Below are 71,785 nucleotides of genomic sequence, written 5' to 3'. Positions count from 1 at the left end.
GAGTGTTGATAAGGCTTTTGATGGGACTGACGGTCAGAAGAAATGCGAATGGATGATCAACAGATGGAAGAACGAGATAGGACAATGAAGACTATATAAAAAGGAGCGAGTAAAGTAAAGAGGGGGGGAAAAAGAAAGGCCTCCTCGGCCATGGCCGAGGAACATCCCCCAGTTGTAAATGGTTCTAAATATTTTTTCAATAAAAGAAAAGAGTTCATGCTTCGTGAACGCCGGCCAGCGCCTAAACCTTCGATCCACTCTCTACAAATTTATTGTTTGGGCTTGTTGGGCTGAAAACCCATTCATACTCTGGGTCCAATCCAAGTTGAGTCCCCACAACAAGCATGCTAATTTTCTCTCTTTTTGGTAGAATGGGTTCATGAACCTTCTGCAGGCAATATGAGGTTCTATGTCTCTGCAAAATAACTCTAGTCATTTTAAAGCCATCCTTGAATTAGCAATGTTCTTTTGTGTATAATTGAGTCTAAATTTGTTTGCTTCAAATTTCCAAATTAATTTGGAGCTAATACTTGTTGCACAAAGTGTGCAAACAACACTTCTCAACATAACTAAAAACATGACTTTTATTCATGATTTCAAAGTGAATAAAACTCACGTTTTTAGTTATATTTGGGCAATGTGTGTTTGCACATAGTGTGCAACAGACACTATCCTTAGTTTTGAGAAAAGTTTTTCCAAGCCACCAAATGGCAACCGAAAAAGTTATCTCTCATGTACTTTTAGTTATATGACTTGTTTAATAGTCAAGTGACTTATTTAAATGAATTACTGAATCATGTAATTTAATGCACGTGGAGGGAGTTATAAGGACAAAGTTTAGCTTAAAACTAGTCTAAAGGAATCTCTTCTAGCCTACTACATGACGATTTATAAGGCTATTAATTTATATTATTTAAATAGTACACATGAGTTTTTTTAATGAGTCATATGACTAAACTACACATAAATATTTTCTCTTCAATTACCATATAATGGGTTGGAAAAAGATAACTCCAAATCAGTTTGGAATTAAGCCTTTTCCATCTTATAAACCTCTATGTAATGAGTTTGAGCAGATTATTCAAACCCAGTTTAAAAGACATTTTTTTCATAACTAAATGTGTCAGTTATAGGAGATATTGATATTTACTATGTTATTGAAGTGGTTACAACTTATATTCAATCTCACATCAATTTATAAGCATTTTAATAGCAAAATAGATAAAAACATTAACATTATCCTTAAGATTTATATAGAAATATTTTTTCAATACCCACCTTTTTAAGAAAAACATATCATCATTAGAACATTTGTCTATGTTCTCAATATGCAATGATAATAGTGTCCGGTCTAAAAGAAAATCAGTAAAAAATTCACACATTAATAGTTTGTAAAATTATACGTTCGTAGCATTACTTTTTTTTTTTTGGTCTCACCAAAAATTTACATGTTGATCTCAACCTCTGTATGATTCACTTTCCCCGTTAACTCCCTACCCTGAATTCCGATCTGAGGTGAATAGTTTTATATATTAAGAAAAAAATTGAAGAACCCCAACGACATCATTTGCGCAATTTGGGCATGAGAGATGAAAGTAGCCAATATAAAAGGAAAAGGAAGGAAGAAAAAGAGGAAAAAGTTGAACCAAAAGTTGAAACGTGTGTTTTCTTAGCAAGTTCTGCAAAGTCTTTCTTGCCTTGTTTGACACTTTTACCGTTAAAACTACTCCCCACCCAAAGGACAGCACTTGGAAAATTTGCATTTGGACACAAAACGTAAAAGTAGCATGAGAGATGAAAGATAGCCAATATAAAAGGAAAGGAAGGAAGAAAAAGAGAGAAAAAGCTGAACATGAAAGTTGAAACGTGTGTTTCTTAGCAAGTTCTGCAAAGTCTTTCTTGCCTTGTTTGACACTTTTTACCGTTAAAACTACTCCCCACCAATAGAAAGTAAATGCAAGACGGAGTAAATATATATGATAAGATAATATATAGACAGAGCACATTCCAAAACTTACCTGGACTTTGATGTTTTCAATAAGAAATAAAAGAAAAAGTAGAGTAATAATTAATAATAAAGATGCCTTTATTTCCAAGGCCTTGACACTTTTTAGACTCTTATTTATATTAAACTATTGTTCAGTACTTCACCCAAAGTTTATCAAGTTTAGATGAAAAGACAATGGACAGGCAATGAAACTAGCTTTAGTAAAAAGGATGTAACAATTTATGCTTTTTGCATCATTTCATTTGGAAACTTAAGATTTTATATTATTATATTCACATCATATAAAATAGAAACTATTTGGTGTTTACACTGATCTCTCTAAATGATGAAAAAATTTCTTGTAATACTTTTTTGAGGTTTTTCCTCAAAGCTGTTTTGTGTAGTGTGTCAACTTTTCATTAGCCATCATATTTTTTACGTACGACATTAGCTTATCAGGTGAAAAATCAAAACTCATTTTGATGCTATTTCTATAATGTTTTATAGTTAAAAACCTGCTTATATCTTATAACATATATACTTTTATCTCTTTAAGATTTGTTTAATTTATTGTAGATTATCTCTAAGGATGAAGCCAAGACTTGAAGTTAGGGGGGTGGCTCTAACCGTTGGCTTTGCTACTTCTTAGTTGCTATTTTTTTTCTTTGTTTTTTTTTTAGTTTTTGATGCGTGCGTTTTTAGCTGGGTAAAGACACAATTATTTTGTTTAAAACTTTTAAAGGGCTGGTTGTTTGTTTTGAGTAAAATTAGTTAATTATGCTTAATTATTTTTAACTTTACTATTGGTAATTTTTGTTATTGCGCTAATTTTTTTGAGCTTGTATATTTTGTTTTAGATTTTAGATCTATAAATTTTTTAATGGCCTTTAAATGAGGAAAATGCTAGAACTACATATTCTTTTACAAATTACTAATATGGTGAGTGGTTATTGGCAAATAAAAAAGTGATGTAAATGGTGAGCCCAAATGCAAACCAATATGACTTTGTACCTCAAGGGTTTGTAAAAATGTTATAGATAAGTTTGTGCTTGTAAAATTACTCTAACAAGAATCAATAATATTGTTAAAGGAGGAAAATGTAATTTTATTGAATAAAATTGCTAAAATATTTTTTTTTTTTTTTTTTTGAGTTTTTGATGCGTGCGTTTTTAGCTGGGTAAAGACACAATTATTTTTTATTTTTTATTTTTTTTCACGCGTCCCCAGCTTTTCAGAGACAAGTGTTACTGTAGCAATACTGTTGCGGATACTATTTATTGAACAGTAACCGCAACATGTGACTTTTCCACCAATTTTTACTGTTTACGGACCCACAATTTTCACTTTTTAACAACTTTTTCTTTAAAAATGGGTCCCACGGTACTATTCACACATTTAAAAATTATTTTGCTACAGTATTTTTCAGTTTTCAGTTTCAGTTTTCAGTTTTCAGCTGTATCCAAATGGGCCCTTAGTCCATCTAGGGCCGCGTTTGTAACGCAGCCCAAAACCCCCGTTTTTTGTAGTGTCTTTATATTAACGCCATGTTTCACTTCATTTTAATTAGGGTAACTAAAATTCATTTTATTTTTATAATTTTACTTTTAATTGAATCTTGTAATTTTTAATATTTTTTTGTTAAGCACCACAAAAATTTGCTACTTGTGTTTAGTTTGTCCAAAAAAAGGATGTCACATTATTTTTGTAGCTCAAACAAAATAAATAATTAAAAATAACACCGCATAATAAAAATAACATAGTATCATTTTATTGGATGAACTAAACACGTGTATCAAGCTTATGTCACACTTAATGGAAAATATGAATGGAGGAGCTACTGATACAAACAAAATAGAATTTTAGAGGGTAAAATTTAAATTTTGAAATTTTGTGGTATAAAATCTAAAAATCTCAAAACTTTAGAAATGTAGTTTGCAATTCAACATTTATTTAATTCAGGTTTTTTTTCTAATTGCCTTAAAAAAATGCTATTAAATATGAAGTTGAATAATGAAAAAAACATTATTTACACCTTTTGTACAATTCTCACATTGAGAAAAAAAAAAATTAATGGCAATGTTTTATCCTATGAAATAAAAGAGAAGGAAATTTTTTTAGAAAAATTTGAGGAATACCCAAATTGAATAAAAATTTAAAATTTAGACCACTCAATTGAAAAAAAAAAATAAAGTTAAAAAACTTAAATGAATTTTAATCACAATTTTCATAAAGCCTAATATATATACCTCATGGGTCCAAAACTGCAAATAATTGAGCAAGTGACATTTGTGCTACAAGTCGTATAGTATAGTTGTTTACCGTTAAGTAGCTGCGTTTTACAACTATCCGCTGCGTTTCGAGACTGTTCACTTTTCAACAACTCCTTTTCCCGAGAAACAAACAGTAACCGAAAAACTTGAAAATTCTCTCCCGCCAATCCTCAGTCTCAGTTCAAGGTTCAAAGTCCAACACTTTTTCCCTTTGTTTTTATTTTTATTTTTAAAGAGGTTTGTTTATGCTCTCTCTGATTGGTTGCTGAGAAAATTTGAAAGTTTTGGGCTTTGGTTTATAAAAACTGCTCTGTTGGGATATAATAGAATTTATGGTATTGAATGTTACATTTATTACTTAAAAAAAAAAGTTGAAACAACATAAGAAGAGGATATTCACATTTCAAAGGTCTGTGTTTTTTATTTTTCAGAATCCAGACTATTGAATTAAACCCAGTAGTCTAATTAGGCTCAGCATGCAGAAAGTTTTACCATAATATTGAATTAAATAAAAAAAAAAAAAGTAATGCTTTATGTATGTGGGCACAGAAAGTTCTGAATTTTGAATTTTGATTGTAAACTTGTTTGTTCATTTTGTTGATGAGTTTGAGTATTAATTTTAAGTAACTAGCTCAACAGCTATTATAGGCTGTTCACATTGCTGAGACAAAAGGAAAAGGATCAATTGCCGCGTTTCTCTCCAATATTTTACGAGCAGAAGGGTATTCTGTTGGTTGTTATAGCAGGTATGGGTTTGTTTTAATGTTGATATTTTCTTCAAGCTTTTCAGATAATGTATCAAAGGGTTTATGCAGTCTGCAGCCGCTTTTTAGTTTTAACTTTTAGGTATAGCTTATTTTTCAGCTGTATTTTTTTAACAGTAGGCTTCATTTTCTTAAGCAGCCCACATATTCAGACTATAAGGGAACGCATAACATTGGGAAGATTTGGTGAGCTGGTGTCAGCAAAGACATTAAATTGTCTTTTCCTTCAGCAATAGAGCATGAAAATGGGCGTATAAGTCATTTTGAGGTATCTTTGGTTATACTGTCAAGTGTGGTTTCCTTCTCTACATGTTACACTTCCAAAATCTTTAGAACAAATTACACAATGGACACCACCTCATTGATATCCTTGGTAAAATGTGATGATTGATTATAGCTGTATCACCTTTTTCTGACCTGGTTTTATGTCATTCTTTATGTTCTGATTTCCTCACATTAGGTGTCAAAACTACGATTTATGTTCTCTCCCAGGATATTTTTTCTTTTTTAATGCAATTTTCTTGTTGTGCATAATGGTTACCTGAGAAAAGCATGGGGAATTTGAATAAGTACAGAGTATGAACAGGAGCAAGAAGAGATATATGTTGTAATGAAAACCTCCATGGTATAATTTGATTCACGCAGTTCCAATATGTTATTGCTTAAGCAGACTAGAAGTAATGTTTTTGTTGTATACTGTCCATTTCTTCTACACTCATTAATGTTTAATGGTGTCTTGTAGTGCCACCCAAGTTTATGATAATGTGCATATTGTTTTACATTAAAGCTGAAATGGTATTTTTGACTGAGATAACTATAGATGGATTCTCTTAGAAGTTGTACTCAATGATATGTTTTGTGATGCAGTGGCTAATTTAATTTGCTTGTATTGTTAATCACATGATTTTAAAGCTAGCTTAACTCTGCTAATTTGGTTAATGTTTTTCAGTTGGTGCTGGGTGGGCCTTTCCTTCCACACATTGAATGCATTCTACGGGATAAAACATTGTCAGTGTCTTCTCATGTAGTATCAGCATCTGATGCTGGAAATCAAAGTACCTTAAATGGTATTAGCAGGATCAATGGTAGACCTTACCAATCTTGTGATCTAGTTATGCAAATTGAGAGGGACATTAAGCTGGTATGCACTTGAAGCGTTATTTTCTTAATACCTTTGGACTCCCCCCCCACCACCCTCTTTTTCCAGTATTAAGCATTCTGTAATATCATGTTTTTTTATTCTTGAGAGTGGTACTTATGCAAGTTTTAATTATTGGCCATTTGAACTTTTGAAGAACTTATAATTATGTTTATCACACAATTCCTTGAGTTACTGGATGTGAAACTGTGCATGCTTGGAAGTCACCAACTTCAAAATGCAGCAACTGCCACCTGTGCAGCACTCTGCCTTCGTAGTCTAGGCAAATTTTTATATGTGTGCTATAGTTTGTTCTACTTGGACTCAAAAACTATGGAACTTCCTTTGATTTTTAAAGTCAAGAAGTATTTATGGGGATTTCTTTTTCCCCTTCAATTTAGGATTTGGTTCATATATACCTACCTTCATTTGATTTTAGGATTTGGCCTCAATCCTAAGATGGATATGCCATGACTAAGGATAACTAGTTTCGTTTTATATCTACACAAGGTACTGATAGTCTTAGCCCTTAGGTTGTCTTTCATGGTAGCCATTTTGGACTTTTACTGCTTTCCCATAAATGCTAACCCCCTGTGATCAGTAGAATATTACCTCTCTCTTGGCTTGTTTCTAAATTCAGAGTTTCATCGTGGGAAGAATAAAATTGGTGTTCATAACACACCCCTCCCATGTTAATCAAAATTTAGGACACGTGACATTTAAATTTAAAAAATCCATTAATGATTTTTTTATTTATTTAAAAAAGCCATATAATTAAACCACACAAAATTAATAAATGCCATTAATCTCATGTGTGGCTAAAATTGGAGGGGATATAATCTTTTCGTTAAACACGTACCATTGATTGTAGTGCCATCCAGATATATTAGCTGCTTCATGTAGAGCTTCTCTCCATCTCTGAATTTTCTTATTATCCTTAAATTTTTCTTGATGTTTATCTAGGGCTTCCCCAAATTTTCTCTTTTGGTTATGTACATCTGATGGATCCGCATTGTAAAAAAACTGGTCGCACCTCCATCTGGTCATTCTTCTTACACTCGATAATCTTGACAAGTTCATCCAAACACCAGGTAGAAAATGCATAATTTTCAGAGAATACAACTATTGAAATCATAAAATTTTCATTAATTTTGAGAAGTTCCTCAGAAATGTTTTCTCCCCTTCGGAGTTTATCATCAACGAAGGTTTTAATACCATTACGATCCAAAGCCTAATACAAATAACCCGTAAAACTAAGGTGGGTATCTTCTCCTCTAAAACTTAAAAAGACTTCAAAGTTCTTGTGTCGTTGGGTGACTCTTTCGCCGGTCATAAGAGCCATTAGGATTTTTGAGTAAATAGTTGGGAAGAGCTGAAAGAAAGAAGGAAAGAAATATAGACGAGATGAAAATTTGGAAGAGATCGATGAAGGTTGAGGAAACAATTTGGACGCAGATAACTCCTGGATGCAAATGACGCATTGACCTGGATCGTCAATATATGACTCAGTAAAGTGACCGACATTCATATACGTGTTGATGCTTTGGCAGAGAGAGACAGGGGAGGGGGTTTACACTTTCAAACTCTGTAGCACAAGTGAGACCCGCGTGGTTTTGCATAGGATTCTAATCCTATGGAATACTCCAGTATCTACCAACTAATCAGTAATCACCACACCAATATCTGTAGATCAATTATTAGGATGGTACACTGCACCAAATTTGGTAATTAATTCTTATTATTTATTTTATGTGATTGTTTAAGTTTACTAAGTGCCTGATGCCACTACCACTCAAGGACGAAGTCAGGACTTGGGATTAGGGAGCAGCTCCATTGCTAATTGTATGCAGCAGTTTCGGTCTCTAGTGGTATCATTTATCTTATGCTGAAAGTAGTCATCTTTAAAACTATACCCACATGCTTTTTTATTATATATATATATACACACCCTATTTTATTTGATAAGTTATATATATACACACCCAACAAAAAGAAAAGCTTAGTATTTTCAATCAAAATTATGTTTGACGGCGATTTTTCATAAAATAAAATTCAATTTTTTTAATTTTCATTGTAAAATTCTTAAAAAATTTAATTTTAAATACAAATTATCAAATTTTATATAAATTAAGTGAAAAAATCTTTCAATTCAACTATTGAAATTCTCAAAAACATAAATGATCCAAAACTTGGACAAATAAGTTAGGTTCTAAACATATTTGAAACTATCTTATTCTAATCCATTATATGACAACTAAAAACACATTTCATGTGTAGTTTTAATGACAAGATTTTTTTAACGAATCAATGACTTGTTAATTGTCTCATAACTGGTTGAAAAGGATAGATTCAAACATGTTTAATGTCAAACTTTATCAAATATTTAATAGATATAAGAGCACATTTTACAATAAAAAATAGAATTGCAAAAATAAAATTATATCCCTATAACTATTAAACCAATTATTTTTTTTAGAGTATCATTGGACTAATTCAAATATTTGAGGAGCCAACTCTTATTTTTTCAGACTAAAATTTGAAAAACCTTAACATAATTATATATATATATATATATAAAATTCAAAATTTGTACATACCTCCACAATAGCGCCCATAAAATGATCTATACTCATTTTCGAGCGATGAGAAAGGATTCTAATCCTATGGAATACTCTAGTATCTATAGACATGGCAAAATGAGTCAGAATTTTCTAACCCGAGCTCGATTTTTTTGACCTGAAGCAAAAACGGATTGACCCATGACCCGACCTGTGTTTTTTTTTTTTTTTGCAGGTCAACTAGACCGACCCGCGACTCTACCCGAACCCGAACCATTTTTTTTAACTTTTTTTTTTTTTTTTTTGTAAAAAAGATAATAAAATTAAGACAATATTGGTTTAATTGTTTATTGTGAGTTTTAAAGAAACAATTGATACATTTACATAATTGCATGCAAATTAATTGAAAGATAAATGGTTGAGCATTCTGTAATGAGTAAAGATTTTTAAACATCAAATAGTAAAGTATATGCCAATATAATCTAGCTACAGTAGAGTTAAGAACATAGATTTAAAGTTGTAGACATGTGTGAGAAACATTCACAAGTATAAAAATAGTGAAGCCAAGGTATCAAATTAGTATAAATTAGGAATGCTTAGACCTGTTTTTTAACAATTTATGTCCAAAATAAAACAACTTTTCAAAATTAATTAATATATTTTCTAGAGTGTGTGTTACTTAACAATGATACGATATTCATAAAAGAGACCATGTATAAATAAGTAAGCAATCAAACTTTAATGTATATCTCAATTGAAATAGAGTGCCAACTACAATTAATAATAGATTATAAAATTATTTTTCAAGATTGTAAATTTCTTTTATGTTTTTATTCTTTATCAAGTGAGTTATCCAATAAGTCATTTGTAATTTTGTTTTATATTTTGGAATGTTGATATTGTGTAGAAATAAAACTTATGTATTTGTTTTACTTATCTTTGTGCTATTTTGTTTTAGATAGCAATGTTAGGATTTGTATAATTTTAAAATTATTGAATAAGTTGATAATCCTGGAAAATCAGTGGGTTGAAAATCTCCGGGCTTCGATGATCTTGAAGGTTAAGTCCTGAAAAACCAAATTCAATCAGAGAAAGACCGGTGGAAGCCGGTCTAGGGTCCTCCGATGGTAAATTCAGTGGGCTAGAATAGAGAGAAAGATATTTCTAAGACTTTCTTTTGTTCTGTAAAAAAAAAGTCCGAATGGATTACCTCTTCGCAGAGAAACGTTTATATAGTGCACATGGAACGGTTACTTGCTTTGATAACCGTTCCTATTGTCGAGGAATTCATCAAAGTCAGAGGTAACTTCCATAACTTCCATGGAAGTTACTTTATCTGGACCAGTGCTTCATCACGAATAAAGTAACTTCCATGGAAGTTATGAAAGTTATCTCTGACTTTGATGAATTCCTCGACAATAGGAATGGTTATCAAAGCAAGTAACTGTTCCATGTGCACTATATAAATGTTTCTTTGCGAAGAGGAAATCCATTCAGAATTTTTTTTTACAGAACAAAAGAAACTCTTAGAAATATCTTTCTCTCTATTCCAGCCCACTGACTTTACCATCGAAGGACCCTAGACCGGCCTCCACCGGTCTTTCTCTGATTGAATTTGGTTTTTCAGGACTTAACCTTCAAGATCATCGAAGCCCGGAGATTTTCAACCCACTGATTTTCCAGGATTATCAGATATGGTTCGTCCTTGGAAAAAGAATGGAGGAAGGGCGCAACAAAAAAGCCGTCCGTCCCCATCAAACCTCGTCTGTCATAAATTAAGGACGGACGAGGCCTCATCTGTCCCAAATGACGGAAGAGGCAAACATTCTGAACTTGAACCAAGGCTCGTCCGTCCTTAATTAAGGACGAACGAGGCAAATATTTTGAACTTGCAAATTTAGTTCTTATCTATGAACCAAGGCCTCCATTATTCGTGATGAAGCACCGGTCCAGATAAAGTAACTTCCATGGAATTTATGGAAGTTACCTCTGACTTTGATGAATTCCTCGACAATAGGAACTGTTATCAGAGCAAGTAACCGTTCCATGTGCACTATATAAACGTTTCTCTGGGAAGAGGTAATCCATTCGGACTTTTTTTTTACAGAACAAAAGAAAGTCTTAGAAATATATTTATCTCTATTCCAGCCCACTGACTTTACCATCGGAGGACCCTAGACCGGCCTCCACCAGTCTTTCTTTGATTGAATTTGGTTTTTCAGGACTTAACCTTCAAGATCATCGAAGCCCGGAGATTTTCAACCCACTGATTTTCCAGGATTATCATAAGTACTAATAAGTTTAACTAAATTCATTCTTGATATAAGTGGTGAATTCAAAATAATGCATTTTACATAAAGTAATTTGTTACATAACTTTCCAAATGACAAATATATGTTATTTTCTTTATTTAAAAAAAAAATTATGTGAAAAATATAGATCAACCGACCAACCCGACTTGAAACCCAATTGACCCGAATCCTTTTTAACCCGCTTAAAATGACCTGTTTTTAACTTGTGACCTGTTTGACCCCTAACTCAATTGACCCGATCCGAACTCGACCCGCCCGTTTTGCCATGTCTAAGTATCTACCAACTAATCACCGCACCAATATTTGTAGATCAATAAATAGGCTGGTGCAGTGCACAAATTTTGGTAATTAATTCTATTATTTATTTTATGTGGTTGTTAAAGTTTACTTTAAGTGCCTGACGTTTACTTTAAGTGTCAAAATACTCCAGAGTCAAAACAGAGAGACCCATGCGGTTTGAGAATATAAATTCCAATAATATTTACTTTCCGGAGGCAAAAAGTACTTTTTGAAATCAAATAAATAAATTATGTGTTTGGTGAGACTTTTAAAAGCTAGTTTTTGTAAAACGCAACTTTTTAAAATGTGAACAAACTCACTTTAACCCAACACAGCTCTTTGGAGCTTTTGCAGAAAAGCCAACAAGCGTCCATATATTACCGTTGAGAGGCTGTCTTCAATTATCAAATTGTCCAAACATTTTATTGAAAACCCAATTTTGCCTTTCGATAAATCAAGGTCTGTAGCTCACCTCACGGATTCCTCTCATCTCATCTTCAGAACAATCCTCTCCGTGCTGCTGCTCCGTCTTCATCTCTATTTTTTTTTTTTTTATTTTTTTTTTTTTAAATTTACGTCTTACATATCTAATCTCAAAAAACCCTCTTGCTTTGCTTCACATTGGCTGGTAAAAAAAAGAGCTCAAACACAAGGGACTCAAAGCTCAAAAGACAGTCACATATACACAAATCACAAAAGTCTCAAAACACACTGAAACTCATACGCACAACACTGGAGTGTACTTGGCCTGAGAGCTTACCTTCTAGCAAGAAAAAGGCAATAGAAGAGCTTGTTCAAGGCCGTGATATTGCAAATCAGCTACGTTCTTTGCTTAATAAGTCAGCTGGAGACAACAACAACAACAACAAGGCAGCCCCGGCTAAAGATCTTGTTCTGAAAATCTTGAAGTCCTTTCCTAATGTGGTGGAGTGTGTGGGGCTTTGTGTGGAGGAAAGTAAAAGAAAAGGAAAATAAGAAGATGAGGAAGAAGTGAACGAGTGGATGAGAAAAAAGTTTAAAAGAGTTTTTGGGCTTGGTAAAGCAACATGGAAGAAAATATAGAGAGTAGGAATACAGATTATTTCACAACTTCTTTTTTATAACTATAATGTTAATAAATTTTATTTTACAAAGATTAATTTTAAATTAGTATTGTGAAAATATTGTGACATTTTATCACTATTTTTCTTTAGAAAAAATAGTACTATTGACAGAATATTTTTATAATTATTTCGTAATAAAGTTTACATAGTAAGTTGTTATTAATTCTCATCTAGACCTATTAGTGACATTTTTTTTGTGCGGTAGTACTGCCAATGATTTGAGAACTGAATAGCTATTCTAAAGATGTTAGACTCAGTGATTATTTGATCGGTATTTACATGACCCTGTGCAAGCTTGGGGATGGTATATGTAATTGATTCAATTAGTTGACCTGCCCTCTTTGTTCATTTGTTTTACTCTGAAAATTTTACTGTAGCTTTCAGGTCAAAGTAGTTACCGTGAATATTTTCACATGTTAAAGTCTCATGTTTAAGATTTGATTTTGTACCTTCAAAATTTCAATTGAAGACTGGGGGGAATGTACTTGGTTTGGTTGCCTAGCCAAATTAAATTCTGTTATTGGAAATTTTATCTAGTTAAATTTTGTGTTTCTATCAAATTACCTTTGCACAAACTAATTTACTCGCTATTGTATAATGTTCAGATTTTCACTGCAATGGTATTCACCCAATTTGCTTGAGAGAATGTTGACATTGCAGCTATTGAGGTAATTCATTTTAAGCCATTTGATGTCTTCTTTCTGCAATTTTTCCTCTTCTTCTTCTTCTTCTTCTTCTTCTTCTTTTTATTTTTTATTTTTTATTTTTTTATTTAAATGTACAGTGTTGGAAGACTATTAACTTTTTCAGTGTTGCTTCTTGTTGATCTTTTTATTTTATTTTATATTTTATATGCAATTAGGTTATTTTCTGTGGAATTAAATTTATACTGATGGCTTTTCATAACCCAATACAAAATTCTAAGATGGCAATTTTAATATTAACTTTATTTATTATATATATAACGGGCTGGGTTGGGAGGTGCACGGGATGCAACAAATATTATTTCAAGTTCTGGACTTGCTGCATCAGTCATAACTACAATAGGTGAGGAACATTTGGCTGCGCTTGGAGGTTCTCTGGAGAGCATTGCCATGGCAAAGTCGGAAATCATTAAACATGGCTGCCCAGTTAGGTTGTTCTCCCTATGCAATTCTTATGCGGATTAACATGATCATATAAACTGATAAGGCTATGTTCTGATTAGTTTCAATCTTTGGTTATACTGCCAGGTATGGTTTCCTTCTCTACATGTCACACTTGCAAAATCTTTAGAACAAATTACACAATGGACCCCACCTCATTGATATCCTTGGTAAAATGTGACGATTGATTATAGCTGTATCACCTTTTTCTGACCTGGATTTATGTCATTCTTTTTGTTCTGGTTTCCTCACATTAGGTGTCAAAACTATGATTTATGGTCTCTCCCAGGATATTTTTTCTTCTTTAATGCAATTTTCTTGTTGTGCATTATGGGTACCCGAGAAAAGCATGGAGAATTTGAGTAAGTACAAAGCATGAACAGGAGCAAGAAGAGATATATGTTGTAATGAAAACCTCCATGATATAATTTAATTCATGCAGCTCCAACATGTTATGGCTTAAGCAGACTAGAAGTGATGTTTTTGTTGTATACTGTCCGTTTCTTCTACTCTCTCATTAATGTTTAATGGTGTCTTGAAGTGTCACCCAAGTTTATGATAATGTGCATATTGTTTTACAAAAGCCAATCCTTAAAACAAATTAATTATCAAAAAGAAAACGAAACTCTCATGGTTCTTTTGAATGTTTTCCAGCTCACACCAAAGTATCTGCTAATGCTTTGGTGAAGCCAATAAAGATGACATTTGGAGAGGCACCATTGGCTCTTGTGGTTGCAATGGCAAGTGACAAAGACCATGTTGGATTTGCAAGAGAGTTTCTTTCAGGTATAACCCCCCCCGCCCCGCTTTTTCCAGTATTATGCATTCTGTAATATCATGTTTTTTTCTTGTTGAGAGTGGTCCTTGTGCGAGTTTTAATTATTGCCCATTTGAACTTTTGAAGAACTTATAATTATGTTTATCACGCAGTTCCTTGAGTTACTGGATGTGAAACTGTGCATGCTTGGAAGTCACCAACTTCAAAATGCAGCAACTGCCACCTGTGCAGCACTCTGTCTTCGTAATCTAGGTGAATTTTTATATGTGTGCTAATGTTTGTTCCACTTGGACTCAAAAACTATGGAACTTCCTTTGATTTTTAAAGTCAAGAAGTATTTATGGGGATTTCTTTTTCCCCTTCAATTTAGGATTTGGTTCATATATGCCTACGTTCGTTTGATTTTAGGATTTGGCCTCAAACCTAAGATGGATATGCTGTGACTAAGGATAACTAGTTTCTTTTTATATCTACACAAGGTACTGATAGTCTGAGCCCTTAGGTTGTCTTTCATGGTAGCCATTTGGGACTTTTACTGCTTTCCCATAAATGCTAACCCCCTGTGATCAGTAGAAGATTACCTCTCTCTCTTTGCTTGTTTCTAAGTTCAGAGTTTCTTTGTGGGCAGCAAAACTTTATGCTGTGAGCCAAGCAATGGTGTAAAGAAAAATAGTGCAGCTGGCTCAAAAAAAAAAAAAAAGGTTTATGACTTTTTTGAGCAATATTTAATCAAGTCCCTTTCATACTTTTATGGATACTCTAGGATGGAGAATTTCAGATGGATCCATTAGGGCTGGTTTAGAGCATACATTCTTGCTTGGAAGAAGTCAAATTCTAACATCAAAAGAAACTGAGGCGCTAGGATTACATGGAACAACAGTATTGCTGGATGGAGGTTTGATTCTCATGCTCACTTTGTTACTCATTTCACTATTCTGAATGAATTGAGTTGAGTATTTAACCCATAAGTCTTACTTATAATAACCATACAGTGTGTCACTTTTTTGCATGTCAGTATTGTCCTGAGGACATTGTTTTTTACTCTAATTCTTGTTTTATATTTATTTTGACTTTGCAGTTGTCATATTCTTTTGAATGTTTGCAAAATCTTGTGGGCATTGTAGGAGGAATGTTCTAGATTCAAAGAATTTTAGTTATACTGTTAGCACCAGATGACAAAAGCCAATCCTTATAACAAATTAATTATCAAAAAGAAAGCAAAACTCTCAATAGTACTTTTGAATGTTTTCCAGCCCACACCAAAGAATCTGCTAATGCTTTGGTGAAGACAATAAAGATGACATTTGGAGAGGCACCATTGTTTCTTGTGGTTGCAATGGCAAGTGACAAAGACCATGTTGGATTTGCAAGAGAGTTTCTTTCAGGTATAGTCCCTTGTTGGATTTTGTTGTCTGTTACTAAAAATGGCTTTATTACTAATGTTGGAGGGTATAAAGAGAACATGAATTGTTTTTATGTTATCAGAACCCCATCTCCCTCTTCCCACAAAAAGAAGCCTTCTTATGTCAAGATGTAGTGGCTCCTCTATTATTTTGTGGGTACCAAGTGAAGCCCCCAGGGCTTCATTTACAGGAGGACAAGAACTCAGATTTATTAAAAATTTCAGTTCTAAAGCATATTAAGTAATTCTAAAAGAAGGCTTAACTTTATGTGCATGCTTTTGCCATAGGGTCTATTTGGATTAAGTGGTCTTAGAAAAAAGTGACTTTAGTACATGTTGTTCTGGCCCTTCTGGGTGGGGGGTGAATGAAGAATCCTAGTTGTTTGTACCTTCTTATCTCATTTGCTGTGAAGGGTTTAACACAAATTAAACTGAAATATGTGGTGGTGGTAGGCTAACACAAATAAGCAGTTTTGTGGAGCCTTGGAGAGTCCTAATTGAGACTTTACCACATTTTTTCAGGTGGAGAATTAGAAGCAGTCCTTCTGACAGAAGCTGACATTGCTGGAGGCAAATCTCGAACAACTTCAGCTTCTTTATTAAGAGATTGTTGGATCCAAGCTTCCAAAGAATTGGGCATTGATATTGTCCATGATTGCACGGCAAAATCCAGGGAAGTGTTCAATAATCTATTAGTATGTTCTGCAAGAAAATTAGAAAATGGAACCATATTAGCTGCTGAAAGTTCATTAATGGCTTCATTGAAGGCTACAAATCAGATCCTAAGAGAAAGAGCAGGTAATCAGTCAGGCATTATTGTAGTCACTGGATCTCTGCATATAGTTTCAATGGTATTAGCTGCTTTCAGTGGTTAAGGCAGATAATTTATGATGTTGCTTTGAGTAGCGGTTTCTATAGCTGATTTTGCTGACGGAAAATTGTAGTTGGTGCAACCCCTTTTTAATTTGAGTGGGAAATAATGATTCTTATAAATTACATCAGCTTCACCTTCACAATGGATTTTTTTTATTTCAATATTTAGAGTTTTTGAAGTTTCAAAAATTCGAATTCTTGTGAATCCTGTTATGTCTTTATAGCTATTGGTTAAACAGTATTTTAGTTACTTGGGTCCTATAAGAGTCTTTGTAGCTAGGGCTGGACAGGGCAGCCAACTAGGTCACCAATGCAGTTCGATTGTTCAACAAAAAATACTCAGGAATATATTGAGATTTTGCATACCACAAGAACATGTTTGTTAAAATCCCAATTAATATTGTAGAATTATCAATTCCTACAGTCTTAGAATTGTTAAACAATTCAGATTGCAATAGGATTCATAATTAATAGAATCTAGATCCAAATTGCGATCAGTTGCATTAGGATTCTATTTATGATCAGTTGTGAGTTGTGACTGACTGTGGCTGTGATCAGTTGTAAGTATTGATTGTGACTGTGATTAGTTGTGAGTTGTGGAATTTGTGTTAAAAAGTATAAAATTTTATTTTATTTGGACTAAACTCTTTAGTTTTGGCTTAAAAAGTACAAATAAAATAAACATTAAAAATTATAGATATGAGCCCTGAAAAAGCAATATGCAAAGCATTTAATGCTTTTTAGCATGTGTAGCAAATCAAGAATTTGTGAAAAAATATATATAAATTAGTTTATTCTTTTATTAAATAAGTTGGTAAATTACGACCTTATTTGGATTCAACGTTTTCCTGCGGCACGTTTTGTCCTTCCGTTTTCTCTCCTTTTTTGTTTTTTTTTTTTTTTTGTTTTGGGGGTCAGTGAGTGAACAGTAAAGGCACATGAATTCACTGTGCAGGAAAAAAAATACTGTTCACGCACTGTTTACAGCACTGTTCACGCAATAAAAAATATTAAAAATGGGTTTCACAATACTATTCACACATTTAAAAATTATTTTGTTACAATGTTTTCAGTTTTCAGTTTCAGCAACAATATAAGCTCAATCCAAACGGACCTTACATGGTCCCTCTTTTGAAGTTTTACAAAATGACACTCCCTTCCAATATGGACATAATGAAACTCATCCCTTGAGATTTATATAAATGTAACACATAAGTTCATACTCTTTTGTTTTTTGATAATTTGATACAAGGGATATTTGAAGTTTTGAACCCTAGATGTTTTTGTTTGAAATACTAGGAGATGCCAATTAGTTAAGTTATAAGATTCTTGACCATATTCTTTCACCTCATAATAACATAATATTCTATTTTTTTTATTAAAAAAAATCATATTTGCTAGAATATATAATGATTTTATACATTAGATTATTAGAACTCTATTTAGGGTATACTCTATTATATTCTGATGATACACTTGATCAGTTACCTTCAAACAACGACCAAAAAAAAAAAAAAATTAGGGTGGAATGTTATGCCATAAATCTCATGGGGGTATCATTTTACCCATAGTTAGGGATTTTTCAAAAAAAGAAAAAAGAAAAAAGAAGAAGATATATATATATATATATATTATTGTTTGGAAGTCACAATATGAGATAGCTTGTATTTATACAAATCCTCAAGGAGAAGTGTCATTTCTTGAGACAATTACGGGAGCACTTTTCTGTGAAATCACATTAAAATTGGTGTTACCCTAAATTAATTGATTAAAAGAATGAAAAGCATATAGGCATATAATTCTGCATATCGGCATGATTATGGGCTGGCTTTTCGTCATGCACTCCATAGGGCATGAGATTTGGGCAGGATTATTTTTGAATTTGACTCGATCATTGACATGAACTTGATTACTAATTGAAAAGATCCTTGTATGGATCTTTCTACCTTGGCTCATGATTATACAGATATTATTTTCTTGTAATTGTAGTCCTTAATAGATTTCGTTAGTTTTTAGAGGCTTTGTAAGGTGTTTATGCCAATAAGTTACTTTCCTTATAATCTATGACTTTGATTAATCTTGTTTATATAAGTTTCATTTATTTTGTTTAAAATATTGGTGAAAACCAAATTTTCGTTCCTACATTTTCACGCGTTTCTCACATTGGTTCCTATATTTTATTTTCACCGCTTTTACTCCATATCCTGAAAAACGCATCTCGTTTTTGTCCCTGCTGTTACATCAGAGACAGAAAATGCACATGTGGCAAACAGTAGAATTAAAATATATTAAAAATATTTTATTTTATTTTAAAATAAAATAAAATTTTAGTTATCATTTAATTATTTAAATAATAATTGTTCTTCATGTTCTTCCCTCAAGAACATGGTTGCCTAGAAAATAAGAAATTCTAGATTTTCTTCTCTTTTCTTGCATTTTCTTAGCATCCAAACAAGCAAAAACATATACAAAACCATGATTAAACTCAAATACTCTAACACAATCAACTAACAAAGCCCAAAATACTTAATAAAAAATAATAATAATAATAAAATAAACAAAACCCAAAACATGGTCAGATCAAAAACAAAATACCAAAAATACCAAAACTCAAAAAGCCAATCCTTATCAATAAAATGCACCAAAACACAAACATGAGCTAGTCAGATCAAACCACGATGACCATCTGGGTTTAAAGAGAGAGAAGATTAGATCTCGGTCAAGGTGGGTTTCGACCATGGATCTTCAACCATGGGGTTTCAGCCATGGGTCTTTAGCCATGGATTTAGAGTAGATGAACATAAAATTTAAAACCCAGAAAATTTGAATTCAAACCCAGATTGGTTGAAACACAAAACTCAAAACCATATTTCAAACCCCCACACCACCAAAGTATCAAACACAAAAATCAAACCAATATTTTCAGCCCCCAAATACTAAATCCAAACCCAGATTTTCGGCCCCCAAACACAATACTCAAAACCCAAATTTTCTTATTTTCAAAGAAATCAAACAGAAACCTCAAATCCAAACCTTAGAGCCAAAACCAAACCACTTGCAACCTCAAATTCGAAGATATCAAATCCAAATGGAATCAACCTCAGACCAACCAAAACAAAATCAACCTCAGATTTGCTGCTTTCTTCTTTCTCGTGTTTGCCTAGGGTGTGGATTTGAGAGGACAAGGGAGATAGGAAAAGAGAGACAGAGAGGATGGGATTGTGTGGGTTTTAATGAAAAGGAGAGGATGAAAGACTGAAAAGGAAAATGTTTTTTTTTCTCTCTCCTTCTCTCTCTCTCTCTCTCTCTCTCTCTCTCTCTCTCTCTCTCTCTCTCTCTCTTTAATATCTGGGTTGGTATTTTTGTTGTTTTGTTCTAGATACACTTATATCTTGATTCATGTGTTTTTGGTTTTTAATTATGTTTTTAGTTTTTTTTTATTTAGTTAAAATTGATAAATTAGTTTTTTAAATTTAGATGCTGATGTGGCGTTTTTTAATATCAAATAAACATTTTTTTTTAATTTTAATGGCCGTCAGCTTTTAGTGTGCCACAGTGCACTCCATTTGTACGTGTGCATTTTCTGTCTATAATGTAATGGCAGAGACAAAAACGAGACGCGTTTTTTAGGATAAGGAGTAAAACGGTGAAAATAAAAGATAGGGACCAAAGTGAGAATCGCATGAAAATGTAGGGACGAAAATGTGGTTTTCGTCTAAAATATTTACTTAGGCTTTGATCCATTTTACTATATAAATTAATTAACCATCTTTCTGTTCACTATTTAGATTACTTCTAGGAATCGACATTTATTGTTTTCAATGGAACTTAGAATAATCATGTATACTTTACTTCCTAAGATTTTGATTTCATTTAGAACTTAGTCCAATTAATCTCTATTGAAGTGCCGGCTCAATAGGTGAGTCAAATAGGCAACCGCCTAAGGCTCCCCAATGAAAAAAGACCTCTAAATTATTACCAATAAAGATATTCATGTACTAATAGAAGTATTAATTAAGCCCTAAATATTCACCAATAAATAAAAAGTAGTTGTTTTTATTAAAGAAAAACCAGTTAAAGGAAAATATTTTCATTGGATTGGTCAATCATTTAATCTCTCACACATAAATGTTAAAAGAACTCATTAATCTTATACTAGTAAATAAATTTATACTCAAATTCTATTTAGAAATATCAAATATATAACTTTATTAAAATTTTCAATCATAATTTTTTAGTGTTTGGTTACTTCATTCAATAAATAGTGTTTATTTTAGTTGTATAGTCATTGAATAATGTGATGGGTTCGTTTTAATTTGTAATTTTTTTTCTAAAAAAATAGATTTTAAATGAAAATAAACCAAAAGTTAAATAATATTCTATTAATATTTAAAATATAAAAATATACTTTACTTAAAGTTATTGCCTTAGACCCCACAAGGCCACAATACCTTAAGCCGGCCCTGCTCTAGTTTTTTATAAAGAAAAATCTAATATGTCATTATTTTATTTGAGCGTATAAAAAGAGTAACTTTACACATGATCCTTATTAAATTTAAACTTTTTTTGTTTTTACTATTGCTTGCGACTTCATACTACCCCTCCCTGAATTTTTCGCTTCACATGTTTGATTTCTATTAACATTAAGAATGAAGACAAACTAACTAAGGACTTCATAATTCTAGGTATTGATCAGGAAAAAAATTTACTGTACTGGCTGGCCTAAAGACTAATAGGATTAAAGCTAAAAAAATCTTAAGAAAAACTTAAAAAAAAAAAAAAAAAAAAAAAAAAGAAAGAAAGAAAGAAAGTAGAATGTACAATCCACATTTGAATGAAAATCAAAATTTTCTGACCCGACCCGACCCGACCCGAACCTGATTTTTTTGACCCGAAGCAAAAACGGGTTGACCCGTGACCCGACCCGTGTTTTTGCGGGTCAACCCGACCCGACCAGCGACCCGACCCGAACCCGAACCATTTTTTTAAAACTTTTTTTTTTGGGTAAAAAAATAGTAAAACTAAGAATATATTGGTTTAATTGTTTATTGTGAACTTTAAGGAAACAATTGATACTTTATATAACTATATGCAAATTAATTGAAAGATAAATTGTTGAACATTCTGTAATGAGTAAATATTTTTAGATATCAAATAGCAAAATATATGTCAAGATAATCTGGTTACAGTAGAGTTAAAAATAGATTTAAAATTGTAGATATGTGAGAAATATTCACAAGTGTGAAAATAGTGAAGCTAAAATATCAAATTAGCATAAATTATGAATACTTAGACCTATTTTTTAATAATTTATGTCAAAATAAACAGCTTTTCAAAATAAATTATGATATTTCCTAGAGTGTGTGTTGCTTAACAATAATATGATATTCATAAAGAGACCATGTATAAATAAGTAAGCAATCAAATTTTAAAGTATATCTCAAATTGAAATAAAGTGTCAACCACAACTGATAATAGATTATAAATTAATTTTCAAGATTGTAATTTCTTATATATTTTTATTCTTTATCAAATCAGTTATCCAATAAGTCATTTGTAATTTTGTTTTATATTTGGAATGTTGATATTGTGTAGAAATAAACTTATGTATTTGTTTTACTTATCTTTGTGTTATTTTGTTTTAGATAGTAATGTTAGGATATGTATAATTTTAAAATGTTGAATAAGTATTAATAAGTTTAACTGAGTTCATTCTTGATATAAGTGGTGAATTCAAAATAATGCATTTTACATCAAGTAATTTGTTGTATAACTTTCCAAATAACAGATACATGTTGTTTTTTTTAAAAATAAAATAAAAAAAAATTCATGTGAAAAATACGGGTCAACCGACCCGACCCGACCCGAACCGACCGACCCGACCCGCAACCCGATTGACCGAACCCGATTTTGACCCGATCAAAATGACCGGTTTTTGACCCGTGACCCGTTTGACCCGCAACCCGATTGACCCGACCCGAACCCGACCCGACCCGCCGTTTTGCCATGTCTATGTACAATCCACATTTGAAGTATCAAAATATAAAAAATTTAAATGCCACATTGGGTGATAATATCAATGATAATTAAGTTTAATATGGGGCCAACTAAAACATAAATATTCTGAAGAAACTTGGTTATTTATGGAATTTAGTACAAGCAATTTATTTAAGGCAATTCCAAGATCTGCCCCACACAATTTTTTTTTTTTTTTTAGGAAAAAAAAGTACACACAATCTCATCCTACTATAATATTAAGATCAAGTGTTATCCAAATTAAGCTTCCACTGCAGCATGGATGTGAATCCATGAATAAGAAAAGCATGTGAAATCATAGGCACGTCACACACGTAATCTGGCCCAAAGTTTTTTCTTATTGTCGAGACCTACACAAGGTAAAATAATAGCCATTAGGTTGAAAATTTAAAACCAATTCAAGAAAAGAAATAGTTAGATATATATCTAAATCGAAATTTTTTTCACAAACCTTTTAGCAAAAGTTCAATATTCCTTAGCCTTGAAACATCCTTTGCAATCTTGCAATATTCACTATCATTGCCACGTAGAGCCAATCATTCAAGTTGCTTATCATCTGGAAATATAGATGTCTCCAGGAACGGCTCAACATCAAAGAGCCACAAACTCCCCAAAACCCCACCATGAATCCAAGCCCCATACCAATATAAAGACATTTTGGGAATTCATCTTCATTTGCTTGATTGTTTTTACTATCGCCTTTAGGTGACTTAGCATTTGGTTCCACATCTCCTAGACACTTCGGTGTAAGTGGAGGGCCACAGAGTGCAAGATTGCCAATGAATCCAGAAGGGTTAGCGATTTGGATTTGAGTGCCTGTTGGAATTCTTCCCGACAATTTGTTATATGACAAGTTCAGGAAACTCAGAAAATTAAGATCAGCAATGCTAGTAGGAATTGAACCAAAAAGTTGATTTCTTGACAAATCCAAGGATTCTAATTGTTTCAATCGACCAATCCCTTGAGGAATTAGTCCTGTTAACATGTTTCCTGCTAAGTTCAATGCTTTCAATTCTGTAAGGTTGAAAATCCCTGCTGGAATTTCTCCGGTTAATTTATTACTTGAGAGATCAATACTTCTCATATCTCCAAAATTCTTTCCATAGACATAAGACTGCCCTTTCCAACTAACAATTGTATTGAAAACATAATTTCCCCCAACAGAAATTGTAATCGTAACTTGAGTGCCATCCATATATGCATCACGATCTATAAAAGTATGCTTATTATTTGTATTTTTAAAAGCCATGGCAGTCAAATTATAAAGGCATTGTGGAATATTTCCTGAAATATTATTTTGAGAGAAGTCGAAAAATTCAATATGTGCTAACTGGCATAGTTGTTGCGGTATGCATCCATGAAACTTATTGGAGTGAAGGTTAAGAATGACCAAAGATAACAAGCTTTCTCCCATCCAAGCTGGTAGTTTTCCCGAAAATGAATTGTCTCTCAGATTTATAAATGACAACATTGTGCAATTTTGTAATGACAATGGCAATTCTCCCAAGAAGTTGTTGTTGCTCAAATCTAATACCCTAAGATCTATCAAAGAGCCCATAGAGCTGGGAATTTGTCCAGACAAATTATTGCTGGCCAAATTTAGAACTATTAATTCTGACAATTGATCGAAACAATCATCAAGGCCTCCAGATAGCTGGTTGTTTGAGAGATCTAGGTAAATCAAGGTTTTCACCAGACTCGAGCATAGAAAATTATTTAAAATCCCCGAAAACTTATTGTTGGAGAGATTTAAATAATAATACACATGAGTTTCTCTCGAAAACCACAAAGGGATGGTATTTGAAATTCCGTTATGGGAGATATCGAGGTAGTCAACAAAGTGTTGAGTACTTAACCATTTTGGGAAATCAGGACCCAAGTTACAAGATGATAAATCTATGGTAATCAATCGGAAAGGGGGCACCCAATCATTGCTTGATTTTAAAGTCAAAGAATTATCAGATAACGACAAATCCCTTAAATTGGAAAGATTTGAAAAATGTTGTTCAGAGATTTCACCTTCCAAAAGATTGGAACCAAGAAGCAAACTCCATAGCGCAGATAGGTTTCCAATGCTTTTAGGCACTGACCCCTTCAATTGATTCCCATGTAAATGCAACCCCTTTAATGAGTATTGCACGCATCCAGACAAGTTATGGATGAGCTCTGCCAATTGTTCACTCAGTTTGTTGTTCTCTATAGACAAAATATGTAAAGCACACATATTACCAAAGAATTTTGTAACACCTCCTTCAAGTTGATTCTCATCAAGATAGAGAAATTGAAGAGAATTCATGTTACCGGAAGCATCTGGAATTGAACCTTCCAACTGGTTATTAGAGAGGTAAATGGCAACCAAGCTCGTACTATAGTTGAACAACCACGGAAATATTGATTGAGTGACATGGTTAGTAGAAAGATCAATATAATTGAGAGATTTAGAAAAGTTGACATGGGGGAGAGACGAGAGACCAGTGATAGGAGGAAGATCACACATTGCCAAGTTCAAGTTTGATAGTTTAGGGAGATGACTCACAACTTTCAGCCAATCGTTGGCTACGCTGAGATTTGTGGAACTTAGGTCAAGGTCTTTTATTGAAGACAGACGAGAAAGCCATTCGAGATTTTCAACAATTTTCAAATCATTATTATCGAGATGAAGATATTGCAAGAGTGAAAGGTTCCCAAGTTGATGTGGAATAGGCCCACTGAGATTGGCCCAAGAGAGATCGAGGTATTTTAAGTTACCAAGAGAACCGATAAACTTTGGAATATGGTTTTGATTAAAGTCATTGTAACTGAGATCCAGAAAAGCCAAATAAGGCAACTCAAGTAATGAAGGACTGATCATACCTCGCAAGCCATAGAAATAAAGCTTTAGCACATGGCCTGTTTGGTTGTTGCAGTAAACTCCGTCCCAATTGCAGCAATTCTTTTCATCTTCACTCCCCCACGAAGAGAGCTTGTCGTCGCCATTAACAAAGCCTTTTTTGAACTCAAGGAGTGCTTGTCTCTCGTTCTCTATGCACTTAACGCTGTCATCTCCAACACCTGAAGTGAATCCATGGGCTGGTTTCAAATGTAGTAAAAGCGTTAAAAACGCATAGAGAAGCTTTAGGAACCTTCCACCCATGACCTTTACCATCGCCTATGAAGAAGTACTAATATTAGGATTAAGAAGAGGAATCACAACTAAAGCATTCAGTGCAACAAGTCTGATTTTTTTTTTTTTTTCGTTTTCCAATTACTTAATAAGCTCTGAGTCTTAGAATCCCCAGCATAATAAACTATTTATAGCAATAGCTGCATGCAGTGAAAAAAGAAAAATTTTAAATGACTGAACTTTGATTCTTTTGTTAGCGTTCCGTTAGTTGGGTAGACGGAAAATACGAGTTGTTCTTGCAAGTTCTCAAGGGTAACCGGACTTTCATACTTGTTGGTGAGACTCAATGTAGCAAAACCACTCTGTTTTGGGTTTTATTTTTTGAAAATGCTAAATGTATAAATTATTTTTCAAATATTCTTACAAAATTACTGATATAGTGAGGGATTATTTATAGATAAAAAAAGTAATATTAATAATAGATTCAAACGAAAATGTAAAAAAATTAAAAAAATAATTTTTGTTTGTAGCATTATTTTTTTTTGGTCTCCCAAAAATTACATTCTGGTCCTAATTTTGTATGTGTCACTCACACCGTTAAACAACTCGGTCCCACCCTGAATCTCAATATGGGGTGAATAGTTTTATTTATTAAAATAACCCCAGTTACATCATTTGGAGTTTGGACAATTTGGGCATGAGAGATGAAAGTAGTAATATAAAAGGAAAAGGAAGGAAGAAAAAGAGGAAAAAGTTGAACCGAAAGTTGAATCTAGTGGTTTCTTAGCAAGTTCTGCAAAAGTTTTCTTGACTTGTTTGACACTTCTACCGTTAAAACTACTCCCCAGCCAAGCCACAGCACTTGGAAATTTTTGCATTTCGACACAAAAGATAAAAAGTAGCCATTAATTAATGTTACTTGCGAGAAATTAAAAAATTAAAAATAAAAATAAAAATAAATAAAAATAAAAAAAGAAGGAAGAAAAGGAGCAAGGGGTAAAGCAAGAAAAAAGTGAAAAGGAAAATGTTGACCCAAAGTTGAAAGTTGTGTTTTCTTAGCAAGTTCTACAGAGTTCCTTTTTAATAGACAAAAATTTCTCTTTTTCTTCATTCATCAGGAAAAAAAAAATGTTTCCCATTTCCTTTCCTGAATTGAATACCTTTTGCTTCACTTATTGAGTCTAATCTTTTTCTCATAATCTGACTTCTCTCTTTAAAAATAAAAAATAAAAATAAAAATTGTATTAAGATAAGACATTTGCTGATTTTTCTATTTTCTTGATGTTACTTTGAGACTTATTTTTCCACTGTAATCAATATCGCTGAAAAAGAAAAAAAAAATCAGGTACACAGGCCAATTATATATTTGCCATATCTATATATTCTATAATCCCAGGCATATATATATATATATATATATAATATACTGCCATTCATTAGAATGACAATGGAAATGGAATACTACACCTATTGTTTCTTTTCTTATTCTATGAAACTCACTTCTTCCACCTTTCTCAAATGTACCATTAGCATTTTTTAAGGCGAAAATACACTTTTGATCTCTACATTTGGGGCCGATTCTCAATTTGGTCCCTAAATTGATTTCGCTCCTAGGTTGTTCTTAATTTTAGAAAATTGTTTTTATTTTGGTCCCCGCCGTCAACCCAGTAACCAAAAAAATCTGAGGTGACTATTGAGTCTTGGGTGGAAGCATCCTTAGTATCGACGAAGGTTGCGAGGCAACCCCGCTGGGTCCAATGAGTCTCTTAAGTTGGAACTGTCGGGGGCTTGGGAACCCCCGGACAGTTAAAGCCTTGGAGAAATTGGTTTTCCAAGAAGAGCCCACAATCGTTTTCCTCATGGAAACGAAAACGGATTTAGAGGGGATGGTTATAGTCCGGGATAGATGAAAATTTAAGCATAGTTTGATGGTTCCAAGTAGAGGTAAGAGTGGGGGTTCGACAATGTATTGGAAGGAGGGGGTCAAATTGGATGTTTAGACTTACTCTCCCAACCATATTGATGCACTTGTGGATGGTGGGAGTGATGTTGGATGGTGGCACTTGACGGGGTTTTATGGTGATCTGGACACAACAAAAAGGCCAAAATCATGGGTGAAACTTAAACACTTACGAGTTACCTTTTCTTACCTTAGGTGGTGATTGGAGATTTTAATGAGATCATGGGTATGTCTAAGAAGGAGGGGGGAAGTGATAGGCATAGGCTGCAGATGGATAATTTCGTTGAGACAATTAATTGGTGTAGTTTGAAGGATATTGATTTTTGTGGGGCCAAGGTTCACATGGTTGTATCAGAAATCTGATGGTTCACAGATTAGGGAGAGGTTGGACAGAGCCCTAGTGACCTTGGACTGGTTTATTCACTTTCCTTCAGCAAAGCTTTATCATTTATCTTCCTCGGCTTCAGATAATTCCCCTTTGTCTCTCTGGTTGGTGCCTAAGCCAAGAAATAGGAGGGCAGGTAAATTGTTTCGGTTCAAGTCTATGGGGCTTAAAGAGCCAAGGTGTGAAAAGATTGTCCAAGAAGCTTGGTGTGACGGTTTAAGGGTGGCTTCCTCGAATGTGCTAGGCAAATGTCTTAAGGCTTGTCAAATTAGATTAGATAGGTGGAATAGAACTGAATTCGGTCATCTGGGGAGGACTATTTCTGATTTGCAGTAGCATCTTGAATGGCTAGAACTTCAGCCATCTTCTCCAGCCATTATACGGGATTTGAGAAGCACTAGGATTGATCTGAATATTTGGTTGGAGAAGGAAGATGCCATGTGGAAGCAACGCTCTAGAAAAAATTGGATGCAGTCTAGTGACAGGAACACCTAGTTTTTCCATGCAAAAGCCTCTGCACATCGTAGTAAAAATTTTATTTCAGGCTTGTTGGATTCAAGGGAGGTTTGGCAGGAGGATGAATCCAAGGTGGAAGAAATTGTGGTGGATTATTATCAAACTCTCTTCACTTCTAGTAACCCTTTGGACTTTGATGAGCTTCTTCAGGCTATGAGCCCGAGGGTGACTTCACACATGAACATGGTTTTGACACTAGATTTCAGGGCTAATGAAGTTTGACAAGCATTGAAACAAATGTACCCACTTAAAGCGCTAGGCTCGAATGGGATGCCACCATTATTTTTTCAGCACTTCTGGTCCACCATAGGTGATGTGGTGACAAAAACTGTCCTTGATTTCCTAAATGCAGGTATCTCTCCTCCTAACTTTAATGATACCCATATTGTGCTTATTCGTAAATGTAAAGAGCCTATGAGAATTACTGATTACAGACCTATAAGTTTATGTAATGTGGTATATAAAATTGCATCCAAAAGTATTGCAAACAGGTTGAAGAAGATCTTACCGCATATTATTAGTGATACTCAGTGTGCGTTTGTGCATGGAAGGCTTATCATTGATAATATTTTGGTTGCTTTTGAAACGATGCACCACATCAGTCAAAAGAGGATGGAGAAAACATGTGAAATGGCCCTAAAGTTAGATATGAGCAAGGCCTACGATAGAGTGGAGTGGGTATGTCTGGAGAAAATTATGGAAAAATTGGGTTTTGCAGTTAAATAGAGGGAGCTTGTAATGAAGTGTGTTACTTCAGTAACTTACTCTATCAAAATTAATGGGAAGCCTAGGGGTCACATTGTACCCAGTAGAAGGCTCTAGCAAGGGGATCCTTTATCGCCCGATTTATTTCTTTTATGTGCTAAAGGTCTTTCTACCTTGATAAAATCTACAGTTGCCTGTGGTGATTTGGGTGGTATTGCGGTGTGTAGAGGGGGGTCCTAAATTATCACATCTATTTTTTGCTAATGACAATCTGATTTTCTGCAAGGCTTCTATTCAGGAGTGTTCGGCTTTACAAAGAATTTTACAAGTTTATGAGAAAGCTTTAGGACAACAGTTGAATCGGGCAAAGACTTCCTTGTTTTTTAGTAGTAACACCTCGGGTGACATGAGGGAGGAGATAAAAAATAGGTTTAGAGCTCAGGTGATCAGACAACCCCTCTTTGGTGTATCGGGTCCTCAAGGTGAAATATTTTCCTAATTATGATTTTATTGATGCTACTATTGGCCACAACCCCTCTTTTACTTGGAGAAGTATAATGGCGGCATAGAGGCTAGTGAGGTATGGAATGCGGTGGAGAATAGGGAATGGGGAGCAAGTCCATGTCTGGGGCAATAAGTGGTTGCCTTTCCCTACAACATATCAAGTTTCCTCCCCGAAATTATTTCTAAGTGCTAATACTTGGGTGTGTGAATTAATAAATAAGGAGGAGGCAACGTGGAAGAATGATGTGCTCAATGTTTTAATTCTGCCTCATGAAGCTGATTTAATTAACAGAATCCCTCTTAGCTCTCAGATGCCAGCTGATAGGCAGATTTGGGCCCTTACTTCCAATGGTATGTTTAGTGTTCGTAGCGCTTACTATGGTGCTCTCCAGCTATACAAGGCTGAGAATGGTGGTACATGTTGAGATGATAGCCTTAATCGGGGTTTTTGGAAGCGTATTTGGCAGCTTTCTGTTCCACCTAAGGTTAGACATTTTTTTTTGGAGGGCCTGCCGTGACATCTTGCATACAAAAAGGAATCTGATGTGGAGAAATATACTGCAAGATAGTCGGTGTGAGGGCTGTAATCAAGCAGAAGAGACTACTGGACATTTGTTTTAGACGTGCCTGAGAGCTCGTGACCTGTGGCAGAATTCTAAATAGGTTTTTTCGGTGGAGACTGAGCAATGCAATTCATTTAAAGAGCTCTTGTGGAGTTTGTTAATGGATGATTGGACCAAATTCGAGCTTGCTGCTAAGATGGGGACGTGTGCATAGGCGCTGCGGCATAATAGGAATGAAGTTCGTCATAGAGGTGTTAGAAAATCTGGTACCGTTCTGTTGCAGTGGGCTTTGCAATATTTAGAGGAATTTTATGCAACTTCAGACCTCCCTTCCTCTTCCTTGGGTTTAGTTGTCCAAGGACAAACTTGGTCTCCTTCGATGGGTCGCTCATATAAGGTTAATGTTGATGACACCACATTTTCAAAACTTGGAGCTGTTGGGATCGAGGTGATAATCCGTGATGCGTATGGGCAGGTTGTTGCAGCATTGAGCAGCAAACTCATGGCTCCTTTGGGGGCAATTAAGATGAAAGCAAAGGCTTTAGAGGCTGGGATTCAGTTTGATAGGGACGTTGGGATTGAGGAGTTCATTCTAAAGAGTGATTTGTTGGTGCTTATTCACTCATTTCCGGGGCTGTCCTCTCTTCCATCTTCAGTGGCTTCAGTGGTGCAAGGTTTATTGGAATTTTGTGGGGAGTTTCGTAGTGTTTCCTTTTCTCATGTTCGTCATCAAGGCAATAAACCGGCTCATCTTTTAGCTAAACATGCCAAGGGCATCGTTGATTTTTCTACTTGGTTGGAAGAGAGTCCTTGTTTCTTAGAACAAGCTCTTTCGAATGATGTAATTTCTTTTGCTAGTTCTTAATAAAGTTGTGGGTTTTCATATCAAAAAAAAAAAAAAATCTGAGTTGGCAAATGGAATGCACTGTGTGCACAGTAAATACTAACATGGCTAATAAAATAATATTAAAAAAATTTATTTGGCATTTTTAAATGTCATGTCAGCATTTAAAAATGCCACATCAGCATATAAATTAATTAAAAAATTTAATCTCTTAATTTTAATTTAAACTGGAAAAATTAAAAACAAAAAAGATTTATCAATTTTAAAAATGTATAAAAAATTTATAACAATTTTCTAAAATTTTCTTAGTCAACCAGCATAACATCACAAAAATTAAAATTTCCAATTTTAGACAAAAAAAGAAAAAGAAAAAAAAAAACAACCTAATACTCTACTAAATAAAAAAACAAAAAAAAAACCTATTATAATAATAATAACTAGCCTCTGAGCACGCGCTTACTCGCGTGCTCAACATGATGAAGTAAAAAAAAAAAAATGAATATGTGGGGTGAGTTTTATAGATTGGAGGAGTTTTAAAACTAATAAAAGAGTAATCCTATTTTGTAGGGAGTTAGTGAGTAGAAGTAGGAATTTAAATCAACATAAAAGTAGGAGTTGATTAGAAGTAGTAAAGGCATTTCAACTGATGTAGGACACAATTTACTATTTAATTATTGTAATTTATTATTTTTAGTATTTTTATGTAAAAAACGTTATTTTAGATTTAGGTGATTTATTTCCTTGTTTTTAGGTGCATCTAATGTTTTTTAGGTCAAATTTGATTCTTGTTATGGTTAGGTATCAATTAGGAGTTAATTATGATTATATTTTCTTACATAGTTTTAAGGAGCCCTTAAATAGGCCCCTAAGTCTATAAACGTTTTTCATAGTTTATTATCAATAAAAATTCAGACTTGTGTCTTTTGTGTTCTCTGGTAGATTCCAGACCTATCACCTTGTGGATTCAAGGAACCACTCGTGGATTCGAGGTTTATTACAAGGAATTAACAGTTTAGTTTCTGTTCTATAAAGAGAGCATCGTGTGTGCTTTCTCTTCAGGCTTCCGCGACATCATCAACGTAGAAGTAGGAATTTATTATTTTTTTCAATTTACTATTTTAACCCCACTTTTAAGTTTTAGGTAGGGGTATTTTTTACAGTAAAAAAGTAATAACTAACTTTCTTTTTCCAATTTACTATTTTAACCCCATTTTTAAGTTGTTGGTTAATTAATTTAGGGGTATTGTTGATAGGAAAAAAATCAATAACTAACTTTCTGAATCCTCTTAATATATACAGATAATAAAAACAAAACACCAAACCCACGACCTAACCTAGTATCTCTCTTTGCCCCTTGAGTTCTCTCACTCTCAATTGCTCTCTTTGATCTGCTCCACTCCTAACCCTCTACTCCAAACTGAGAGACCCATGGCAAAAGACACCAAGCTCCAAGCTCCAAACCTAGACACCCATGGCCATATAAAATGAAACTCTCTCTTCGATCTACCCAGAAACCCACCTTGTTCTTCCTAATCAAGTTCGTGAATTCCTTGGGGACTCTCTTCATGTCGTAGCGCTCGAAGTAGATCGACACGTGCATCGCCTCCATTGCCACCATTGCACGGGATTAGCGTCACCGCATTGGAGCTCCATCACATGGTCGAGGCATGTGGGTCACGGATTGGGTCTGATAAAGGGTTACGAAATTGAAGGAGGTGATGGTTTTCTTATGCGTTTGGTTGCTAAAAGAGTTGGGAAAAGTACCATTGAGATCACTCTCTCTGACCTGGGTTTGTTTTTCCTTGTGGGTCTTGTTTTTTTTTTTTTTTTTTTTTTTTGGGTTTGGTTTTTTCATGTGGGTTTGATGATTTTCTAGGTTGGAGGTTTCGAGGTTTGATGATTTTTCTAGGTTGGAGGTTTGATAATTTTTCTGGGTTGGTTTTTTCATGTGGGTTTGATGATTTTTTCATGTTGGAGGTTTCGGTGGAGGATAGGGATTTTGTATGAATTTTTGTATGTTTATTTGCTAAGAAAATACAAGAAAAGAGAAGAAAATCTTATATTATTTTAATTTTCTGGGCAACCTGAAGAACATGAAGAACACGTTACCCCTTATTCTTTCGAAAATAATAAAAAGAAAAAAAAAAAAATAATTCAACGTTTGTTTTTTTTAATATTATTAAATTATTTATTTTAATTAGATTAATGTTTATTTTTTATTTTTTTATTTTTTGACCTGGTTTTTATTTATTTATTAAATTATATGCTAATGTGGCATTTAAAAAAATGCCAAATACAATTTTTTAATATTATTTTATTAGCCATATCAGCATTTATTATACACACAGTGTATTCTATTTGTCACCTCAGATTTTTTTGTTACTGGTTTCACGGCAGGGACTAAAATATAAACGATTTTTTAAAATCAAGGACTAAGTTAGGAGCGTAATCAATTTAGGGACTAAATCAAGAATCAACCCAAAATATAGGGACTAAAAGTGTATTTTCACATTTTTTTTAAATACCATCCCAACCACCCACCACCATGAATCATGCAACTTTTAACTCGCTAAATGGTCGACCGTGACCCAAAAAGAAAAAAGAAAATGGCATTTTTTAAAAGAATAAAATAAAAAATAAAGTTAGATTGTCTATATTACCAACTTTGCTCTCCCTTTCTAATTAATAAAAACAAAACAAGTCAGTCTATGTAACCTAATTCAAATAGAAAATAGACGCTTTAGAGCATTCACATTCGATGATGCAAAAAAGTTCCTATTTTACACTCAAAAACCTACTTTATCTATTATACCATTTCATTTTTCAACTCACTCAACATCCCAGTTTCTATTTTTACATACAACTCATTAAAATAATATAAACTATACAAATGAATAATATAAAAAAATCAATCTTCGCTTCTCCTCTATCTATTTTTTATTCTTTCTCTATCTTCCTTTCTATCTAATTCTATCAGAGAGTCTCCCTCTCCTCTTCGTGCTCCCAACAACCAAACCCATCCATATCACAAGCCCAATGACCAAATCCATTAAAACTATCTATACCAAAATCAACAAAAATCCAAACCCAAAATAAACATTGCAATATCCCAACAAACCCATTCCAAAATCACCTAAAACCAAAAAAAAAAAAAAAAAAAAAAAAAAAAAAAAAAAAAAAAAAAAACCCAAATCAGATAACCCAAAACCACCGAACTCGCTACTATCGCACTACCACAACAAACCCAGCACCGCCAACAACCGCCTACAATTGAAACTCAACCACCACCGAAACACCAAAATCAACCAACAAACCAACTGCCCATCCATACCATTGAAACACAAAACTAGCCAAAAACCCAACCACACCATCAAAACCCAAGCCAAAATAACCAATCTCTACACCGCTTCAACCAAGCCACCACACCCATGCCTGCAGCAACCACAACCACCGATTTAAACCCACCAAAACCACTAGAAACCCATTGATTTAAACCCAATCACTGAGCAAAACCTAGCCACCGATTCAAGCCCCAGCCCTTAAACCACCGAATCACGCCCTAGCATCGAAACCCACCACCAAACTTCAATCCAACCACCATCCATCACCAAGCAACCATCACTGATCCAGCCGGGTTAAAGGTATCAAGTTGAGGGAGAAGTGCAGAGAGTTAAGAGAGAAAAGAGTTTTGGAGATTGAGAGTGGGAAGAAGTGTAGAGAGCATGGTTTAAAAAATCGATACGGTGAAAGAACCGGTCGAGGGCTAATTACCGGTTTTCTGGTCGGACCAGAGTCTGACCGATTGTTGAACCGGTGACATCATAAATAATTAATAATTTTTTTAATTATATATAAAAAAAATATATATATATATATATATATATATATCAAGTGTGTGTGTGTGTGTGTGTGTGTGTGTGTGTGGCCTCTATAGGGAGAGAGGAAAATTTCTACAGTCTTTTTGATCCCCTGAAAAGTCAAAACGTTTACAAAACAAAGCAATAAATACCCAGTTCAAAACAATAACAACAACAACCAAATTGGCCAATACCCTTTGCTCTCTTTCTCTCTCTGTGAAATTCCAAGGCTTTGATTTTGAATCAAATTCACTTTGAGGGTTGGTGGGTTTGTTTTGTTTTTGTTTTTTTTTTTTTATTTGAGAGAAAAAGAGTAGGAAAAAAAGTAGTCTATCTTTTTATCTATGATGAGTTCCAATACAGCATCATATAGCGCAGGAGTCGCTGGATCAGTTGATTCTGCAGCTCCCAGAAGAAATTCCAAGAAACCTAAATGTAATTTCTTCTCAAAAGACTTGATTTTTATGGTTTTGCTTGAGAGGTGAGAGCGTGACAGTGAGGTGTGAGCTTGAGAGGTGAGATTGTGTGAGGCGTGCGTGAGAAGGAAAAAAGAAACAAAAAACCCAGCACTTTAGAGTTCAAATTAGACCCGTGAGGATAAGAAGGAAAAAAAAATGTTTGAGAAGCGTGGGCATGGCATGCGTGATATTTAGAGAGGCAGAGAGAGTGAGCTTGATTACTTGAGTTGAGTGGGAGTGAGGCATAGAGGCGAGTTAGGTAAGAGCTTGAGATGTCAGATGAGCATAAGAGGCACGAGAATTGAGATGAGAGTGTGAGAGTGTTAGGACTTAGGACTTTAGTCTTTAGGGTTAGTTTTTAGGCTAAAATGACATAGTTTTAGGCTAGAAAAGGACAAAAAATGACCAACCAGTCAGTAACCGGTTTGACCACGCTAGTTTTCAGTTCTTAGGTTGAAACCAGCCGGTTTTCACTATTTCCCAGTTTTTAAGCTATTTTCAGTTTTTTGCCATAACCAGATCAAATTGAAGGCCGGGTCCCGGTTGAACCGGTCAGACTGGCCGGCCTGGTTCAGTTTTTAAAACCATGGTAGAGAGTCAGAGAAAAAGTCAGAGAAAGGGGAATAAAATAATGTTATTGTGTTTAAAAACTCGTGAACAGTGGGTTGTAAATATAAGTACCTACTATTCACGGGTTCTAAAAGATTTAGGATTTATCTACTGGGTTGGAGCACTATTTTGGGTTCTCAGTTGCTAAAATAGCAATTGGGGGGTGTTTACACCCCAAATGCTAATGCTCTTAGACAAAGTGCATATATATGATAATATAGAGTATAGGTAGATAATATTCCATAGTTGACCTAGCCTTTGACACTTTTAAGAAACAATGGGAAAACTAGAAAAGCATAGAAATAATTAATGATAAAGTCACCTTCATTTTCAAGGTCTTGGCACTTTTTAGATTCTTACTTATTTCAAGGAAAATGCTAAGGACACAAAAACTCACCACATGGCGAGTTGTAAATGGTAGGTCCACATTTTCACCACTCACGACTCGCCACATGCAGAATCATGATAGAAATTGTGAGATTTTTTGTGTTTCGAACATGTCTCTTATATTAAACCATTACACACTTCACTTGAAGTTTGTTTATCGAGTTTAGATGGCAAACAATGTACATGCAATGAAACTAGCTTTTTGTAAAATTGACAGAACAATTTATTCCTTTTGCGTCATTTCGTTTGGAAATTGAACCAAAAAATAAAAATTTATATCATTAGGAAAATTTTTGCATATCAAATTTTTAGTAAATTGGTTTTTTTTTTTTTTTTTTTTTGGTAAAAGTGGAAACTTTATTATCAATTTGCTGCCGGAAACTTTGGCCAATTATTTTCTTTATTATCAATTTGGTTTTTTAAAAGCTCTTGAAAAACTCTTATAAAGTTTCCACTTTGGATCTTTGGTTATTTATTTTCTTTTTCTTAGTTTCCTCAACAAACAAACGTAACCCTCATAAGGAAAAGGAAAAAGAAGAAGAAGAAAACCTTGAATATTAACAAACTATACTGAAAGACAAGCGAAACTGTACTTAATTAAACAAAGCAATATTAAAAAAAAAATAATAAAAAATTTAAAAAATTAAAAATAAAATAAAACTGAAGAGAAGAGAAGAAAAGAGAAGAGAATTGGAATGGAAACACATTTAAAGTAGTAGTATTTAGAATAAAAGGACCAACGATTCCAAGACAGAGTCCTCTGGCTTTGTGGGGTTTGAGTTTGATCCAACTTCCAAACTTTCATCAAGTGTAAGAAGGAATGGAATGGGAAGAGGAAGAGTATTATTCAATACTCAATACATAAAGTAACTAACGCATGGGCTTGCCTTTATATTAACGCCCCGTTTCACCTTAGTTTATTACGGTAACTAAAATTCATTTCATTTTTTTAATTTTATTTTCCAGATTTGAACGGGAAAAAGGATTTGCAGTCTTCCATCTTACTGCTCGACTCTTCTTAGTTTTAAACTAGGTATTTGGTCCCTATTTTTAGATCATATTTCAATTTTATTTTTAACCTTTAAATTTGGTCAATTTGGTCTCTAACCTTTTAGTGCCGTGTCAATTTAGATTTTGCCGTTCTCACTTGGTTAGAAATAAATGACCAAAATAAAAAATTAGTTTCACAACAAACTAATTTTTTATTTTGGTTGTTTGNTCTATTTGGATTAAGTGGTCTTAGAAAAAGTGACTTTAGTACATGTTGTTCAGGCCCTTCTGGGTGGGTGGTGAATGAAGAAGCCTAGTTGTTTGTACCTTCTTATCTCATTCGCTGTGTAGGGTTTAACACAAATTAACCTGAAATGTGCGGTGGTGGTAGGCTAACACAAATAAGCAGTTTTGTGGAGCCTTGGAGAGTCCTAATTGAGACTTTACGACATTCTTTCAGGTGGAGAATTAGAAGCAGTCCTTCTGACAGAAGCTGACATTGCTGGAGGCAAATCTCGAACAACTTCAGCTTCTTTATTAAGAGATTGTTGGATCCAAGCTTCCAAAGAATTGGGCATTGATATTGTCCATGATGGCACTGGAGAGTCCTAATTGAGACTTTATGACATTCTTTCAGGTGGAGAATTAGAAGCAGTCCTTCTGACAGAAGCTGACATTGCTGGAGGCAAATCTCGAACAACTTCAGCTTCTTTATTAAGAGATTGTTGGATCCAAGCTTCAAAGAATTGGGCATTGATATTGTCCATGATGGCATTGCAAAATCCAGGGAAGTGTTCAATAATCTATTAGTATGCTCTGCAAGCAAATTAGAAAATGGAACCATATTAGTTGCTGAAAGTTCATTAATGGCTTCATTGAAGGTTACAAATCAGATCCTAAGAGAAACAGCAGGTAATCAGTCAGGCATTATTGTAGTCACTGGATCTCTGCATATAGTTTCAATGGTATTAGCTGCTCTCAGTGGTTAAGGCAGATTATTTATGATGTCGCTTTGAGTAACGGTTTCTATAGCTGATTTTGCTGACGGAAAATTGTAGTAGGTGCAGTCCCTTTTTAATTTGAGTGGGAAATAATGATTCTTATAAATTACATCTGCTTCACCTTCACTATGGATTTTTTTTATTTCAATATTTAGAGTTTTTGAAGTTTCAGAAATTCGAATTCTTGTGAATCCTGTTTTGTCTTTATAGCTATTGGTTAAACAGTATTTTAGCTACTTCGGTCCTAGAAGAGTCTTTGTAGTTGGTGCTGGACAGGGCAGCCAATTATGTCACCAATGCAGCTCGATTGTTCATCCAAAAATACTTAGGAATATATTGAGATTTTGCATACCACAAGAACATGGTTGTTAAAATCCCAATTCAGATTGTAGAATTTTCAATTCCTTCAATCTTAGAATTGTTAAACAATTCAGATTGCTTTAGGATTCAAATTAATAGAATCTGGATAGGATCTAGATTCAAATTGTGATCAGTTGCATTAGGATTCTATTTATGATTAGTTGTTAGTTGTGAGTTGTCATTGTGACTGTGATCAGTTGTGAGTTGTGAGTTGTGGAATTTGTGTTAAAAAGTATAAAATTTTATTCTATTTGGACCAAACTCTTTAGTTTTGGCCTAAAAAGTTCAAATAAAATAAACATTAAAAATTATAGATATGAGCCCTAAAAAAGCAATATGAAAAGCATTTTATGCTTTTAGCATGGGTAGCAAATCAAGAATTTGTGAAAAAATATATATAAATTGGTTTATTCTTCTATTAAATAAGTTGGTAAATTACGTGGTCCGCCTTTTGAAGTTTTACAAAATGACACTCCCTTCCAATATGGACATAAAGAAACTCATCCCTTGAGATTTATGTAAATGTAACATGTAAGTTCGTACTCTTTTTTTTTTTAATAATTGAATAGAAGGGATATTTGAAGTTTTGAGCCCTAGATATTTTTGTTTGAAATACTAGGAAATGCTAATTAGTTAAGCTATAAGACTCTTAACCATACTCTTTCACATAATAATAATAGAATATTCTTTTTTTTATTAAAAAAAATCATATTTGCTAGAATATATAATGATTTTATACATTAGATTATTAGAACTCTATTTAGGGTAATATTCCAATTACCTTCAAGCAACTACCAAAATAAAAAATAGGGTGGAGTGTTATGCTATAAAACTCATGGGGTAGCCTTTTTTATTTTACCCATAGTTAGGGATTTTTGAAAAAAATGAAAGATATATATATATATATATTATTGTTTGGAAGTCACAATATGAGATAGCTTGCATTTATACAAACCCTCAAGGAGAAGTGTCATTTCTTGAGACAATTACAGGAGCACTTTTCTGTAAATCACATTAAAATTGGTGTTACCCTAAATTAATTGGTTAAATGAATGAAAAGCATATAGGGCATAGGCATATAATTCTTATTCTGCATATCGGCAGAATTATGGGCTGGCTATTCATCACGCACTCCATAGGGCATGGGATTTGGACAGAATTATTTCTGAATTTGACTAAATCATTGCCATGAACTTGATTACTAATTGAAAAGAACCTTGTATGGATCTTTCTACCTTGGTTCATGATTATACAGATATTATTTTCTTGTAATTGTAGTCCTTAACAGATTTCGTTAGTTTGTAGGGGCTTTGTAAGGTGTTTATGGGGCCAACTAAAACATAAATATTCTGAAGAAACTTGGTTATTAATTATGGAATTTGGTACAAGCAATTTATTTAAGGCAAATCCAAGACCTGCCACACAAATTTTTATTTTTATTTATTTTTATTTTTTATTTTTTTAAGGAAAGAAAAAAGTACACACAATCTCATCCTACTATAATATTAAGATCAAGTGTAATCCAAAATAAGCTTCCATCACAGCATGGATGTAAATCCCTAAATAAGAAAAGCATGTAAAATCATAGGCACGTCACACACGTAATCTTGGACAAAGTTTTTTCTTTGCCTTATTTGGGCAGTTTTTATAATAATTTGACATAAATTCTATAAAAAAAAATTGATGGAAATCATTTGGTTTACATACTTTAATAAGGACAAGTGTGGATTCCAGTTAGCTCAACTAGTAAATTTTCTGATAGTTGTATAAGAGATCTGGGGTTCAATTCTCGCCTACACCAAAAACTGATTGGTATTTTACTTTCATGATAAAGAGCTATCATTAGAAACGAATGCCATAGGTTGAAACTCTCTCTAAAAAAAAAAAAAAAAAAAAAAAAAGACAAGTTATACCATCGTATTACTAAATGATATATCTTAATAAACATCATTTCATGTTTTAAGTAAAAGACCGATGTGGTGTTATTAAGTGTAGTAAAATATATTAAAGTTTTAAGTAAAAAACTGATATAATAATTTTTTATTGGATAGAGTAAAAATAGATTTTACACACTATCCTTACCAAATTTATACTCAATGCAAATTGCACTATTTAAATTTAACTAGAATTCATTTTAGTTTTCTAATTTTAATTTCGTTCAATTGAGTTTTCAAAAGTTTCAAATTAATTCAAGTCTTTTATCCAATTTTGTTAAAAATTTGTCATTAAATATGCAATTAACTAATGAAAAAACTTCAAACATTACCTTTCGTCAACTACCCACATACATTGAGACAAAAATATTTTTAATGGCAAAATTTTACCTTATCAAAAATTTTTTTAAAATGAAATTGATGAAAGAAGTAAATAGGAAAAAATTTAAAACTTAAAATACTCAATTTGAACAAAAATAAAGTCAAAAAACTAAAATGAATATTAGTGGGTGCAAATTTCATTTTAAGCTAATATATTCTTGGGTCCAAAACTGCAAATAAATAGTTGAGCAAGTGACATTTATACTACAAGTCGTATAGTATAAAGATGCTAATTTTTTAGTTGTTTACCGTATAAAAAAATGCTACTTGTTTCGAGGCTGTTCACTTTCGTGAGAAACAAACAGAAACTGAAAAACATGAAAATTCTCACCCGCCAGTCCATCCTCCAGCACAGACCAACCCTAATTTCTTCGATTGGCTTCGGAGTTCTTAGAAAATTGGGTCCCAAAAGATGGTTCTCTGCACATTCGGAGGAGCCAGAGCTGAAGGAGTTGATGGAGTACATGGATTCCTTGAAGAACTACGAGAAAGTGGGCGTGCCCAAAGGCGCTGGTACGGACTCGGATGATGGGTTCGATCTGGGTCGGATGAGGCGGCTTATGGAGCGGCTTGGCAATCCTCAAGCTCAGTTCAAGGTTCAAAGTCCAACACTTTTTTATTTTGTTTGGTTTCTGAGAAAATGTAAAAGAAAAAAAAAAGGTGAAAGTTTTGAGCTTTGGTTTATAAAAACTGCTCTGTTGAGATATAATAGAATTTCAGGTATTGAATGTTACATTTATTACTTAAAAATAGTTGAAACAACAAAGAAGAGGATATTCACATTTCAAAGCTTTGTGTTCTATTTTTTGTTTATTTTATTTTATTTTTCAAAATCCACACTATTGAATTAAACCCAGTAGTATAATTAGGCTCAGCATGCAGAAAGTTTTACCATAATATTGAATTAAATAAATAAAGTAATGCTTTATGTATGTGGGCACAGAAAGTTCTGAATTTTGAGTTTTTATTGTAAATTTGTTTGTTCATTTTGTTGATGAGTTTGAGTATTAATTTTAAGTAACTAGCTCAACAGCTATTATAGGCTGTTCACATTGCTGGGACAAAAGGAAAAGGATCAACTGCCGCGTTTCTCTCTAATATTTTACGAGTGGAAGGGTATTCTGTTGGCTGTTATAGCAGGTATGGGTTTGTTTTAATGTTGATAATTTCTTCATGTTTTTCAGATAATGTATCAAAGGATTTATGCAGTCTGCAGCTGCTTTTTAGTTTTAACTTTTAGGTATGGCTTATTTTTCAGCTGTATTTTTTTAACAGTAGGCTTCATTTTCTTAAGCAGCCCACATATTCAGACTATAAGGGAACGCATATCATTGGGAAGATTTGGTGAGCCGGTGTCAGCAAAGACATTAAATTGTCTTTTCCTTCAGATTAAAAAAATTCTTGATCAGGCAATGAAGCATGAAAATGGGCATATAAGTCATTTTGAGGTATCAACTTGTGTACGGTATTGTCCCCCTCTGACCAATTGGATTAGATGAACAATGGAATTTAGTTCAAGGAATAAAAAGAGACTCAGAAGCTAGTGATTTGAGAACTGAATAGCTATTCTAAAGATGTTAGACTCAGTGATTATTTGATGGGTATTTACATGACCCTGTGCAAACTTGGGGATGGTATATGTAATTGATTCAATTAATTGACCTGCCCTGTTTGTTCTTCTTTTGTTTTCCTCTGAAAATTTAATTGTAGCTTTCAGGTCAAAGTAGTTACCATGAATATTTTCACATGTTAAAGTCTCATGTTTAAGATTTGATTTTGTACCTTCAAAATTTCAATTGAAGACTGGGGAGAATGTAATTGGTTTTGTTGCCTAGCCAAATTAAATTCTGTTATTGGAAAGTTTATCTAGTTAAATTTTGTGTTTGTGTCAAATTACCTTTGCACTCACTAATTTACTCGCTATTGTATAATGTTCAGATTTTCACTGCAATGGCATTCACCCTATTTGCTCGAGAGAATGTTGACATTGCAGTTATTGAGGTAATTCATTTTAAGCCTTTTGATGTCTTCTTTCTGCATTTTTTTTAATGTACAGTGTTGGAAGACTATTAACTTTTTCTGTGTTGCTTCTTGTTGATCTTTTTTATTTTATATGCAATTAGAGTTATTCTCTGTGGAATTAAATTTGTACTGATGGCTTTTCATAACCCAATACAAAATTCTAAGATGGCAATTTTAATATTAACTTTATTTATTATATATATAACAGGCTGGGTTGGGAGGTGCACGGGATGCAACAAATATTATTTCTAGTTCTGGACTTGCTGCATCAGTCATAACTACAATAGGTGAGGAACATTTGGCAGCGCTTGGAGGTTCTCTAGAAAGCATTGCCATGGCAAAGTCAGGAATCATTAAACATGGCTGCCCAGTTAGGTTGTTCTCCCTATGCAATTCTTTTGCGGATTAATATGATCATATAAACTGATAAAGTTATGTTCTGATTAGTTTTAATCTTTGGTTATACTGCCAAGTATGGTTTCCTTCTCTACGTGTTACACTAGCAAAATCTTTAGAACAAATTACACAATGGACCCCACCTCATTGATATCCTTGGTAAAATGTGACGATTGATTATAGCTGTATTACCTTTTTCTGACCTGGTTTTATGTCATTCTTTATGTTCTGGTTTCCTCACATTAGGTGTCAAGACAATGATTTATGGTCTCTCCCAGGATATTTTTCCTTCTTTAATGCAATTTTCTTGATGTGCATTATGGTTACCTGAGAAAAGCATGGGGAATTTGAATAAGTACAGAGCATGAACAGGAGCAAGAAGAGATATATGTTGTAAAGAAAACCTCCATGGTATAATTTAATTCATGCAGCTCCAACATGTTATTGCTTAAGCAGACTAGAAGTGATGTTTTTGTTGTATACTGTCCATTTCTTCTACACTAATTAATGTTTAATGGTGTCTTGAAGTGCCACCCAAGTTTATGATAATGTGCATATAGTTTTACGTTAAGGCTGAAATAGTATTTTTGACTGAGATAACTATCTAAAGATGGATTCTCTTAGAAGTTGTACTCAATGATATGTTTTGTGATGCAATGGCTAATTTAATTTGGTTGTATTGTTAATCACATGACTTTAAAGCTAGCTTAACTCTGCTAGTTTGGTTAATGTTTTTCAGTTGGTGCTGGGTGGGCCTTTCCTTCCACACATTGAATGCATTCTACGGGATAAAGCATTGTCAATGTCTTCTCCTGTAGTATCAGCATCTGATGCTGGAAATCAAAGTACCATAAAGGGTATTAGCAGGATGAATGGTAGACCTTACCAATCTTGTGATCTAGTAATACAAATTGAGAGGGACTTTAAGCTGGTATGCACTTGAAGCGTTATTTTCTTAATACCTTTGGAACCCCTCTTTTTTTTTTTTTTTTTTCCCAGTAGTAAGCATTCTGTAATATCATGTTTTTTTTCTTCTTGAGAGTGGTACTTATGCAAGTTTTAATTATTGGCCATTTGAACTTTTGAAGAACTTATAATTTTGTTTATTACGCAGTTCCTTGAGTTACTGGATGTGAAACTGTGCATGCTTGGAAGTCACCAACATCAAAATGCAGCAACTGCCACCTGTGCAGCACTCTGCCTTCGTAATCTAGGTGAATTTTTGCATGTGTGCTATAGTTTGTTCTACTTGGACTCAAAAACTATGGAACTTCCTTTGATTTTTAAAGTCAAGAAGTATTTATGTGGATTTCTTTTTCCCCTTCTGTTTAGGATTTGGTTCATATATGCCTACCTTCGTTTGATTTTAGGATTTGGCCTCAAATCTAAGATGGATTTGCCATGATAAAGGATAACTAGTTTCTTTTTATATCTACACAAGGTACTGATAGTCTTAGCCCTTAGGTTGTCTTTCATGGTAGCCATTTGGGACTTTTACTGCTTTCCCATAAATGCTAACCCCCTGTGATCAGTAGAAGATTACCTCTCTCTCTTGGCTTGTTCTAAGTCCAGAGTTTCTTCATGGGAAGCAAAACTTTATGGTGTGAGCCAAGCACTGGTGAAAAGAAAAATAGTGCAGCTGGCTCAAAAAAATAAAAAAAAATTGGTTATGATTTTTTTGAGCAATCTTTAATCAAGTCCCTTTAATACTTTTATGGATACTCTAGGATGGAGAATTTCAGATGGATCTATTAGGGCTGGTTTAGAGCGTACATTCTTGCTTGGAAGAAGTCAAAAGTCTAACATGAAAAGAAACTGAGGCACTAGGACTACATGGAACAATGGTATTGCTGGATGTTGGTTTGATTCTCATGCTCACTTTGTTACTCATTTCAATATTTTGAATGAGTTGAGTTGAGTATATAACCTGTAAGTCTTACTTATAATAACCATACAGTGTTTCACTTTTTTGCATGTTGGTATTGTCCTGAGGATATTGTTTTTCTCTAATTCTTGTTATATATTTATTTTGACTTTGCAGTTGTCATATTCTTTTGAATGTTTGCAAAATCTTGTGGGCATTGTAGGAGGAATGTTCTAGATTCAAAGAATTTTAGTTATACTGTTAGCACCAGATGACAAAAGCCAATCCTTATAACAAATTAATTATCAAAAAGAAAACAAAACTCTCATAGTTCTTTTGAATGTTTTCCAGCCCACACCAAGGAATCTGCTAATGCTTTGGTGAAGAGAATAAAGATGACATTTGGGGTGGCACCATTGGCTCTTGTGGTTGCAATGGCAAGTGACAAAGACCACATTGGATTTGCAAGAGAGTTTCTTTCAGGTATAGTCCCTTGTTTGATTTTGTTGTCTGTTACTAAAAATGGCTTTATTACTAATGTTGGAGGGTGTAATGAGACCATGAATTGTTTTTATGTTATCAGAACCCCATCTCCCCCTTCCCACAAAAAGAAGCCTTCTCATGTCAAAGATGTAGTGGCTCACTCTATTATTTTGTGGGTGCCAAGTGAAGCCTCCAAGGCTTCATTTACAAGAGGACAAGAACTCAGATTTACTAAAAATTTCAGTTCTAAAGCATATTAAATAATTCTAAAAGAAGGTTCAACTTATGTGCATGCCTTTGCTATAGGGTCTATTTGGATTAAGTGGTCTTAGAAAAAATTGACATTAGTACATGTTGTTCAGGCCCTTCTGGGTGGGTGGTGAATGAAGAATCCTAGTTGTTTGTACCTTCTTATCTCATTCACTGGGTAGGGTTTAACACAAATTAACCTGAAATGTGCGGTGGTGGTAGGCAAACACAAATAAGCAGTTTTGTGGAGCCTTGGAGAGTCCTAATTGAGACTTTACCACATTTTTTCAGGTGGAGAATTAGAAGCGGTCCTTCTGACAGAAGGTGACATTGCTGGAGGCAAATCCTGAACAACTTCAGCTTCTTTATTAAGAGATTGTTGGATCCAGGCTTCCAAAGAATTGGGCATTGATATTGTCCATGATGGCACGACAAAATCCAGGGAAGTTTTCAATAATCTATTAGTATGCTCTGCAAGAAAATTAGAAAATGGAACCATATTAGCTGCTGAAAGTTCATTAGTGGCTTCATTGAAGGCTACAAATCAGATCCTAAGAGAGAGCAGGTAATCAGTCAGGCATTATTGTAGTCACTGGATCTCTGCATATAGTTTCAATGGTATTAGCTGCTCTCAGTGGTTAAGGTAGATTATTTATGATGTTGCTTTGAGTAACGGTTTCTATAGCTGATTTTGCCGACGGAAAATTGTAGTAGGTGCAACCCCTTTTTAATTTGAGTGGGAAATAATGATTCTTATAAATTACATCAGCTTCACCTTCACTATGGATTTTTTTATTTCAATATTTAGAGTTTTTGAAGTTTCACAAATTCAAATTCTTGTGAATCCTGTTATGTCTTTATAGCTATTGGTTAAACAGTATTTTAGTTACTTGGGTCCTAGAAGAGTCTTTGTAGCTAGGGCTGCACAGGGCAGCCAACTATGTCACCAATGCAGTTCGATTGTTCATCCAAAAATACTTAGGAATATATTGAGATTTTGCATACCACAAGAACATGGTTGTTAAAATCCCAATTCAGATTGTAGAATTTTCAATTCCTACAATCTTAGAATTGTTAAACAATTCAGATTGCATTAGGATTCATAATTAATAGAATCTAGATAGGATCTAGATCCAAATTGTGATCGGTTGCATTAGGATTCTATTTATGATCAGTTGTGAGTTGTCACTGTGACTGTGATCAGTTGTGAGTAGTGGAATTTGTGTTAAAAAGTATAAAATTTTATTCTAGTTGGACTAAATTCTTTAGTTTTGGCCTAAAAAGTTCAAATAAAATAAAAAATAAAAATTATAGATATGAACCCTAAAAAAGCAATATGAAAAGCATTTAATGCTTTTTAGCATGTGTAGCAAATCAAGAATTTGTGAAAAAAATATATATAAATTAGTTTATTCTTCTATTAAATAAGTTGGTAAATTACGTGGTCCCTCTTTTGAAGTTTTACAAAATGGCACTCCCTTCCAACATGGACATAATGAAACTCATCCCTTGAGATTTATATAAATGTGGCATTTAAGTTCATACTCTTGTTTTTTGATAATTCAATAGAAGGGATATTTGAAGTTTTGAACCCTAGATATTTTTGTTTGAAATACTAGGAGATGCCAATTAGTTATAGGTGATATTGATATTTACTATGTTATTGAAGTGGTTACTACTCATATTCAATCTAACATCAATTTATAAGCATTTTAATAGCAAAATAGATAAAAACATTAATGTAATCCTTAAGATTTATATAGAAATATTTTTTCAATACCCACCTTTTTGAGAAAAACATATCATTAGTAGAACTTGTTAGGCTCTAAAAGTTTAGAACAATTGGCAAATCATGAGCACAAACTTGTCTAGGTATAGATAATAGATTCTATAGGATTTATTAGACATTGCTCAAGGTATTACAAGTTAGAATACAAGAACATACAAGCTGCAGAATGAAGAATTCGAAATAGGCCAGGTTCGACCGATCAAGAACAAGGCTCGACTGATCGAGAATCGCATTTGCAGAATTTTAAGTTCTGCCCATTAGCCCAAACTTGTTCGTTTGAGGCCCAAATCGTGATCTGCTTGTTGCAGTATTTAAAGGACATTATAAGCTAACCCTAGTGGTGGTTTTTAGAGAGAGAAGAATGCATCTTGTGCCTCCTATTGTAGATCTAGGGTTTTTGTACCTAAATCTCTCACAAGTCTTCTACCGGTATTATTTCTTGAAGAATCTCAAAATTCGATATTGTAGAAGTTGCTGCCATACAAGATCAACAACTGGTGATTTGAAATCTTTGAGTCGGATCTCAAAGTCATAAGTGTGGGAGCTTGTGTGCTGCAAATTCAAGAGAGAGAGTTCGTGGATTCAGAGCTTGCACATGATCGTGTTAGTAAGTTATTACTGGAGGTAGCAATAAATTTAAGGTTAAATCTTTTGTCAAAATTTCAATTCTCTATTAGTGGATTTGTTTACCTTAAGAATAATTAGGTCAAATCCTCCTCAAGTTTTTTACCTTGAAACGGTTCGTTTCATTAGTTTTCTTGGGTAATCATATTTGTGGGTTATTTACTCTTCCGTTGTTATGCATGATATGATCTTTTACAGTTTAACCTATATCTCATATTTAACCTAAGTAAACGCTTGGCTAATTCATTTTTAAGAGGTCTAAACAGACAAACAGAATATTTGTTTATGATCTCAATATGCAACGATAATAGTGTTAGGTCTAAAAGAAAATCAGTAAAAAATTGACACATTAATAGTTTGTAAAAATATACATTCCTAGCATTACTTCTTTTTTGGTCTCACCAAAAATTTACATTTTGGTCTCAACCTCTGTATGTTTCACTTTCCCCGTTAACTCCCCACCCTGAATTCCGATCTGAGGTGAATAGTTTTATATATTAAAAAAAAAAATTGAAAACCCCAGCGACATCATTTGCGAAATTTGGGCATGAGAGATGAAAGTAGCCAATATAAAAGGAAAAGGATGGAAGAAAAAGAGGAAAAAGTTGAACCGAAAGTTTTTTTTTGAGAAACAGAACCGAAAGTTGAAATGTCTGTTTTCTTAGTAAATTCTACAAAGTCTTTCTTGCCTTGTTTGACACTTTTACCGTTAAAAGTTAAAACTACTCCCCACCCAAGCGACAGCACTTGGAAAATTTGTATTTGGACACAAAACGTAAAAGTAGTCATTAACTAATTTTGCTAGGGATAAAAAACAAGAAAGGAAGAAAAGGAGCAAGGGAGACCGTTAAAAAGAGAGAAAGAAAGGGAAAAAGAAATGGTGAAAGGAAAATGTTGAACCCAAAGTTAAGTTGTGTTTTCTTAGCGAATTCTACAGAGTTTTTCTTCAGTACGTGGTCAGAAAAAAATTTTCCCATTTCCTTTCCCATGACTTGAATTGACTTCTCTCCTTAAAAAAAGAAAAAAAATAAAGATTGCGTTCCGTTAAGACATTTGCTGATTTTACTTTTTCTTTTTTTTAATTTTTTTTTTATGTAACTTTTAGGCTTATTTTTCCACTATAATCAATATCTTTGAAAAAATATCAGCTACTGAAGGCAATTATCTATTTGCCATATCTAGTTTGATTCTATAATCCCAGGTATATATAATATACTGCCACTCGTTGAACTCAGCTTCAATCCGTCTAGCATTAGAATGACAACGAAAATGGAATATACACCTATTGTTTTTTTTCTTTTTCTATGAAACTCATTTCTTCCACCTTTGTCAAATGTACCAAAAGCATTTTTTTTAACGACCATCCCAACCACCCACCCCATGAATCAAGCGACTTTTAACTCTGCGACCAAAAACGCAAAAAAGAAAATGGAATTTTTTAAAAGAATAAAATAAAAAATAAAGTTGGATTATTGATATTATTAGCTTTGCTCTCCTATCTATATATCTATATCTATATATCTATATATATAATAATAGGTGAAGCAGAGAGAAAATTCAATTAGATTTCAATTAAATTCTCAATTTTGCGCCACTTGTCCTAACCAAAACTCAAAAAAAAATCTAATTAGATTATAAATTTGACTCCAATTTTGTGTCATGTATCTTATCTAAATTTTCTAATTTTTGTGCCCAAATAAATGATGCATTAACATTTAACATGGAAGTCAAGAAAATCACAATGATAATGCTCATTAGTCTAAACAAAAACATCTTACCTACACACTTTTATGGAGATTATAAATTGGACTTCAATTTTATGTCATGTATCTTATCTAAATTTTCTAATTTTTGTACCCAAATAAATGATTTATTAACATTTAACGCGGAAGTCAAGAAAATCACAATGATAATACTCATTAACCTAAGCAAGAACATCTCACCTGCACACTTTTATGTGTGATCTCAATAGAGTCTGGAGCTCTTCTAATCCCACAACCAGAACCAAGGAGTTCAAAAAGAAAGACTATAAAAGTAAAACATCATCTCCTCCTAATTCCATATCGTCATCCCATGTCTCCTCCTCTCTCAACCTCCACCAACTGGATCCACACACTACCCTCTTCTCCTCCTTACGGATTTCTCAGAGTAAGGCCGAGTTCAAACACAATGTTCAATCCCATTCTTCCTTCCTTCACACTCTCATACATTAGTGCTTTATTGGCACCTCCAAGAGATTCCAAGCTCAATTATCAGTTTTTATTTTTTAATGTCCCTTTATATATTTTAAATAATAAAATGCAATATTCTCTTTTTTTCTTCACTGTAGCATCACTTAAATAATAAAATGCAATATTCTCTTTTTTTTTTTATTCGTTGTTTTATCTAATGCTATCCTATGTATGATAAACCAAAAAAAAAAAGACCAATAGCATTACTTAAATAATAAAATGCAATATATATTTTTCATTGTTTGATTTAATTCTATCATCCGTGTGATAAACCCCAAAAAAAACAAAAACAAAACAAAAATAAAAAAATTGGCCAATAGCATCATTACAATTAACTAGTCCCATGCGGTAGCACGGGATTACATACTAGTTCTAATTAATAAAAGGGAATTTTAATGAATGTCCTAAAAGTATTTGTTAATTAACCATTTTTAGAAACTTTTTATAGGAAAAGAAAAAAATAATTGACTTGTTTGATAGCTTTTTATATTTTTTATAAAAGTGGTATCAAAACTTCCTTAAAATAATTAATTGATTAATACCTTAAGGGCATTTGTTAACAATAAAATAGACCAGTCAATGTTACCTAATTCAAATTGAACGTAGATGCAAGACAGAGTAAATATATATGATAAGATAATATATAAATAGAACACATTCCAAAATTTACTTAGACTTTGACGTTTCTAATCTATATTCTATATATATTACTAAAAGCTGAAGCGTAGCGTTTAATGCTATTGCTCTCATGTTGTGCCACATCAGCTACCATGACATTTTTAATATATATATATATATATAATTTTTCCTACAATTTTAAAATGATTTTTACAATTTTCAACCTTATAAATACAGTCCACTACTTATTTATTTACTTCCACTATCACCCTATAATAAATCCAGCCCACTACTTATTTATTTACTTCCACTATCACCATATAATAAATCTGTATAATTAATCTAGCCTACCTCTTATTTATTTAGTTCCATTATCAAGGCCAATCCAAAATCTTTTCAGTTCAGCTTTAGGGTTTTGTGTGAGCTTTTTTAGCTTAAAGGAAAAAATAAAATAAAATAAATAAATAAATAAATAAAACGTTGAAACCTTTCAAGCTTTATGTTTTTTTTTTTCAATTTTTCTATAATTGTTTTTAACATTTATTTTTTTTAATATTTACATTTCTCCAACCTTTCTCTCTCCCTTACCATTTCATCTCCCCAGTACTTCTTCAATCTTTCTCCCTCCCTTACCTTTTCATCTCCCCACTATCCTCTACATTAATATTATTCTTCCATTTTCCCTTCATCTTCCTTTATTTTTGTCTCTTCTTATACACACCATCTTACTATAAATTTGTCACTATCTCCTCACAAAAAAAAAAAAAGGTACTCTCTCTCTCTCTCTCTAAATTTTTTGGTGGATTTTTTTTTATTTTTATTGCATCTCTACTTTAGGTTGATAATTTTTTATATTCCTTAAAACTCTATTTTGGGTTAATGCGATTTAGTTTTGTTTTTTAAATTGTTGTTGTTTTTATTTATTTATTTTTTTTTATTCTCTTTGATTGTTAAATGTTATCCTATTGCGATCTAAAGAATTAAATATAGCGTACAAAAATATAATATTATTCTATTACATAGCATAATTTGGATAATTTGGTATTTATTTTGTTACATAGTATGATTTTTTATAGTGCTCAATTAAGATATTAAACTATGAGACTTTACTAATTTTTGTTTATTTTCTAATCCTTTGTAGTGGACAAAGTAATTGTAATAGTTGTATTAGAAGTATTCTATAATGCCATTTTTTTAAAGAAAAGCAAAGGTTAGCCAAACAAAAATAATTGGATATGTGACAAATTGCAAAAGATATATACAATAATTGTTTATTTGATAATATGTTTTGAGTGGCTGAAACTATATTTTCTACTAGGAAAATAATTTTAATAGATTATCAAAAACAAAATTTTATCCTAATATTGGTTCAATTAATCATTGTAAAGTTTTATTAATTTTTTTTAGTTTACATTTTTTTGGTGTTTTAGATTGTTCCTATGTTACATATATGATTGTTCCTATAATAAATAAAAATATAATTATGAAATGCATTACTCATTATTAGATTAGTTTGAATTGTAAAGAAAAAAAATTAATAAAACCACCATAAAAATAATTATCATGTGCAACGCGCGGATCCGCGACTAGTAATAAATAAAAGGAAAAGCAGAGTAATAATTAATAATAAAGATGTCTTCATTTTCAAGGTCTTGACACTTTTTAGACTCTTACTTATATTAAACTATTCTACAGTACTTCACCCAAAGTTTATCTAGTTTAGACGGCAGACAATGGACATGCAGTGAAACTAGCTTTAGTGAAAAGGATGTAACAATTTATGCTTGATAAGGAAGAATCATAGCAAGTACCATGGGCTTAACCTGTCAGCTTCTGGTCAGGCTGACGAGCCAGTCACGACGGACGTTGAGGACTCTAATACGCTGACGGAAAAAGACACACTGACAGTAAGGGAAACCCAAGACAAGCTTAAGGGCTAATTATGTTCAAAAATGCTGACAGCCCTTTATCAACGTAGGGAACGAGACAAGCCAACGGGTAAGAGGCCGACGGTTCCAATAAAACCTTTACTTGGCCACCACGCTCAATGATAGATTCCTATAAGGAAAGGACTCCACAATCTACGCTCATAAGGATTCCTATATGGAAAAGACTTCTGCTCCAAGGAAGAAAGGTCAACCCCCTACTACTATAAAAGCCCCAATACCTTTACAAATCGAGGTACGCATAATTAACTCCTCTCTAGCACTCTAGAGTTGAAAGAAGTTCTAACTTGACCTTCGGAGGGTATTTGGCCGGCTCCACACCGGTGCTCTCTGTTAGGTCCTCTTTTCTTTGTGCAGGTGTCGTTTCAAGGGTACGAGCATTGTGCAACTCACTGCTGATATTTTCGGCATCATCAATTGGCGCCGTCTGTGGGGAAACGGTCGTAATTAAGCCATACTATCGTTTCCCGGACTAAAGGGTTGCATGGTACTCACTCGCTCAATGGCGACTACTAATGACGTACAAGGAGAGGAACCACCCACGACTGCCCTCAAGAGACAAGCTCGGATCCTCAGTGCCACCGTGGAGCGTCTCACCAAACAGAACCTCGACTTAGAAGAACAGCTGCGCCAGAAGGATGCAGCACTAAATGACCAACCAGAAGATCAGGAAGGGACTAGCACTCCAAACAGGAATCAGGAGAGACCTGAGGGCAGCCACGCCCCAAGCAGGCCGGAGAGGCAGCACATAAGCATACCATCCCTCACAGATGCGACTCCACCACATATTGCTGCCGAGATGCAGGCAATGAGGGAACAGATGGAGGTCATGATGAACGCCCTCAAGGGGCGAGTCTCCAGTGATCTTGACGATCTAGTCAACCGTACCGACTCGCCCTTCACTGTGGCTGTGAACTCCTTCCCCCTACCCCACAAGTTTCGCATGCCGAATATAGATAGCTATGACGGGGTGAAGGATCCTCTGGACCACCTGGAAACTTTCAAAACCCTGAGGCATCTTCAGGGGGTAGCAGATGAGATTATGTGCAGGGCCTTCCCCACAACACTCAAAGGCCCCGCAAGGGTATGGTTCAACCGGCTGACGCCCAACTCTATCAGCACCTTCAAGGAGCTAAGCGCTCAATTCACTACACACTTCATTGGGGGACATAGGTATAAGAAGTCCACGGCATGCCTGATGAGTATCAGGCAAAGAGAGGACGAGACGTTACGATCCTACATAACGTGCTTTAATAAGGAAGCGCTATCGGTTGACGAAGCCGACGACAAAATACTTGTAGCGGCCTTCACAAATGGGTTGCGAAAGGGCAAGTTTTTGTTCTCCCTATACAAAAACGACCCGAAGACCATGTTGGAAGTACTCTACAGGGCTACTAAGTATATGAATGCTGAGGACGCGTTGCAGGCCCGAGAAGAGAAGCCAAGAAAAAGGGAGAGGCAGGAAGATGCACGACCAGACCAAGGGAGAAAGAGGCCCAGAACGGGAGACCGAAGAGACGAAAGGCGTTCTAAACCTCCGGGAGGGAGATTCACAAGCTTCACCCCACTGACTGCCCCAATAGATCAAGTCCTAATGCAAATTAAGGACGAAGGGGCTCTGACCTTCCCTGGAAAGCTGAAGGGGGACCCTAACAGGCGTTCCAGAGACAAGTACTGCCGCTTTCACCAAGATCACGGCCATGACACAGCCGATTGTTACGACTTGAAGCAGCAAATCGAGGCCCTTATAAGGCAAGGGAAATTGCAGAAATTCGTAAGCAAGGAAAGAGCGGATCCAGCACCTCTAGAGCACCCTCCCCGATGAGACAATGACCGTCCAAGACCTCCCGTTGGTGACATATGAATGATTGTAGGAGGGATGGCTACTAGGCCGTCCAAAAAGGCTCGAAAGACGTACCTCCGGATGGTCCAAAACGTCCAGTTGACGAGTCCAGTGCAAAATGTAGCCCGAAGGGAAAGCCCCGTTATCGAGTTCTTGGAAGAAGACGCGCGACGTCTTCACCACCCGCACGACGACGCGCTTGTTGTCAGCCTACAGGTTGGAGACTACAACTTGCATTGGGTGTTGGTCGACAATGGCAGCTCGGCAGACATCTTGTACTACCCGGCATACCAGTAGATGAAAATCAGCAGGGAACAACTGGTTCCGACGAACGCCCCACTTGTCGGTTTTGAAGGTGCAAAGGTGTTTCCGCTGGGCGAGTTCACGTTGGCTGCGACAGCAGGCGACTACCCCCAGCAAATCACAAAGGACGTAACGTTCCTCGTAGTTGACCATTCGTTTGCCTATAATGCTATCCTAGGGCGACCCACCCTCAACGCATGGAAGGCGGCAACTTCAACTTATCATTTAATAATCAAGTTCCCAACAGAATACGGAGTCAGAGAACTACGTGGGAACCAGATTACCGCACGCGAATGCTACGTGGCCATGATGGAAATGGATGATCAACTCCAAACCATGAGCATAGAAGAGCACCGGAGTGCGACGGAGCCAGTCGAGAAGCTTGAAGAAATACCCCTGGACGATTCCATACCTGACCAGACAACAAGGATTGGAACCCTTGCAAGTCCCGCAATCCGGCGAACACTTACAGCATTCCTCAAAAAGAATCAGGACGTATTCGCCTGGAGTCACGAGGACATGCCAGGAATAGACCCTTCCGTCATGGTGCATAAGTTGAATGTGTCACCATCCTTTCCGCCCATCCGGCAGAAGAAGCGGGTCTTCACCCCAGAACGGGATCAAGCCATAGCCAAAGAAGTCTGCAAGCTACGAGAGGCAAATTTCATTAGAGAAGTCTACTACCCCGACTAGCTAGCAAACGTAGTGATGGTCAAGAAAGCTTCCGAAAAATGGAGGATGTGTGTAGACTTCACCGATCTAAACAAGGCATGCCCTAAAGACAGCTACCTTCTCCCGAGAGTCGACACTCTAGTAGACTCTACGGCTCAACACCAGCTGTTAAGCTTCTTGGACGCTTTTTCCGGCTACAACCAAATCGAGATGCACGATGATGATCAAGAAAAAACTTCCTTCGTAACCAGCCAAGGCCTATTCTACTACAAGGTAATGCCGTTTGGTCTAAAAAATGCGGGCGCAACATATCAAAGGCTTATGAACAAGATGTTCGCACGGCAGATCGGGAGAAACGTCCAAGTATATGTAGATGATATGCTGGTTAAAAGTCGAAGGGAAGAAGATCATTTAGAAGACCTCAGGGAAACGTTTGACACCCTTCGCTCTTACAACATGAAGCTTAATCCAGGGAAGTGTGCCTTTGGGGTGACGGCAGGAAAATTCTTAGGATTCATGGTTTCCCAGAGAGGCATCAAGGCCAATCCAGACAACATCCGGGCTATAATGGAGATGGCACCACCAAAGAATGTGAAGGAAGTACAGAGCCTCAACGGCAAGATAGCAGCGCTAAACAGGTTCGTCTCCAGGGCAACAGACAAATGCTTACCCTTCTTTCGCACGCTAAAAAGGTCTTTCGAGTGGACCACTGAATGCCAACAAGCGTTTGAGAAATTGAAGGCTTACCTTTCTTCCCCACCACTGCTGAGTCCCTCGCAACCAGGAGAAGAACTCTTTCTCTATCTCGCTGTCTCCCCAGCCGCCGTCAGTGCCGCCTTGATCAGAGAAGAAGAGAAAGTACAGAAACCTGTGTATTACACTAGCCGGGCGCTACGAGGAGCTGAAGAAAGATATCCACCCATGGAAAAACTTGCTTTCGCGCTGGTTACAGCAGCACGCAAACTGAAGCCGTACTTTCAAGCCCACACGATTATTGTCTTAACTGATAAGCCTTTGCGACGGGCAATGAGCAACCCAGAAGCTGCCGGGTGCTTGGCACTTTGGGCCATAGAATTAAGCGAGTTTGACATCCAATATCGCCCGCGGACCGCTGTTAAAGGGCAGGTCGTTGCAAATTTCATAGTAGAGTTCACGAATGGTGAGGACAGGGGGGCAGAAGAATCCCCGCAATGGAGCATACATGTAGACGGCTCCTCCAACAGGCAGGCAGGCGGAGCCGGCATCGTACTACAGTCACCCAAAGGAGACACGGTAGAGTGTATGGTCCGCCTTGAATTCCCTACCACCAATAACGAGGCGGAGTATGAAGCTTTGATAGCAGGGCTTGACCTCGTAAAAGCAGCGGGAGCCGAAAAAGTGATCGTTTACTGTGACTCCCAAGTCATAGTCAACCAGATAAGTGGGGAGTATGAATGCAAAGGCGAAAGAATGAAGAAGTATCTGGACCAAGCAAGAAGGAGGATGAACGAGCTGAAGGTCAAAATTATACAGATCCCCCGGGGAGAAAACAAACAAGCCAACCGCTTGGCCAAAGCCGCCTCAGCCGTACACATGGCCACCATTGGTAATACACTCTCCTTCACACAGCTCTCTCCACTCATAAATGCTGTCGACGTACAGGAGCTCGATCCCCAAAATGATTGGGCCACGCCGTTAACCTCTTTCTTGAAGAACGGCATATTGCCGAATGATAAGGAGGCAGCAAAAAAACTGAAGGTTCAAGCAGCAAGGTTCGTCCTCATAAGAGATGTTTTGTATAAGAGAGGTTTCTCCCACCCCTACCTACGATGCCTAGGTCCTGAAGAAGCAGATTACGTCATGAGAGAAGTGCACAAAGGAATCTGCGGAAACCACTCAGGATCAAGATCGCTAGTACACAAGCTAGTACGAACTGGGTACTTTTGGCCAACAATGCAGAAGGATGCCGAGGCTTATGTGAAGGCCTGCGACAAATGCCAAAGGTTCAGCAACGTCATCAGACAACCACCCGAAGAACTCACCCCGATGACGGCACCATGGCCGTTCACTCAGTGGGGGTTGGACATCATGGGGCCGTTCCCTACGGCAATACGACAACTGAAGTTTCTAATTGTCGGCATTGACTACTTTACGAAGTGGGTGGAAGCTGAAGCCTTGGTCACCATTACAGAAAAAAACGTACGGAGCTTCGTTTGGCGATGCATCATATGCAGGTTTGGCATTCCAAGAATCTTAGTCTCGGACAACGGGAAGCAATTCGACAACGACTCCTTCAAGGACTTCTGCTCACAGTTGGGGGTACGGAACCACTACTCCTCCCCCGCCCACCCCCAAGCCAATGGACAGGTCGAAGTCACAAACCGGTCTTTGCTAAAAATTATCAAGACCCGGCTCGAGGGGGCAAAGGGCATATGGGCTGAAGAGTTGCCGAGCATACTATGGGCCTACAAGACAACAGCAAGGACACCAATAGGAGAGACACCATTCCGACTAACGTACGGGAACGAAGCAGTCATCCCAGCCGAAGTCGGCCTTACAAGCTACAGGGTGCACAACCATGACGAAAAAAGGAATGACGAGGCCATACGTCTGCAACTTGATCTGGTGGACGAAGTCAGGATGGCAGCAGAACAAAGGCTTGCACGGTACCAGGACCGCATGGCCAAGCATTACAACTTCCGGGTCAGACACAGAGACTTCAAGGTGGGAGACCTCGTTCTAAGAAAGGTTATGGGTGCAGCAAGGGACCCCACCCAAGGAAAGCTCGGCCCAAATTGGGAAAGACCCTACCGAGTTACGGCGTGGCAAAGGAAGGGCACCTACCATCTAGAGACACTGGACGGACGGAAGCTACCACATCCATGGAATGCGGAACACTTACGGAAGTACTACCAATAAGGACGACGACACGAAAAGCAACAACACCTTTTTTGGAGTACACTAAGACTTATCGATTATCTTTTTAAGTTTTTACTACAATAAGCCCAGTGGGCAGTTTCTTCTACTTATGTTTTTGCTACAATAAGCCCAAAATGGGCAGATTTTGTTTTCGGACTACTTTTTATACTAATGCATGACAATGAGAGTTTATTCAGAATTACTGAAGTATCTACTTACAAGTTCAAGTTCACAAAACGTGAACGGCCTTAAAACCTAAAAAGACCGTAATACTTAAGTCCACAATCGTCTCAGCTCTCAAGCTGACAGTCTAACCAAAAGACCAAAGAAAAGTGGTTGTCCACAATCGTCTCAGCTCTCAAGCTGACGGTCTAAACCAAAAGACCAAAGAAAAGTGGTTGTCCACAATCGTCGCAGCTCTCAAGCTGACGGCCTAACCGAAAGACTGAAAAAGTGGTTAAGTCCACAATCATCTCAGCTCTCAAGCTGACGGTTTAAGAAATGACCAAGTCCACAAAACGGACGAGCCAAAAAGCTGACGGTCTAAAAAATGACCAAGTCCATAAAATGGGAAATCAGTTAAACCGACAGCATAAAAATGACAGAGTCCATAAGATGGACAAGGCGATAAAAATTGACGGTCTAAATAAAATACTGACGGAGTGCGTAAACCGATAAACTCAGCCATTAGATTGACGATTTATCAGTCCACAAATGGACAGGTCTATAAGGCAGATGACATTGTCACGAGACAATAGGATTTTGCCAAAAATTTCTACAATCATTAAAGCGAAACGGTCAAAAACTGACGGATTTATTAAGCAGACTACACTAGAAAGCTCAAAGTTTAAAACCGACGGTTTAGAAAAACTGACGGTACACAATCCTGATTTCGTTCTTTCAAATTGAAACATACAAGTTAAACAGGCCAAGAAAAAGTAGCTACATACAAATAATCAAAAGCGACGGCGTTATAAACAAATCGAAGCCCAAAAAGGCATTTAAAAAGCTGTCAAAATATTACACATTAGGGCCCAAAGGGCACTTAATAAAGCTGTTTGCTACATAAATAAAAGAGAAGGGAAAAATGTGAGCTACAAAAATAAAAACCGTCGCTTAAAAATTTTCTACATAACAGAAGGGTCCTCTCCGTCAAGCAGCACCACAGGAGGAGTCGCGGCAGTGGTTGGAGGGTTCGCAGCAGGTTGGGCCAAGACAACTCCACTACTTCCATGTGGGGGAGAATCAACCAAGTCGTCAACACCAACAGTGACGGCATTAGTAGCAGGCGTCATAGGCTAAGCGTCGTCCAGGGTAATCCCAGATAGGTCCAGTTCAGGGAAAGCTGACGCGACCTGTTTGAGACAGTCATCGAATCCCGTGCCATAATAGCCACCACAAGAATCGATGAAGGAGTCTGACGCTTTGAATTTCTTAACGGCGTCAGCCCCTGCCGTCTCCAACTGACCACGAAGGGTCGTCAGCTCTCCCTCTAGCTCGCCCTTCTGATGGCTCGCCTCTTCCAATTTCTCCTTTACCTCTTTCAGCTCGAGGTTAAGTGTGCGCACCGCCTCCTTATACTGAGCCTGCTGGTCTCGCATGTTAGAATTATGCTTGCTAACACGAGTGACGACCCCCTCCTTGGCCACGCACCGGTCTTGCAGCGCCTTCACACGAACCAAGGCCTAGAAAAATATACAACCGTCAGTTATCAAAAAAGAAAGATTAGGCACGTCAGTCAAAAAAGCTGACGGCTTACCCGCGAGAGATCGAACAAAGCTGACGACCCCAGTTCTTCTGTCCCCAGCTGAGCGCAAGGATCTATATCCGTCGGCCTTATGAGGGATTCAATAGTCTCGACGGCAAAATCCTTATGCGTCAGCAGGCGATGGGGTCCCTGCAGGACGGGACCAGAAGAGGTCATAACACCCTTCCCTGCTCCACGGCCCAACTTGGGGGGCGACTTCCCAGGAGTGACGGCTAGCTTTTTTGACGGACGAATGACTACCCCGTCAGTTTTCCTCTTCTGGGAACCCTTAATGATAGTTTGGGGGGCAGACGTGGATGTCGCCTCCCCCTTCGCCTTCCTTTCCTCCCTCTGACGGGCAGCGGCAGCCCTGATCCGTTCCTTAGCTACGTCCATTTCTGCAAAAAAACGCATAAGGGAAGCTGACGACTAAAAGTACAAAGAGTGACGTAACGAATAGGTCAAGGAACTTACGGTGACGGGAAAACTCTTCCAATTTGCGAGCTTCAGGCGTCGGTTTGGGACCCCCGCAGTACGTGTGAAGAGTGGTAATCAGGTCCCGGCACGATCTCTCTTCTATAGGTATCTCCAAAACCCGACGGATAAAATCTTCCTGCTCGTCGATTATTGATGGACTAGTGAAAGCTGAAAAAGAATAAATTGGCTACGTTAGTACCTTTTCAAAAATAAATTGAAATAAGTAGCAAACTGACGAGGATAAAATCTGACGGTTAAAACCTAACTCCCTAGCGAACCCCCAAGTATTGTCAAAACAACCAAAGGGTATCGTTTCCCACTCTTCCTGACGGCACACCCAGTCCGTCCCTTCCACAAAAAAGAACCTACTCTTCCAGGCTCTATTGGAATCTGGCATCTCAGACACCAGCCTCAACTCCTTTTCCCTGACGGCAAAATGATACATCCCCTTTGAAGAAGAAAGGTGCTAGGGTCTGTAGCAGTAGAAAAATTCATCCAAGGAAAGCTGACGGTGGCCTCCTCTTAGACGACCCCACAGTACCTTAGCACTAATAAAGATTCTCCACGAGTTTGGAGCAATCTGATTGACGGATATACCAAGGAAATCAGCCAGCTGACGATGTAAAGCCGTCAGAGGCAGTCTCAACCCGGCGGCAAACATGGCATCATACATGCCAACATCTGCAGTTCTTCCCATATAACATTTCTCACCCTCCCTAGGCAGACGGATAGGAATATGGTCGGGGATTTGGAAACGGGTGCGTAATTCGTTAAAAATTTTAAGTGTCATCTTTGGAAGGAACTTATTCACAGCCCAGTCCTTGGGAAGGATGAAGGGACGACTACCTCCAGGACTTCCAGAAGCCCCTTCATAAGACTCCTCGTCACCTTCATCCCCGTCACTATTTCCCTCTCCTACCCCAACCTCACCCTCCTCGCCTACTTCTTCCTCCTGGCCGCCGTTTCCCTAACTTCCTACTTCCTCGACGGGAGTATGGGCTGACGTCTCCCTCTCTGACGACCAGGAGGAACTCTCAGACTCACTACCTGAGCCTAAACCAAACACCTCGTCGTAGCCCGCTCCTTCGCGGACCGACGACTGGTCACTCAACGCGTCACTCGACATCTACCTACAAGTGACGGGTGTAAACTAAGCACCTACGATGACGACCTCACTTTAAAGAAAATAATTGAAATAGTGTGCAAGGAAAGAAAGGAAACTTACAAGTTTTCCAAGAGTAACGGTTGAAGAAGTGACGACAAAAATGTTGGCAGTGCTGACGGAATATAGGCGACGGATGTGCTCTCCAGGAATCAGTGAAAGTGAAATAGTGAAAATGGGGAGAGGTGGGCCATACATATATATAAGGAAAACGCACGGAAGACGAAGCGACGCCCTCATCCAGACGCGGAGCCAACCCGAGCACGCCACGTGTCCTAGCATTTAATACTGGGGTGTCAGCTTTTAATTACTCTCCCCTGGCCAAAGCAGCAGGTAACGACGAATGAAAACTCCATAACCCGTCAGTTATAGCTGACGGAGATATGGAGTAGGGGGCAACTGATAAGGAAGAATCATAGCAAGTACCATGGGCTTAACCCGTCAGCTTCTGCTCAGGCTGACGGGCCAGTCACGACGGACGTTGAGGACTCTAATACGCTGACGGAAAAAGACACGCTGACATTAAGGGAAACCCGAGACAAGCTTAAGGGCTAATTTTGTTCAAAAATGCTGACGGCCCTTTATCAACGTAGGGAACGAGACAAGCCAACGGGTAAGAGGCCGACGGTTCCAATAAAACCTTTACTTGGCCACCACGCTCAATGATAGATTCCTATAAGGAAAGGACTCCGCAATCTACGCTCATAAGGATTCCTATATGGAAAAGACTTCTGCTCCAAGGAAGAAAGGTCAACCCCCTACTACTATAAAAGCCCCAATACCTTTACAAATCGAGGTACGCATAATTAACTCCTCTCTAGCATTCTAGAGTTGAAAGAAGTTCTAACTTGACCTTCGGAGGGTATTTGGCCGGCTCCACACCGGTGCTCTCTGTTAGGTCCTCTTTTCTTTGTGCAGGTGTCGTTTCAAGGGTACGAGCATTGTGCAACTCACTGCTGATATTTTCGGCATCATCAATGCTTTTTACGTCATTTCATTTGGAAACTTAAGATTTTATATTATTATTTCCACATCATATAAAATACAAACTATTTAGTATTTACACTAATCTCTCTAAATGGCTGAAAAAAGGTTATAAAAATTTCTTGAAATACTTTTTTGAGGTTTTTCCTCAAAGCTCTTTTGTGTAGTGAACTTTTCATTAGCCATCAGATTTTTTACATACGACATTAGCTTATCAGGTGAAAAATCAAAACTCATTTTGATGCTATTTCTATAGTGTTTTATAGTTAAAACTTATTGCTTATATCTTATGATATATATACTTTTATCTCTTTAAGATTTGTTTAATTTATTGTAGATTGTCTCTCTTATTTTCTATTAAACAAGATTTTATCAACTATGTTAATTATTGATTACTTGATTATTACCAATGATTTTTCATTATATATATATATATATTATAAAAGGTAGAATCTTATGATTTTTTATTTGATTTGGAAGGTCCTTCTATCCAATAAGAAATGAATGGTATATTTTATGACTAAGACTAGTTACATTATAGTTCTCTTATACTCAAGTCTCTCCAACTTGAAGGAGGTAGAATTAGATCCTAAATCTCTAATAATTCACCAAGTTTTTGAGATGAAAAAATTGAAAAGTCCTTAGAACTTTCTAAACTGATGAATTTTGATCTCATCAATTTAAATTTTCATGTCTACATGAGTATATTAAAAATGAATAAATAATAATAATAATAATAATAATAATGAAATTTCGAAGTTTAAAACTTTGCACAATTCCTTAGACAAACCCCAAGTTCTACATGTCCCATTGAGCCTTAAATCTACCACTTGCGCTTATCATAGAAATGACCTAGAATACTCCTTAGACAAAAAAATCACACTCATACGAAAATAGTTTTCTGATAAAAAAATCACACTCATTGGTCCCAAATTTCTAGACGTCATAAGGGAGTGGGTTTTAGTATGCTTACATTTTTTTGAAGGATCATTGTTTCAAATAATATTAACCCCACCCCCACAAAAAAAAAAAAAAAAAAAAAAAAAAAAAAAAAAAAGAACAACAAACAAACAAACAAACAAACAAACAAAAAACAAACAAACCGTAGTAATTACCCATGTGAGATACACAATACATCTTAGTACTTTTTAAATTTTTTATTTTTATTTATATTTATTATTATTTTTTTATAAATACGATAACAGGAATTTTGAACGCAAATGTTATGACTCTAAACAAACAAACAAACAAACAAACAAAAAACAAACAAACCGTAGTAATTACCCATGTGAGATACACAATACATCTTAGTACTTTTTAAATTTTTTTATTTTTTATTTATATTTATTATTATTTTTTTATAAATACGATAACAGGAATTTTGAACGCAAATGTTATGACTCTACTTACATTTAAATTCATTTATAATTGAAAATAATCAACCTAACGAAGATTGATATGGCCCTTCAATCATGTGTGTCATTCTGTTACTCAACATTTTGTCTATAGTTTGCATGGAGAGAGAGAGAGAGAGAGAGAGAGAGAGAGAGAGAGAGAGAGAGAGAGAAGTCTGCCCTTGGTGTACATCAGACACAAGTTTACGTGGTTTTGACGTGTCCACTTCAATGTGAAAATGTATCCCAAAATGTGCTATGAATGCCATTGTTGGCTTGGCTAGCCTCCAATACAAGACAAAATTTTGAATTAGCTCTCTCTACTCCCTACTCTCTATTGGAGATGGTGACTGGTGAGACAAGATGCTGCAGGAATGTCTCAAAAATCTTGGGACCTTTTAATTTGTCAACTTTTCTTAGCACAAGCTAGTTGGCTAGTTCAAATCAAATGGAAAGGAAGAGCCAATTATATTTTCATCACCATTTTAATGCGGTTTTCCTCTAGTTCTGTTCCCTCAACATTCTCAATTTCTCATTTTGAGTTTAAGGTTTTCAAACTCAATTGGAAATGAAGAAATTCAAATAGAATCTCACATTGACAATATTGATTAACGTTGTATTATTGACTGTTGCTTTAATAGTTAATACAAGCATGTTGATTTTCTCTCTTTATATTAGCACCATGTTTCACTTCAATTTAATCAGGGTAACTAAAATTCATTTTATTTTTCTAATTTTACTTTAAATCGAATCTTGTAAGTTTTAATATTTTTTGTTAAGTACCACATAAATTTGCTACTTATGTTTAGTTTGTCCAAAAAAAGGATGTCACATTATTTTTGTAGCTCAAACAAAATAAATAATTAAAAATAACACGGCATAATAAAAATAACATGGTATCATTTTATTGGATGAACTAAACACGTGTATCAAGCTTATGTCGCACTTAACGGAAAATATGAATGAAGGGGCTACTGATACAAACAAAATAGAATTTTAGAGGGTAAAATTTAAATTCTAAAATTTTGTGGTGTAAAATCTAAAAATCTCTTAACTTGAGAAGTGTAGTTTGTAATTCAACATTTATTTAATTCAGGTTTTTCATCAAATTCCATTAAAAAATGCTATTAAATATGAAATTAAATAATGAAAAAAAATTATTTACACCTTTTGTACAATTCTCACATTGAGAATTTTTATTTTAATGGCAATGTTTTATCCTATGAAATAAAAGAGAAGGAAATATTTTAACAAAATTGGAGGAATACCCGAATTGAATAAAAATTTAAACATTAGATGACTCAATTGAACAAAAATAAAGTAAAAAAACTTAAATGAATTTTAATCACAATTTTCATAAAGCCTAATATGTATATCTCATGGGTCCAAAACTGCAAATAGTTGAGCAAGTGACATTTGTGCTACAAGTCATATAGTATAGTTGTTTATCGTTAATTAGCTGCGTTTTACAACTATCCGGTGTGTTTCGAGACTGTTCACTTTTCAACAACTCCTTTTCCGAGAAATAAACAGAAAATGAAAAACTTGAAAATTCTCTCCCGCCAATCCTCAGGGTCCGTTTGGATAGAACTTATGTTACTGAAACTAAAAACTGAAAATACTATAGCAAAATAATTTTTAAATGTATGAATAGTGCCATGAGACCCATTTTTAATGAAAATGTAATTAAATAGTAAAGTTTGTGGGACCCATGAACAGTGCACCCGTGCACTGTTCATGAGTGAATAGTCAAAAGTTGTAGCTATTGTTCATGAATAGTGCATGAACAATAGCCGTAACAGTGTTATTTGCTCCTGAAACGCATGCCAAAAAAAAAAGAGTAAAACGCGCAACCGCGCAAACGTGGAAGCAGAATAAGTGTATCCAAATGGATACTCAATCTCAGTTCAAGGTTCAAAGTCCAACACTATTTCCCTTTGTTTTTTTAAATTTAAATTTAAATTTTATTTTTAAAGAGGTTTATTTATGCTTTGATTGGTTGCTGAGAAAATTTGGAAGAAAAGAAGGGTGAAAGTTTGGTTTTTGGTTTATAAAAACTGCTCCGTTGGGATATATTAGAATTTATGGTATTGAATGTTACATTTATTACTTAAAAAAAGTTGAAACAACATAAGAAGAGGATATTCACATTTCAAAGGTCTGTTTTTTTATTTTTAAAATTAAACCCAGTAGTCTAATTAGGCTTAGCATGCAAAAAATTTTACCATAATATTGAATTAAATAAAATAAAGTAATGCTTTATGTAAGTGGGCACAAAAAGTTCTGAATTTTGAATTTTTATTGTCAATTTTTTTGTTCATTTTGTTGATGAGTTTGAGTATTAATTTTAGGTAGGCTAAAATGCAAAACTCACCCTCTAAGTTTCACCATTTTTCATTTCAATCTGCTAAATTTGCATTTTGTCATTTCAGTCCTCTAAGTTTCAATTATCCTCAATTCAGTTTTTTGTTAATATTCCATCCATGCCTACCGTTAACTTGTCCAAAAACGATGTCGTTTTGCCCGTTATTTAATATTTCATTTTTATTTAATTATTTATTTCTTATTTAAAAAACGTTAATTAAAAATTATATAAAAATAAATAAAAAAACCCAGTCCTTCCCCCATTTGAAGAACACAAACCATTTGAAGAACACGAAATAGAAACCCCACTACCCACTCTTGCCTAACTGCCTAACCCATCAATAATTGAGATCAAGAGGGAAAGAGCAAGATCAAGAGGGAGAAAAAGAGATCAAGAGACCAAGAGATCAAGAGGGAGAGAAGGTATTTCGACAGCTCCGCTCCTGGTGTACTTGGCATCTAGGCTCAAGCCAATCCTCAGCGGCTCCGCTCCAGATGTACTTGACTTCAGCCTAAATACCTCGTCTCCCTCTCGGTCTCTCAATGTGGCGCTTGTGGTCTCAGCCACTAGAGTAATAGACCATGAGGCTAAAGAACCTTGGGTGCTTGAGCATCACTGAGTTGAGTACCTAGGTTTAGTCTGGGTCTATGGGGTTCTTTAACCCGATTTCACAGTGGATTACTTGGTTTATTTCAGGTCGGAGGAAAAGCCTTTCTGCTGGGGTTAGACAGGCGTTAATTGCTCACTTTCTTCCTCACGATCTGCTGGTATTCTATTTCATGTTCTTCAGATGGTTCGTGTTCCTTAGATGGGGATGGACTGGTTTTTTTTTTTTTTAATTAACGTTTTTTAATTAAGAAATAAATAATTTAAAAAATGAAATATTATAATGGGTAAAACGACATTGGTTTTGGACAAGTTAACGGTAGGCATGGATGGAATATTAATAGAAGATTGAATTGAGGAGGATTGAAACTTAAAGGACTGAAATGAAAAATGGTGAAACTTAGAGGGTGAGTTTTGCATTTTAGCATTTTTAAGTAACTAGCTCAACAGCTATTACAGGCTGTTCACATTGCTGGGACAAAAGGAAAAGGATCAATTGCTGTGTTTCTCTCCAATATTTTACGAGCAGAAGGGTATTCTGTTGGGGAGGGGTAGTTCTGCTGCTAGTTGTGTGCGACAACTTTGATCTCTGGCCTGCTACTTCTTAGCCGCAGAGGGTTTTTTTTTTTTTTTCAATGCATGCGTATGTTGCTAAATAATTTCCTTTAAATTTTATTTAAAGGGCTAGGTTCAGAAGTTGTTTGTTTTGGTGAAATTGATTTATTGGGTTTTTTTTTTTTTTTTTTTTAGCTTTGCTATTGGTAATTTTTTGTTGTTAGGAAAATTTTTTGGGGCTTGTTTATTTTGATTTAGATTTAGATTTTAGATCTATAACATTTTTTTATAGCCTTTAAAATGAGGAAAAGTGCTAGACTTATACACTTTTTTTACAAATTTACTGATATGGTAAGTGGTTATTGATAAGTAAATTTTGTGACTATAGTAATACTCTTAAAAGAATTAATGGTATTTTTAAAGGGGGCAAAGTTTAGTTTTATAGAACAAAAATTGCTAAAATTTGTACTACATATTTACTAATATTTAAAATAAAAAAAAAAAAAAAAATTTATGTCCGTCCCAGTTTACGCTGGTTGCAAACCTATGTAATGCATAGAAATAGATAATTATTTTTTAATTGTGGTAAAATATATAATTTGTTCTCTAAAATGTTTTGAAGATAATTTGTTCTCCCTAAAAATTAAACAATTTTTAAAGTTATTTTTCATCTTTCTATCTCTACCAATATATCATTTTACAAGTATAAGTTTTTGTCAGATTGGGGGACAAGTGTCGAGATTCAAATCTCCAAAAGAGAGTTTTATGTACATATACTTAGATTAGGCTATAATAAGATTTAATTTCTATCTTAAATAAAAAAAAAAATTAAAAACTTCCAATTCTTATATAGTTTGAAGTTAGGTGAACAACTTACACTTTAGCTATAATATATTTTTTTTTTCAATAAAATTTGATAAGAGATACACATACGAATGAAAATAATAAATCATTTTTATATAATACTTTTGAACATTATCAATTAATTTCATTGTTATCTTTCCATTGTACAATTTCATTATCTACCATGTCTTTTTGATGAATTGCTCTTTGATTTCTGAGATTTTATATTAATTTTCTGTGATATATTTTTAATTTCCTCGTAATAACTTTATCCAGAAATCTTATTTGAAAATAAGTTTTTTTTACTCCTCTCTTTTTTTCCTTAAGATTTTCATATCCAAATTTTTATTTTTAGTAAGGTTTTATTATTAAAGATATTTACAAATAAAAGAAATATCATCTACTATATAAAATTATACTATGACAAGAATAAAATAAAATTAACGTGTAACACAACAGAATCTAATTAAGTAGCAAACTCACTGTTGTGACTTCACTTAATCATTAAATCACCCATCAACATCAATCAAAAAAAAAAAAAAAAAGATTTAACACATAATTTGATGAATTAATATTGACAAGAATTTATTTTATATGTAGAAAATCAAATATCATGATTCAGGCATAAAATTTAACCAAAAAATATTATGAAATTTTTTTTTTTAACAATAATTTTAATTTATCTAGGTAAGCCAATGCATAATGAAAAGAAAGCTAAAATCAAATTTTCTATTTTGATTATGTTGTTGAGAGGAGGAGGAAAAAAGGATTGTTTAGTATAGGATTGTTTGGTTTGTGGTCATATGAGAGATTAGATTATTAAAGTTGACAATCTATTGTACAAAAGAGTTACTTACAAATGTCCATCTATCCTGCCAAAAATTGTAAATGACCCTACTTAAGTATTTTTTTAAGAAATTTCATAAAGTTGATTATCATTTTTTTCTTGGATGGTTCATTCATTTTTCAAAATTCCAGAGCTCTACCATATGCAAGAATTTCATATTGAGTTTTATCACGCAACAAACATGAACCAATGTTGCCCTATTTATTAATATTTTTTTAAGAATAAGTCTTTATTTTTACGCCTAATTGATTTTGTATCTAGCCTTGGGGTTAAGAGCATGTGAGGTCTCGTATCCTAATAATTAGGCAATGAAACATTAACAAACCAATGAAATAGGTTTGGTGGTTCATTTTTACCATGTTTTTGCTTAGAGAAATGCTATGTCCACAACATTTTAAAAATAAATCACAGGTAGCAGGTTGTTAGCTGTTGTTATGGGTGAGCAAAAAAGTAATTTAAGTTGCAAATTCAAATTAAAGCCAATAACAACTTCCTACCTATGATTTGTATTGAAAATATTATGAAAATTGTGTAAATGTAGCACCTCCCTCTTACTTATCCTCTATAAGTATAACAATTCACAAAACATTCTATTATTAAATAAGTATGGTAAGGTGTGATGGGATCAATTACAAAGCAATATCACATGCTCCTATCATTTTGGTCTACTGTTGGGCTTACTATAGTATTGAAGAGTAGGATGCTCCAAGTCAAGTTGTGTGCATTTGATTGGACTCATGGAAGCTACCTGGCCCCCCTACAATATTTCCTAGGATCTTGGAGGATTTTTTGGTCATTTGCTGGAAGTTTGGGGTCATTTTGGTACTTTCCTGGGTAGCATTTTGGTACTTTGGGTGTTTTGAGGGTATTCAAGCCATGGTAAATGTAAGTTGTATGGGTTTATGTAATTGTCTATAGTTAGGGGGTGTTCGTGTAGTTGTAGGGATTTAGGGGTTGTCAGTGTAAATATGTAAAGTTGGGAGTTGGGCTTGGGTTTAGGTTATTGACTTAGTATAACTGAGTTGGGCTTAATAATTTTGACGGGCTTTTCTGTGTAGATGATTGGACTTAGATTTGAGTGAGGCTGGCCTTCGGCTTGTTAGAGAAATAAACTGGGCTAGGTGGTTTTAAATAAATTGGGCCGAGTTGAGGCCGGTTTAAAAAAGATGTGTTGGACCTATTTGGGTTAACCCGCCTTAACTAGATCTTATTGAAATCTTTTCCAACAGTGACATTTCAATTATTTCATGCAATGCCCATCTCATCTCTCTATCTCTTCTTGATGAACAGTAAATATTTAGGGGGGAAAAAAAATCTCATCTCTCTATCTCAAACTAGGATTTCTTTGGATCACTGATATGCTGTTTGTGGATTACTAAATAAATTGGATAAAAAAACACAATACAACTAAAAGAAAAGCTATATATAGGGTTAATCTACCAAATACAAGAAAATTATGATTGAATTTTTCAGTAAAATTACATACATTTTTATTATAATTTTATTTGTAGTAATTAGTTGTATTTTTTATTTATTTTTTTTTTTTTATGTCTCCTTTTACACGAAACATAATTTTTTGTTGATAAACATATAGCAACAAGCAAATTTAAAAGGTAAAATTTTATTTTAAGAAAATAAAAAGGAGTAGCTGTTTCCAAGTACTAC

The 71,785-nt window shown here is 35.0% G+C and overlaps 4 protein-coding genes and 1 long non-coding RNA gene across 9 annotated transcripts; 3 read left to right on the top strand and 2 right to left on the bottom strand.

The window, feature by feature from the left end:
* The first annotated feature begins 4,613 nt into the window (after window positions 1-4,613).
* LOC136066231 (uncharacterized) lies at window positions 4,614-6,801 on the top strand. Its single transcript, XR_010627680.1, has 4 exons — window positions 4,614-4,666; window positions 4,897-5,003; window positions 5,161-5,289; window positions 5,971-6,801. It is a non-coding gene; the product is annotated as an uncharacterized LOC136066231 (long non-coding RNA).
* Window positions 6,802-14,388: 7,587 nt separating this feature from the next.
* Window positions 14,389-38,633, top strand: LOC136061472 (dihydrofolate synthetase-like). 3 transcript variants are annotated; one of them, XM_065770205.1, is made up of 4 exons: window positions 14,389-14,586; window positions 15,098-15,229; window positions 15,588-15,719; window positions 37,987-38,633. In XM_065770205.1, exons 1-4 carry the CDS (start codon window positions 14,472-14,474, stop codon window positions 38,136-38,138), a joined length of 531 nt encoding a protein of 176 aa, XP_065626277.1. In that variant the 5' UTR covers window positions 14,389-14,471; the 3' UTR covers window positions 38,139-38,633. The 3 variants fall into 3 exon arrangements, with proteins under 3 accessions (XP_065626277.1, XP_065626276.1, XP_065626275.1); XM_065770203.1 differs by lacking the exon at window positions 37,987-38,633 and adding an exon at window positions 16,259-16,752 and having other exon boundaries at window positions 14,403-14,586; XM_065770204.1 differs by lacking the exons at window positions 15,588-15,719; window positions 37,987-38,633 and adding an exon at window positions 16,259-16,752 and having other exon boundaries at window positions 14,397-14,586.
* On the bottom strand, window positions 22,681-25,908 carry LOC112015877 (receptor-like protein EIX2). Of its 2 annotated transcripts, XM_065770217.1 has the most exons (4): window positions 25,499-25,908; window positions 24,665-24,841; window positions 23,097-23,461; window positions 22,681-22,995 (listed from the first exon to the last, which is right to left on the bottom strand). In XM_065770217.1, exons 1-3 carry the CDS (start codon window positions 25,788-25,790, stop codon window positions 23,121-23,123), a joined length of 810 nt encoding a protein of 269 aa, XP_065626289.1. In that variant the 5' UTR covers window positions 25,791-25,908; the 3' UTR covers window positions 22,681-22,995; window positions 23,097-23,120. The 2 variants fall into 2 exon arrangements, with proteins under 2 accessions (XP_065626289.1, XP_065626288.1); XM_065770216.1 differs by lacking the exons at window positions 24,665-24,841; window positions 25,499-25,908 and having other exon boundaries at window positions 23,097-24,652.
* A 2,817-nt stretch (window positions 38,634-41,450) lies between the features above and the next one.
* On the top strand, window positions 41,451-46,976 carry LOC112015930 (dihydrofolate synthetase). 2 transcript variants are annotated; one of them, XM_065770202.1, is made up of 9 exons: window positions 41,451-41,798; window positions 42,245-42,342; window positions 42,500-42,650; window positions 43,141-43,203; window positions 43,433-43,594; window positions 44,360-44,551; window positions 44,735-44,834; window positions 45,836-45,967; window positions 46,508-46,976. In XM_065770202.1, the coding sequence occupies exons 1-9, from the start codon at window positions 41,463-41,465 to the stop codon at window positions 46,564-46,566; spliced, it is 1,293 nt and encodes a 430-aa protein (XP_065626274.1). In that variant the 5' UTR covers window positions 41,451-41,462; the 3' UTR covers window positions 46,567-46,976. The 2 variants fall into 2 exon arrangements, 1 of the variants encoding a protein (XP_065626274.1); XR_010627679.1 differs by lacking the exon at window positions 46,508-46,976 and adding an exon at window positions 45,348-45,549 and having other exon boundaries at window positions 41,453-41,798; window positions 45,836-45,939.
* A 13,049-nt stretch (window positions 46,977-60,025) lies between these two features.
* LOC136066237 (uncharacterized) lies at window positions 60,026-60,965 on the bottom strand. Its single transcript, XM_065770211.1, has 2 exons — window positions 60,900-60,965; window positions 60,026-60,825 (listed from the first exon to the last, which is right to left on the bottom strand). Exon 2 carries the CDS (start codon window positions 60,739-60,741, stop codon window positions 60,439-60,441), a length of 303 nt encoding a protein of 100 aa, XP_065626283.1. The 5' UTR covers window positions 60,742-60,825; window positions 60,900-60,965; the 3' UTR covers window positions 60,026-60,438.
* Window positions 60,966-71,785: the final 10,820 nt, after the last annotated feature.

The sequence above is a fragment of the Quercus suber genome, unplaced genomic scaffold (genome assembly GCF_002906115.3).
Source record: "Quercus suber isolate HL8 unplaced genomic scaffold, Cork oak 2.0 scaffold_123A, whole genome shotgun sequence".
Classification (NCBI taxonomy): Eukaryota; Viridiplantae; Streptophyta; class Magnoliopsida; order Fagales; family Fagaceae; genus Quercus; species Quercus suber.
The sequence above is the reverse complement of the archived record's forward strand: the minus strand, read 5'-3'. Positions and strand labels throughout refer to the sequence as shown.

Coding starts and splice junctions, on each gene's coding strand:
- LOC136061472 (XM_065770203.1), top strand. CDS start 14,472: ATGTTTATCACGCAGTTCCTTGAGTTACTGGATGTGAAACTGTGCATG. Junction 15,230..15,587: donor AACAGTATTGCTGGATGGAG/GTTTGATTCTCA, acceptor AATGTTTTCCAG/CCCACACCAAAGAATCTGCT. Junction 15,720..16,258: donor TGCAAGAGAGTTTCTTTCAG/GTATAGTCCCTT, acceptor ACATTTTTTCAG/GTGGAGAATTAGAAGCAGTC.
- LOC112015877 (XM_065770216.1), bottom strand. CDS start 24,203: ATGGGCTCTTTGATAGATCTTAGGGTATTAGATTTGAGCAACAACAAC.
- LOC112015930 (XM_065770202.1), top strand. CDS start 41,463: ATGCTACTTGTTTCGAGGCTGTTCACTTTCGTGAGAAACAAACAGAAA. Junction 42,651..43,140: donor GGCATATAAGTCATTTTGAG/GTATCAACTTGT, acceptor TATAATGTTCAG/ATTTTCACTGCAATGGCATT. Junction 44,835..45,835: donor ACTCTGCCTTCGTAATCTAG/GTGAATTTTTGC, acceptor AATGTTTTCCAG/CCCACACCAAGGAATCTGCT.
- LOC136066237 (XM_065770211.1), bottom strand. CDS start 60,741: ATGCGAGACCAGCAGGCTCAGTATAAGGAGGCGGTGCGCACACTTAAC.